General features: G+C 42.7%; 1 protein-coding gene and 2 long non-coding RNA genes across 6 annotated transcripts; all 3 read left to right on the forward strand.

Annotated features, from left to right (window-relative positions):
* The first annotated feature begins 14,022 nt into the window (after positions 1-14,022).
* LOC120682780 lies at positions 14,023-24,059 on the forward strand. 4 transcript variants are annotated; one of them, XR_005678604.1, is made up of 9 exons: positions 14,023-14,186; positions 16,818-17,105; positions 21,340-21,672; positions 21,764-21,979; positions 22,235-22,432; positions 22,512-22,650; positions 22,776-23,155; positions 23,236-23,470; positions 23,713-24,059. It is a non-coding gene; the product is annotated as an uncharacterized LOC120682780 (long non-coding RNA). The 4 variants fall into 4 exon arrangements; XR_005678605.1 differs by having other exon boundaries at positions 16,818-16,961; positions 17,031-17,105; positions 22,512-23,155; XR_005678603.1 differs by having other exon boundaries at positions 22,512-23,155.
* Positions 24,060-34,100: 10,041 nt separating this feature from the next.
* Positions 34,101-36,382, forward strand: LOC120682781. Its single transcript, XR_005678607.1, has 2 exons — positions 34,101-34,971; positions 36,087-36,382. It is a non-coding gene; the product is annotated as an uncharacterized LOC120682781 (long non-coding RNA).
* Positions 36,383-44,529: 8,147 nt separating this feature from the next.
* Positions 44,530-45,279, forward strand: LOC120681022 (disease resistance protein RGA5-like). The gene has a single exon (XM_039962580.1). It carries the CDS (start codon positions 44,530-44,532, stop codon positions 45,277-45,279), a length of 750 nt encoding a protein of 249 aa, XP_039818514.1.
* Positions 45,280-72,089: the final 26,810 nt, after the last annotated feature.

A 72,089-nucleotide genomic window follows, 5' to 3' on the forward strand; every position in this document is an offset into this window, starting at 1 on the left:
TAACCCTTTACAAGGAGCTCATCTTCGCCTCCAAATATTATCCTTAGTTCTTCTCAAGTACTTAAGGATACTCTTTACAATTGTCCAGTGAGGTTCACCGAAATCTGACTGATACCTGCTCGTAACACTTAGAGCAAAGGAAACATCTGGGCGCGTGCAAAGCATAGCATACATGATCGACCCTATGGCTGAAGCATAAGGAATCGTACTCATCCTCTTTTGCTCATCAGGTGTCGTAGCACACTGACTCTTGCTTAGAGTAATGCCATGTGACATTGGCAAGAAACCTTTCTTGGAATCTTGCATATTGAACCGATTCAATATCTTGTCAATGTACGTGTCTTGGCTCAATCCAATTAGCCTTTTTGATCTATCTCTATAGATCCTAATACCCAGAATATAAGCCGCCTCTCCTAAATCCTTCATCGAAAAACTCTTTTTCAATGAGGTTTTAACGGCTTCAAGCATTGGAATATCATTTCCGATCAGTAATATGTCATCCACATATAGGACCAGAAACACAAGTGCGCTCCCACTAGCCTTTTTGTAAACACAAGGCTCATCTTCATTCTTGATGAAGCCAAACCCTTTGACTACTTCATCAAAACGAATATTCCAACTCCGAGATGCTTGCTTCAATCCATAGATGGACCTCTGAAGCTTACATATTTTCCCAGCATTTTTAGGATCGACAAAACCTTCAGGCTGTGTCATATACACATCCTCACTTAGATGTCCATTAAGGAAAGCGGTTTTGACATCCATTTGCCATATCTCATAGTCATAATATGCGGCAATTGCTAGGAGAATCCGAACAGACTTTAGCATTGCGACGGGCGAAAAGGTTTCCTCATAGTCAACACCTTGAATTTGTCGGAAACCTTTCGCCACCAATCGTGCCTTATAGATGTGAACATTTCCATCCATGTCTAATTTTTTCTTAAAAATCCACTTACAGTCGACAGGTCTTACACTATCAATCTGATCGACCAAGTTCCAAACTTGATTATCATGCATGGATTTTAACTCGGATTCCATGGCTTCAAGCCATTTGTCGGAGTCGGGTCCCATCATTGCTTCTTTGTAGGTCAAGGGCTCATCATTTTCCATCAATAATACATGGCGCTCCTCCGTAATAAGGAGGTTGAGCTTGTCAGTAGCGCGACGTGCCCTTATAGACCTTCGTGGGGCTGGTGCCTCAACTACGGGTTGTGCAACATCTTGCACATCCCGTGGATCTTCAGTGGGTGCTGAAACAGTTTCGGGTGTTTCCTGAATTTCTTCAAGTTGCACCTTGCTCCCACTAAATCCTTTTGAGAGAAACTCCTTTTCTAAGAAAACACCATTGCGAGCGACAAACACTTTGCCTTCCGCCTTATTGTAAAAATAATATCCTTTGGTTTCCCTAGGATACCCCATAAAGAAACATTTGTCTGACTTTGGAGTGAGCTTATCTGACATCAAACGTTTGACATAAGCCTCACATCCCCAAACTTTGAGAAAAGATAATCCGGGACGCTTCCCAGTCCATATCTCATATGGTGTCTTCTCAACAGACTTACTTGGAACCCTATTCAGTGTGAACGCAGCAGTTTCAAGAGCATAACCCCAAAATGACAATGGAAGATCAGCTTGGCTCATCATGGACCTAACCATGTCCAACAAGGTTCGGTTCCTCCGTTCGGATACCCCATTCCATTGAGGCGTTCCGGGCGGAGTTAGCTGCGGAATAATTCCACATTGCTTCAAATGATCACCAAATTCAAGGCTCAAATATTCTCCTCCACGATCAGATCGCAGAAATTTAATTGTCTTGCCTAATTGATTTTGTACTTCATTCTGAAATTCTTTGAACTTTTCAAATGATTCAGACTTGTGCCTCATTAAGTAGATATAGCCATATCTACTAAAGTCATCAGTGAAAGTAATGAAGTACCGAAAACCACCTCTGGCTATTGAGCTCATTGGTCCACATACATCGGTATGTACAAGTCCCAACAAGTCACTCGCCCTCTCACTCTGACCAGTGAAAGGCGCTTTGGTCATCTTTCCAAGCAAACAAGACTCACATGTGTCAAATGATTCAAAATCAAATGAGCTTAACAATCCATCTTTATGGAGTTGTTCAATGCGCTTCTCATTTATATGACCTAAGCGACAATGCCAAATAAAAGTGGGATTCAAATCATTTGGTCTAAGCCTCTTAGTATTAATGTTACAGACAGATTTATCCTCAAGATCAAGAACATATAATCCATTCACCAATGGACAATGAGCATAAAAAATACCATTGCAAAAGATAGAACAACGTTTGTTCTCAATTACAATCTTAAAATCACCAACTTCTTCCAAACATGAAGAAGAAATAATGTTCTTGCTCAAAGCAGGAATGCAATAACAATTATTTAATTCCAAAACTAATCCGGAGGGTAGAGACAAGTGGTAGGTGCCGACCGCCAACACCGCAACCTTTGCGCCATTGCCGACCCGAACGTACAACTCGCCTCTTGCAAATCTTCTAGTCTCACTTAGACCCTGCAACGATTTGCAAGTGTGAATCATCGATCCAGTATCAAATACCCATGATTCACTAGAAGATAATGCAATATTTATTTCTATAACATTTATACCTGAAGTGGAAGTCTCACTTCCCTTCTTCTTCTTCTTTTCTTCCAAGTACTTCTTGCAGTTCCTAGACCAATGTCCTTTTTCATGACAGTGGAAGCATTCATCTTCAGAAGTAGGGCCAGATTTGGCCTTAGGTGCTGGCTTTAGCTTAGAGCCTGAGGACTCACCACCGGAACTCTTTTCCTTGCCTTTACCTTTGGGATTAGGAGGCGTCCAATGCTTCCTCTTTTTGTTCCCCTTCTGAATCATCATCACATGATTGGGATTCTTCTTAATGCTCTCCTCTGCTGTTTTTAGCATCCCATGCAACTCACTCAATGTTTTATCCAAGCCATTCATCTGAAAGTTCATGATAAAAGGCTCATAGCTCGCCGGGAGCGACTGGAGAATAACATCAGTAGCCAAGTCTTGGTGAAGTTCAGAACCAAGTCTATCCAAAGTCTCAATGTAACCAATCATTTTGATCACATGAGGACTGACTGGGCTACCTTCTGCCAGCTTGCACGCAAACAAGGATTTTGAGATATTGAACCTCTCAGTCCTGGCTTAGTTCTGAAACATCCCACGCAGCCCCTCGATCATGGTATGAGCATCCGCATGCTCATACTGCTTCTGCAGATCAGGGGACATGGTGGCGAGCATCAGACAGCTGACATCAAGTGAGTCATTGCAGTGCTTCTCATAAGCTCTGCGATCAGCAGCAGTTGCATTGTCAGAGAGATCATCAGGATATGGCTGCTCAAGAACATACTCCTTTTTCTCTTGCCTGAGAACAATTCTCAGGTTGCGGTACAAATCAATAAAGTTTGTTCCATTCAACTTTTCTTTCTCAAGAACAGAACGCAAATTGAAAGCGGAATTGTTACTGGCAGACATGATCTACAATATTAAAGTAAAGCAAGATTTCAGCACTAAGTTTATGTAAAGACTTTCATTAACTGATTTAACAAAAGACAACCTATTATATCAAAGTCATCTTCCCTCTAATGACATATAGTGGTTCAAGATCCATAATCACTAAAATTCTAGTGAGCTTTAGCATCACGGCTAGAAAAGTAGTGATACAGGTAAGTAACAAATTACTAATCATATCTCTATGCGACTCTTGTTTGTTGGGTGGCATCCAATGCCCCGGCCCCAACCCTATGCCTTAAAGCCCAAAACTGTTTTGATAGCTTTGCTGAGTAAACCAATACTATGCTTGTGAATGTCCGACATCCACCCTATACAAAAGTGATAGCTGAGGGTACTCTACTTTGGTAAACCTACCACACAACGATCAAAATTTATAGGTGCAGCTATTGGTAAAAGGCATCAAAAACTCAACCTTTTCTGAGGAAAGCTATTCTATCATGATTAAAGCATCCACCATATGTAAAAGCATGAAAGAATAGTATGACAGGAAAATAAACATCACAAGCATATAATCATATTATATTGTGAATAGTATGGCCTCTTGCATCACAATGGGCACCATCGCCATGGCTCCAAGGTGACCTCCATTGCCATCCGTCCTGTCTTGTGGTGATCATCATCGCCATCATGATTGAAGCCTCCATGAAAAGATACTAAGCTACTACATCTAATAGCTAGTGAAATAATTACATGAGGATTCAAACATCACAAGTCGACACGCAGGTCGTTATACAATAATGGTGCAACCTCAACCCGGTTGTGTTAACTTGCGACACGCAGGCCGCACAAATCATCACATACATCATCACATGACATTAAGGCCATACCATTCACATCACACCCTGCAAAAACAAGTTAGGCGTACGACGTGTTCTACCAAAGTAGCGCTTGAGAAGCCGCTACAGCGAGAAAGCAACGGCGGTCCCGCTGGCCGGTCAGCGGGCGGGGGGTCGAGGGGGGATCGCATCTATGGAATCCCTATGAAAATCTCATCAGAGTGATCGCATCACATCAAATCCGAGCTATTCATAATGCCTCAATTTTCACTAGGTCAATCACCTTGACCGTGCAAAGTTTGCACTTGAGAAGACTGCATCTACACATGACCTTGATCTGTTGGTTCAATCTGCTGACTATGCACACAGTTAGTCCCGATGGTGATTTCAGCCGGTAGGGACATGTCATATGCATAACAGAGAAAGAACATAAACTAATCTTTTGTCACATGCCGCGCAATCAACTCGCTCCAGTTTTAACCCCTTATGACCAATTGATCTAATCAAACCCTGCAAAAGTAATAGATCCAATCTACTACAACAACATATCACCTATATGCAAAAGATCCAGACCAAAAACTACGCAAGATGGCTCTGGTACCACTGTAGGGAAATGGGTAGGCTACGTTAGCATCACTACCGCATAAACCCAAGATACTTGCGAGTAGAAGATCATAGATCGTTACCACTAGACGCGCAGCGTAGCGGAAGAAGTCGCGCGTCGATGTAGAGGAAGTAGTCGATCACGTCCCACGAACCGAGCTCCTCGTACTTGATCCCAGCAGCCGATCAGCGCAGCAGTCGCAGCAGCGCCTCCACGGAGTCCACACGTACGGGGATGAAACGCCGGGCGTCGGTGTGCTAGCACCGCACACACGGCAAGGGCGGCGGCCGAGAGAGAGGGAGGGGCGGCGGCTAGGGAGGTGGCGCGGCTCAGGTCATCGCCCCCCTAGCCCCTCCCTCATATATATAGGGCGTACTAATGGGCTTCTATCTCATAGGCCCATTAGTAACCCTAATCCTTCTTGGATCAATATCCACTTGGGCCTTTAAACCGTATTGTGATGATGGGCTCTTGGCCATATCACCAACAGAAGCTGACCTAGACCTGTCTCTTCCATTTTGCTTGTGGAATATAATGCAAGTACTAAAGAAGCTGAGCTCTGTACTAGGATCCCATAGCTGCATTTCAAAAGGAACATGTGAGAGGGAAGCCCAACCAAACACAAAGAAAAATGTGGGATTTACTGGGTCTACATATTACTGAATAAAACTGAAGCTCTAGATTACTGAACATAACACGTACATCTGCGGGTATTACTGAAACTAAGCAAAATATGTATTAGAAAACACGGTCGAGGAAAAAGCAAAGGGAAATTGCGAATGATAGGGTTGGAGAAATATATACTTACCGGATCTATATCAATGTCTAGTGAAAAAAAGAATACTGAATACAAGTAACACTGACTCCATTAAAAAACCAACTCCTCTAAAAGAAGAGTTAGGAAAATTTACTAGAGGATTACTGAATTATATGAGCAAGAAATGCTAAACATCGAGTTGCTGACCAAAGATTACTGAACAAAAAATGAGTTACTGAAAAAAGAATTACCGAACAAAAAGAATTACTGAACAAAAAGGATTACTGAATAAATAGAATTACTGAACAAAAAGAACTACCCACTAGCCTTTCAGTAAACCGCTGACACTTCAAAAGAAGGGAGAGAAAAAAGATTGAATAAAAAAATGTAAAATACTGAGAAAAAGTGGTGTTACTTCACCTTGTTCATGTAGATTTCATGAGCTTATAGCTCCACGATTACTGCATCACCAAATTTCTAAAATACCGATATCGATCACATGATTACTAAATTACTGATTATGATGCATTATTGTTGGTTGATGGAATACCAAATATCTCAAGGAGAGGATATGCTTGGAGCGATTACTGAAATATCTAAATAATGAATGGTTACAGAATTACTGAATCATCGAATTGCTAAATTACCGATATTAATATGGGATTGCTAAATTACTGATATTGATACATGATTGTTGATTACTAAAAATACTGAATATCTCAGTGAGAGGATATGCTTGGAGTGATTACTAAAATACCGAATATTGAAACCAAACAAATTACTGAACTAGTAACCACTCATGCTAGACAAAATTACTATAGAAGTAATTACTGTTGAAATAAAGAGCATCCTGCGCATGGAGAAATTCAGAGAGGATGCTCACGGGATGCTGGTCGGAGAATTGAAAATTGGGAATCAGGAATACTGAACAGGCTCTTGCAATGTTAGAGGAGCGAAGTTTTGGATTGATTTAGCCAGTACTCTGAAAGTTGTGCCGCTAGGGAGGAGCCTGGAGAATTGGGATCAGGCAAGAAGCACGAATGTTGTAGAATAGTATCACGCATGTACCTCTAATGTCAGTAATTACTGTACATTTGGAGTGCTTCAGGTTGCTCAAACAGATGCACTGAATCTCTAAGCTTGCAGTCTTGTAGATGCTTCAACTCTTTCAAGCTTTTTATTGACACAAAGTGCTGTGAATAGTAACTCGAATTTTGTTTCTGAGTTTTCCGAGCTTTCGAATTCCGCCTGTGGTCCGTAGCTCGCGTCCCGCAGTGGTATCAGAGCCTGGTTAATATCTCTGAATAATTTATTATTTTTATCATAAGTTTTTTTTAATAAAAGTGAATTCCGTCAGTGGTCCGTAGCTCGCGGACCCGCAGATGCCAGACATATAGGCACTGAATTCGGGTGGCCAGAATAGTTGTCATTCACTCAGGGTGAGTGGAGTACTACTATTCATATTCCTAATTTAAATAGTGTGCTGAATTTGAATAGTAGCCATTATTTTGAATATTAGACGGCATTTTGAATAGTGTTGTGAATAGTAACTCGAATTTTGTTTCTGAGTTTTCCAAGCTTTCGAATTCCGCCAGTGGTCCGTTGCTCGCGGTCCCGCACTGGTATCAGAGCCTGGTTAATATCTCTGAATAATTTATTATTTTTAGCATAAGTTTCTTTAATACAAGTGTGTGTTACTATTGGTTACCTTACATATATTAAAAATCTAAAGGTTGACAGAAGTTATATTTGAAGTTTAGCAATCATTGAAAAGGTTAAATATTTGAATTTAGAAGTTAATACTGTTAAAATTATCAATACTAAAGATAATAGAGATATAAGGTGTAGACTGAATAATTTTGAAGAACATAGTTGGCATACTTCACAAGGTCAGTTAAATCTAGTCGTAAACTTAATTCATAATTTTTATATAAATTGGGGTAAAAGACAAGACAATCTAGAGTTAAAATTTGAAAGGTTATATAAAAATCATAAGCACCTAGAAGAACAATTTTCTGGTATAAGCAATAAAATAGACTTAGTACTACAAGTACTAGAAGAAGGTAAATCAGAACAAACTAGAATTAGTAAAAGTAGTGACTATATCAAGAAGGATATTAGCTTGTTATATAAAAATCTAGAATCCTTAAGTAATAATTTAGATAGTAGTAAAAAAATTAATACTAGCATCACCAGGAATAACTAACTACACTAGGTCCATAAACTCAGAAAGATGGAAATACCTAAAAGTCCAAACAGAGGAGACAGAAAGCTCCAATTAATAAATAAAGATGCAAAGCCATTAACTATAATGGATAAAATAAGAGGAAAATATGATGATATAGAAAATTTAGAAGAAGTTATTGATGTAGAAAAAGATCTTGAAATATATCAAAAGAACACCTTAAGAAGTCTAAAACCGCAACAAATATATCAAATGGGTTGGTTTGAAAATAAGAGTGATCTATATAGAATATCCAGAGAGGTAGAGTTAAGTGTTTTGACTCAACCAGTAGAATTAAAAATTGTTAGTAAGCAATTTGAGAATAATCTAAAATATTCAGGTTATAAATATATTCATCAAGGAATGTATATCATTGGAATTAAAGGAATGACAAGAAAGAAATTAGGAACAAAGGTTTTAATGACTCTGATAGATAAAAGATGGGATACAATAAATAAAGCAACATTAGGTTTCCTAGAAGGTGATATGAATGAGAATATGTTGATCACATATATAGCTCCAGATTTAATGATGCCTATAAAAGAATTCATAGAAAAAATGGCATTAGGATTTCAAACTAAAGGTTATGAGGATTTTAAAGGTACAAACTTATTAGTAAGCATAGAATTTATAGGAAGGTTAACTGATAGAAGTGGAACGTGATATAGGGTAAATGTCAATAATGTTATTGAAATCATGCAATCTAGAGGAATAAAATTTATGAGTCCGCTCAAAATAAGTTCCGAAGAAAGAGCAGGAGAAGAATGGAATATTAGTGAATTAATAACGCCCAAAACTTTGAAAGAGCCTGATGATTATATAAGTTATCAGAATAACAATGGCAATACTAATATTAGATTCATAAATTATACTGCAAGAACATTAGATGATTTAGATTCCACAATATCAGAATCAAGTACAAGTGAAAATAGGAGACATAGTGTATCAGAATTTATGGAAACTCTAGACTTAGACAATGAGATAAAATATTATGAAAATAAAATAAAAGATATACCCTTAGAATATGAAAATAACTGGAAATGTGATTGGCACAAGATTAGAGAAAAGGAAACTTATTTCCGTAGACAATTGGATAGGCTAAGAAAAATAAAGAAGAAGCTAACACTCAGAATGCAAATATGCAAAGCAAGACGACAAAGCAAAATATTACCATAAAGAAAGAAAGCAATAATGAAGATAGAGATAGTCTCAAAAATATTAGAGAAAGCAATATTGACTCCAAGGAGATTGATGAAGATATAAGTGAAGAAGAACAGTGGGAAATAAATAATAAGTTGTTACAAGAAAGCTTTGAAGAAGAAGATTGTACATTAGAAGATATAAATAATGTAGAATTATATAATGATTTTATAAAATCTCCAGATGATGAAAGCTTGCATAACTTAGATAATGCTATGGAAGCAATGGAAGTAGATAATAATAATTTGAGTAATGATGAACTAAACCTAATTGATAAATTAGCAATTGAAATGATGAATCAAGAAGCATGTGAACATGATTGGATTCAAGGTAAAGGAGATTATAATATAAAATGTGCTTTTTGTATATATTATCCAAGTCAAGAAAATAGAGCTACATGTGGTATATGTTTAAAACAAGCATGTTCTTAATGTATAAGTAAAAATAAGCAGAAAATAAGAAAAGAAATAGAGTTAGAATCTGATGATAAAATTCTATCTAGTAGAGTTTGAATTTTAGAAAACAGAATAAATAAGCTAGAAGAAGAAATAGAAGAATTAAAAAACAACATTGACAGTAGTAAAAAAAGAAGAAAATATCATTGAAAATATTGAATTAAAAGATCAAATGATAACAGTAAGAGACAAAAAAGGAGATAAAATTATACAATTAAAAGATGCCATAACAAGCTTTGGAAATAAATATATTGTTAAGCTGCCATTCAAAGACATCCTAGGAATAAGAATTCCTGTAAAAGTTAAACTAAGACCTAATGTTACTTTTAAAATATTAGCACTAGTAGATACAGGATGCACAAGAAATATTATCCATGATAAATATTTTATAAGATGTCCTGATATAGTTCATACAATAGATAATAGCAAAGCAGAAACATCTACAGACATGTCAGGAATGAAAAAGATTCATAATCAATTAGCTTATAACATTGAAGTACAAATAAATGGTACCACATATATAATAGATGAAATTACAATTAGAGATCTATCAATGATAAATGATGATATGATAATTGGTTTAAGATTCTTACAACATTCACTTCAAACAACAATCATACACGAACAAGGTATTACATTTATCCCTCATCAAGATAATGTTTCTTACATATCAGAAGTAAGAAAGTATAATGGAATACAACCATTACAACTCTCAAATAATACACATGATAATCTTGATATCCAAAATATAGAAGGCCAAAATAGTCCTCAAGAAAATAAAAATGAAGAACTTAGTGAAAATATTGAAGAATTTTATATATACAATTCTTGCATAGAATGTATTGGTTTACAATCTTTTGCACCAAATTGGTTTAGAGATATAAAATCTAAGAAAGATATAGACAAAATTGTGCAAAGACTAGAGGATATTCAAATAATAGGAGAAATCCCTATGAAACATTGGGATAAAAACTCTATCTTGTGTAAAATAAACATAATAAATCCAAACTATATAATTAAAACGAGTCCTATAGAAGCTACTCCAAAAGATATAGAAGAATTCAAGATGCATATTGAAGAATTATTAAAACTAGGAGCAATAAGAGAAAGTAAGAGTCCACATAGATCTACAGCTTTTATAGTTAGAAATCATGCTGAAATAGCAAGAGGAAAGTCACGAATGGTCATTAATTATAAAAAACTTAATGACAATACTATTGATGATGCATATAACATCCCAAATAAACAAGAATGGATTAATACAATTCAAGGAAGTAAATATTTTCAAAATTTGATTTAAAATCTGGATTTTGGCAAGTAAAAATGGCTGAAGAATCTATAGAATGGACAGCTTTTACCTGCCCTCAAGGTCATTTTGAATGGCTTTTGGACTTAAAAATGCACCTGCATTATTTCAAAGAAAAATGCAGAATATATTCAATGAATATCAAGAATTCATATTAGTATACATAGATGACGTATTAGTTTTCTCAAAAATATATAAAGATCATATAGCGTATCTAGAAATATTTTTCAGAAAAGTAGAACAAAATGGGTTGATTTTATCTAAAAGAAAAATGGAAATATGCAAAGAAAAGATAAATTTTCTTGGTCATGAGATAGGAGAAGGTAAAATACATTTGCAAGATCATATAGCAAAGAAAATATTACAATACCCTGATCATATGAATGATAAAAAACAATTGCAAGAGTTTTTAGGAATTGTAAATTATGCTAGAAATCATATAGATAATTTGGCAAAGCTTGCTGGACCATTATATTCAAAACTTGGAAAGAATGGGCAAAAGTACTTTAATTCAGAAGATATAAAGTTGGTAGAAACAATAAAAGAAAAGGTAAAAGATTTAAAACCATTAGAATTGCCATTAGAAGATAACTATTTTGTAATCGAAACAGATGCATTGGAATTAGGTTGGGGTTCTATATTAAAGCAAAAAACAAATAAGTACTCATCAAAAGCAGAAGAAAAGATGTGTAGATATGCATCAGGAAGTTACAAGTTAAAAGACATAAATAATACTGATAGAGAAATTTTAGTCATTATAAATGCAATAAATGCTTTCAGATTATATTTAGGATTTAAAGAATTCACAGTTAGAATAGACTGTGAAGCCATATGCAAATATTACAATAAAATTAATAGCAAGAAAAGTTCTACTAGAAGATGAGTTTTGTTTGAAGGTATCTGTCGTGGTGTGCAAACCCACAGCCGGGTGGCGTAGTGCACCCGCCTAAACCCAGAGGGTGAGTACTCGGGGGTAGCCAGTGTTAGTCCGATCTAGATGCAAGAACACGATGAACACACAAGGATTTAGAGTGGTTCGGGCCGCCGGAGTGTAATACCCTACGTCCACTGTGTGTTGTATTGCTTGTGTTGTGTCTGCCTTGGCCTTGGAGAGTGTCGAGAGAGTGTGGCGAGCGCCTCCCTTTTATATCTCAAGGGAGTTGCGTACATAGCCGTTGAGTCCCCGACATGTGGGCCCAACGATGTAGTATAAAATGACATACTATCCAGACATTATGGCGTTGCAGGTGACTGAGATTTTATTCCTGAATTTCCTTGCTTTGCCCGTGGGAATCCTCCGACCGGCCTAGTCATGCCCTGTCTTGTCGAAACGGCGCCAGACGTAACTTGCGGCGTAGCTCACCGTAGCCTGCCGTGTAGCTTGCGGCGTAGGTGGTATGATGAAAGGGTGCCGTGCCGTCGTATCCATTTAATGCGGCAGACGGGCTTTGCGCGGATGCGGCGCTTGCGGCTGCACTGTATACCTCGGTAATATGCGGTCTACAGCGTGGCCTGACAAAAGCTGCCCCGCGTGCCGCGGCGGCAGAGCACGCCTCAACCACCCGCATTGAATGCGGTGGGTGGGCGAGTCTTCCAGCGGAAGACTCGCGCCCGCGTCTGCGCCCGCAGGACACGTGGCGCCCCCCCGGACTCTGCCCTGGCGGTATATTGGCTCTATGCGCGTGGGAGGTCCGACAATATCATTAATGGAAATGGTTATAAAGTTATATTTGAGCATATAAAAGATAAAGATAATTGTTTACCTGATTTATTATCTCGATCATCTATTTTACAGAAATGAAGAAAGGACTGAGTTTCAATGGGATTGAATCCTTTAGCTTTGGACCCGAAAATAGTTTAAGAATATTTCCACCAAACTCATATAAATTCAAGCCAAAAGATCATATTGTCTTGGATGAAGTCCAAGAATGCATACTAGATAATTTCTGGTATCAATATAACAAAAAGAGAGAAGATAAAGGATACATGCTCTCAATTCTCAATAGTTTAGCAGAATATTTCAACCTAATAAATACAATGATACCTGGCTCTGAAGAAATAAAAACACCAGAGCAAAAGCCAATATATGTCCTATATGAAGGTAAAACTCCAGGAATATATATATCCTTTGAAAAGATAATAGCTCAAAAAATGGAATCCAAATATACAGGAGGAGCAGCATGGAAGAAATATGTGACTATTGATGATGCTTTGAATCAAGCCAGAAATATGTTAGGAATCAATTATTACATAGAGCCAGCTGTAAAAGAATATATTCAAAAGCAAAAGTTGGCACAAAATAAGAAAACTTCAAAAATAACTCCCATTATAAATATAAAAGAAGAAGGATCATCATCAAAAAAGGTATCATATAAAGAAACTCTTATGAAAGGAGTTGATCCTTTGGATGGAGAATATATAGAAGAAAAGATAAAAGAAAGGTTTGAATCAATATCGCCACAATGGAAGAAAGATATAAAAGAAGATATCCTCAAAGATTTGAGGAAAGAGATAAATGAAAAACTTGAAATAATAAAAAAGGAATATGAGTCCAGACTCGAAATCTCAATATCAGATGATGATATAATGGATACTAATGGGCTTGGTCAAAAGGCAGATTAAAAAAGCGGCAAGAATAGCTCTTAGCCTATAATTTATAAACAATAAACTCTGAATTTCCTTGACAGAAAAATACTACAACATAGCCTAATAAGAATTGATATGCAATATCAATAATTGGGGCGTGGAAGAGGAGTTAACGTCAGTATTGATATGGAATATCAATAATTGGGGCGTGGAATATACCATGCACTACCCAGCAACTAGTGATTACACGTGCCATGCAAAATGCATGTCAATGAAGAAATGATTACATGTCTGATGCACATAGTGACGTCAGAGGAAGACGACGCCAAGAAGACCGTCAATTATTAAAGACGCAAGGATGGCCCAGCGTCAATAAATGTGAAAAGCGCCACCCATAATTGAAGGCAGACAGGCAGCGCAAAAGTGGAAACAGTAATAACACTGTAGCCAGAACGATCGATAATGGCGGCACCGTCCAGCTGTGTCCAGGCAACAGGAAGGCCATATAATTGAGGGACACGGAGCCAGTCTCGAAGGCTCCGCTCGTGCCATAAAGGGAGCAGCTCGGCGCATGCATCAGCACCGGCATCGACACACACCCACACCAGCATCCGCACCTCCACTCCTCCCCACCGGGAGCGCCAGCTCTCGCACCGCCGTAGTAGTAGTAGCAACCCACCTCCTTGTAAATTAGGGAATAAAAAGGAAGGACGCCAGACTTCCTGCGCTTGTAAGGTAATCACCCTGCGTGTGTAAGTGTTTGCGGTTTCTCCGAAAGGAAAAATCGCATGTAAGCTTGTTCGTTTGAATGGAGTAGCCCTAGCTTTGAGAATCCCTGCTTCCCTGTAGCACCATTTTGATAGATTGAGCATCTGTGCTAGGGACTCTGTAGGAGAAACCTCTGCGTGAGCTTGCTCTTGTTTAGCCACAGTGTAGGCGTTGAGAGAGCTCGTGTCCGCGGAGAAGTGTTCCCTTCGGGTGGAACTGTCTGGAGAGACGACAGAGCCTCGTCTTGCACCACGTCTTGCACCAGAGTGTCTGGGGGACAGCGTCATAGGGATAGGATTAGCTAGCTGCTACCACGAAGCGAGCCTGCGACGAGTACGGTGAGTACCGAATAGGACCAGCACGACCATCTGCACGCACGCCGGCTGAATCGTTTGGCCTCGCCAGCCTCGCTAAGATCCTGTGAATCAAATAGAAAAAATATCAGCTAATCATCCGCCTGCATATACATCGATAGCGACGCATATCTCACTAATCACCACGAGCACTGTTGCAAATAGTTCCCAAGAAAGCGACAATCACCACGAGTACTGTTGCAAATAGTTCCCAAGAAAGCGACATATAGGCACCGAGTTCGGGTGGCCAGAATAGTTGTCATCCACTCAGGGTGAGTGGAGTACTACTATTCATATTCCTAATTTGAATAGTGTGCTGAATTTGAATAGTAGCCAATATTTTGAATACTAGACGGTATTTTGAATAGTGCTGTGAATAGTAAATCGAATTTTGTTTATGAGCTTTCTGAGCTTTCGATTTCCGCTTGTGAATAGTGGTATCAGAGTCTGGTTAATATCGCTGAATATATATATATATATACATATATATACATACATATACATATATATACATACATATACATACATATACATATATATATATATACATATACATATATACATATACATATACATATATACATATGTATATATATACATATGTATATATATACATATGTATATAAATATATACATATGTATGTATTTATATATATATATACATATATACATACATATGTATATATATATATATATACATATATGTATACATATATATGTATACATATGTATATATACATACATATATATATATATGTATACATATATATATACATATATATATATACATATATATACATATATATATACATATGTATATATGTATGTATATATACATACATGTATATATGTATGTATATATATATACATATGTATATATATATATATGTATATATATATATAGTATTGCTATACGGTACCCGGGTACCCGGCAACTATTCGGTACCCAGTCACCAGTTTGCGAGGCACTCCCTCGGCTTAATTTTCTAGCCCGACTCATTTTATTTTCTTATTAACCGTGGCCCGAGCCGTCCAGCGCCAGCCCACTACCCACCTCCTACCCCACGATCTTTTCAGTTCGGCTGCTCCGTACGACCTCCCGACGGCGCCGCTCCTCGGCTCATCCGCATCCGGCGCTGCTCCTCTATCCCCCCACCACCGGCGCCGACCTTCACTCCCTCCGCCGGCATCGCCCGTCCGTCTCCTCTCCCTACCACCGCTGCTGCGCCGCTGGCCGCCGTGGGGCCGCAGACGCATCGCGCCGTCCGGCTCGGCGTTCTCGGCAGCCGTTCCCCAAGCATCCCGCACCGCCGCGGCGCCGCCCAGCGCTGTGCTGCCGCAGACGCATCACGTTGCCTGTCCTAGTGTTCACGGGTCACGGCCTGGCCTCGAGCGGCTCCATGTGGACGGCTCGAGGGCTCGTTCTCGGTGGAGATTGGATGCTAGGGACCAAATGACTATTTGGAACCCGGGGACCAAATAGGAGGGCTTCAACATCGAGCTTCTCCACGCTGCGCTTGTCTTTGGCCCAGCATAGGACACCACCCACCCAAGATAACAATTACTTCCTCCATTCCAAATTGTAGGTTGTTTTGGCAAATCTAGATTCATAGTTAGTAGTATGTATCTAGACATAAATATATATCTAGATACATACTACTAACTATGAATCTTGAAATGCCAAAACGACCTACAAATTGGAACGGAGGGAGTAACATTTAGTAGTATGATAGCGGATTAGTACCGGTGTAGCGTATCGCAAAGCTATAGCGGATGCTAAGTTCAAATAGTGTAATTCACAAAGCTATATCACATTTACTTAAAAAGTTAAAATTTTAAGTTAGCCATCACATTTCATTGTGAGAATCAAATAAATAGGTAGTTAATAGTTTACTCAATGAATAAAAATTTCGTTTGTCATTCCATAATTCTTCATCATTACCTAATTTAAACATTATTATTACCATTTGATTCATATTTATATGTCACTTGAACCATAAATGTAGTGAATAGTAGCCCGACATGAGTCAGTATTGATGAGGTGTGGAATTGGCTCGCCATGTAGTATTTTTGCATGATTTTGTTTTCCAAATAATAATCGTTTCATTCAAATTTTGTGCGCCCGTAGCAACGCACGGGCCATAATCTAGTCAGATTAAAAAGGAAAGAACTTAGATGAGAAGATTGCACAGCAGATCATCCATATGCTTGATGGACAATTGGACATGAACTCACCAATTTGTAGGATGATGAAAGCGTGCAGCGTCTGAACGGATCACGGACGCCGGACGGCAATAACGAGGAACTCGCAGCGGCGATAGCGTTTCTTCGTCCCTGTTGCTGCAGCCGGCCAGGGGAACGCCTCGTGCGTAACAGATTAGAATGTGAGGTGAGGAGTCTCAATTTTCTAATGGGCCTGACGTTTCACATTGGCTAGGAGTCTAAGTAATCATGGCAGCATTAATCTGGGCGGCCCTTTAATTTGAGCGGCCCGGCGGGGTCGCGCGATTTGCGCCGCGTGATGTCGGGCCTGGTGCCGGCCACCGGCCACAGTGCATTACAAAGTCCAACAGACAACACACAGATCTCAGGGCACTACCACAACACATGCACAGACTGTGGCATGTGGTGAGGGCCCGTACACTTTCAGGTGGTTTTTTTTATTGCCACTTTCAGGTGGTTGCTTCCGAGCAGTGTGAGGTGGTGGATGAAGCGAGACCCTCACGTATTGAGACGGTTTATGATGATGCACTGATGCTGCGGCGGGAGTGTTCTGCTAATGCAAGGTTGGACCTGGAGGACGATGGTCGTGTGTGTGCGGCATGAGGACGACAGTCCTGTGGTGGAGGAGTTCTGGTTGCCGCTATGGCTTGTAGCGGGTTGCGGTTTTTTGCTGTAGCACAGCGTTGGGAACGACGACGTAGTTGTACGGCTTTTGTCGACTTCTCTCCAGGTTGTGGTGGTGTGTTGAGTGTTGTTACGTGAGTTTGTTTGTGATGTTGTGAGATACTCGTGTTCGCTTCGACGCGTGTTGTACGATTGCTTCTTGTTCTTATATGACAGTGCAGTTCTCCTGCTAACTTAAGAAAACGACATCACGAGACCCGACCGACTCAGAGCTAGTGGGCATCTTATTACACGCACGAATACATGTATCCATCCATGCCAAGATGCGATGACACACGTAAGCGTCTCACTCTCTGGCCATGCGCGCGCGCACATCACGGGACGCTGCCGGCACCACCGCCACCGCTGCCACCGCGGCCGACACCTCATCCGAACCCGCCAAACCGCCCGGCGCCGGCGACCGCCCTGCCGAACGGAGCTCGCAGCCCTCTTCAACACTGGAGGGCTGTGCAAGTGCCCTCTACCACACTACTAGAAAAACGGCTTAAGGCACCGGTTGCAAGGAGTTTTTGGTACCGGTTTTTTGAACCGGTACCCCCAAAGTGGTACCAAAGTCCACTGCTAGAAAATCTCTCATTAGTACCGGTCGGAAACCCCCGGTTTGTACCTGTTTTCCGACCGGTACCGCTCCTCCGGTACTAAGTGCACGCGCACTTAGTACCGGTCAGCTGGACCGGTACTAAACGACCCGTTTAGTACCGGTTGGTAACACCAACCGGTACTAAACTGTTGGCCACGCCAATAGTTAGGCCGAGTAGTTTAGTACCGGTTGGTAAAACCAACCGGTACTAAACGATTTTTTTTTCTTTTTGATGCTTTATATTTGTTCTCTTTTCCTTTCAATTTCAATTAATTATTATTAGTAGTCGTACTCGCAGCGGTTTGTGTATTCGTACTCGTATCTAGAATTCGTATTTGTATATGGAGCAAAGCAAATAAAAAAAATTATATACATATACATACATGGATAAAAGAAATGTTAGAAATTATATACTTACATGGATAAAAGACAATAATATTTATAAGTATGAATTCTCATAAATTTTTTCCAACAAATTCTTCAATAATTCTAATCATCTGCATCGTCATTGGCACCGGCATCCTTCTTGCGGCGTTTGTTGAGTTTATCAGCTCGAGCCACACTTATCATTGGATCGGAATAAAATTCACCTTTTGGATTTATCACCTCATCCAACAGGAATCCACAGAGTGCTTCTTGAATTGCCCTGATTCTTTCCAGTTCGATGAGGTTCTCTTTCAGTCTCCAAATCTGTCAACAACAAATAAACACTAATAGTTTAATTTAGTACCTGCATGGAATTAGATACAAGAAATTGTTACTAATGTTATACGTACTTTGAAGTTTTCTTGTGTCACCCTCTTGGTTTCTCTGCAAAAAAAAGTGCATGTGCTCACATACGTAGTATCCGCAGAGGTTGGTTCCTTGTTGCTGTCTCAAACACTATATACATATATACATGTTATGAAATATTCATGCTATTTGAATAAATGAAAGTAGATGTGTGATATTTGTACCGGCTTGTTATAGTTGAATTCAAGCTCAGCCGGTGTTGACGCGACTCCTAATTGTGTTTTGAGGAACCGAGACCATGCCCTTTGCCCGATGTCTACGAGATTTTGATATAATTCTGGTGGCTTATTCAAGGAGTCTCACACAGTAACTCGGGACCGATCGATTTCGATCACAAGTAGGATCCAGTGGAAACTATTGATACATACATATGGATACAAGAAATGTTAGATATATACACTTATTAGCTAGTTGAAGTGATTCAAAAAGTGAAAGGACTCACTTGAAGTTGTACGGCAACATAATGAATGTGCGATCGTGCTGCCCTTCCAAGGACATGACTAAATTATTCTCGGTCCGATTAGGATATTTGCCTACACACTACTCATGTATAACATTCGGATCTATGAAGCCAACATTGTAAATCCCGCTCTTCCGGCATTCTTGCATTTTCATCCTGCACGATTACAAATAAAAGGAGGGAATGAGAAATCTAAACGACTTAGTAGAGCTAGAGTATACAATTGACAGAAAACACTTACATAGACCATACACTGACGAGGGACTTGTCTAGGGCGTCTTGATGGAATAGAAACAAAAAATGGTCAAAATCAATCCAAATGTCATCCATTCCCCGATAGAAATGGGTATGTTTAATTCGAGCAGCTAGCATTATATATCCCTCTGCACATGCTTTCAAGTACCACTGATGTAACTCATGCATTTTTGTTGGTAGGGTGTCAATCAACTCTGGCCACATCAGAGATTCCCCCAGTACAAATGGCTTTCTCCCTGCCCCTTGGTGAACCGGGATTTTTTCCTGACCTAGGAGCTGAGCTTTTGTGAGGTTAGTTTCCTTGACAAACTCAGCAGTAGCTTCATCCTCTTTTGAAAGCACTACTAGAGGGGGTACACTTTGTTTGGGTTGTTCGCCGAGCTAGGGGACTTGGTTGTACCACCGATTACTCTTCTTCTCCCATGATTTTGTAATCGAGCGGTCGTAGTTCGACATCAGTGGAGGCTTTGGTTGGCACATCATGGATAGATAGAATTTCTTCGCTGCCAGATCCACTGGTTCCTTTGGCGGAGGCTTCTTTGGCTTCAACTGCTTGCGCACGTCTTCTTGCACCCAAGCATCCAATTCCTCTGGAGTCATTTCGTAACCTGACTTCTCTGGCGCGGGCTTCTCTTTCTTCTTTCGTACCAACCGGTACCTAAGGCTCATTCATAAATTCCATTCACCCCAAAAATATCAGTATGGAGATGAACCGGTACCTATGCATAGTCTGCGAGAGGTCTACGCCGGCGTGGCATCAAGGCATAGGAGCCCACTGCATTTGAAAGAATGACTTGTTTTTCTTTCTTGAAGGAACACAGAAGTTACGCGGCTGGAAAGGGAACAAGATGGTGCCGTTTGATTGCAGGTCCACTCCGTCCGAGCTCATGGTGGCCATCCTCGAGGTGGCTGGTGCCTGCTGGCTTCAGTACACTACCGGAAAACGACATGTGCCTAAAGTTTGCCGTGAGCGAAATATCCGACGCACGGCAAAGAAACATTTGCCGTGCGTCCGGAGTCTTGACGCACGGCAAAAATTGGGCGCACGGCACAACTGAGATTTGCCGTGGGCGGCGGTCAAAATGCACGGCAAATAGGATCTTTGACGTGCGCCCCGCAGACAACGCACGGCAAACAGCAAGCACGTGCCTTGTGCGTGCGCCCGTGGCTGACGGCTTGCTGGCCGTTACTGTTTGCCGTGCGTCGTCAAAGGGGCGCATGACAAAAATAGATGTTCGCCGTGAGCCGGATAGCAGCGCACGACAAATGATGCCCACGTGCGCGGCGTGGCGGACGGCAGGCGAGGACGGCGCCGGCTGTCAGGCTTCGCCGTGCACCTGACGGACAGCACATGACGAAGTCTAACGGCCGGCGTCGTCCCCGCCTGCCATCCGCCACGGGCGCACGTGGGTAACACGTGCATCGACCTTTGCCGTGCGCCCGGTGGCTAGTGCACAGCAAACATATAGATTTGCCGTGCGTTTACCTGTGGGGCACAGCAAAGTTTCAAATTTTTTTTGATTTCTTTACTAATTGAATTATTATTTGCAACATCATGTTATTTTTTAATTATGTCTTCTTTCTCTTTTGCAATACCATGTTAATTTTTAATTATGTCTTCTTTATGTGTTTATCCGTACTAACTGGTTTAATGGTTTTAAATGCAGGTGATACAACAAAGATGGTGGGCGGCGGACTTACGCGTTCGTGCCAGTCTGTTTTTAGAAGAATGATGGTCAGTCCCGACATACCTGAGGGGTCCGTAGGGCCTAGGGGCAGCAAAGGTAAGGGTAAAGGGAAGGGTGGCCCCAAGAAGGGTAGAAAGAAGAGGCGAACGCAGCAGGAGAAGGAGGAGCAGCACCAGGAGGACGAGCAGGTGGCGGAGGAGGAGCAGCACCAGGAGGACGAGCAGGTGGAGGACGAGGAGGTGCAGGAGGAGGAGTATGTGCCGCAGCAGGAGGAGTCTAGTGGGAGGGAGGAGGAGGACGACGAGGACACGACATGGGGTGACCCTACTGCATACGTTTGACAGCGAGGTCCCACGCAACTCCCGGACAGGCCGATACCTGTTGCCCTACGCTCGGTGATTAAACCCGTGAAGCCACTGTAAATAACTTCAGATGTTGTCAATACTTTTTCATTTGATAACTTGAAATGACAATAGAAACTAATATTTCATCTTTTTCACTTTGTGCAGGAGTTGGAAAATCGTCGTTCCTGCTGGTCACAACCGCCTGGTCAACGACATCCTGGGTGGGTTGTGCTGGCTGCACTTCCCAGGCATGGTCCGGCTGAGTGAGGACAGGTGCTAGCCGGCTTGGATGTGGGCACACTACCACAAAGCCCCGACACTCATGATAGGGACGACAGGTGCTTCCAGAGCAAGGCGGCATGAGTGAAGGCTGAGCTATGGGTAAGTCTTTCTCGCCAGGGGCGAAGCCAGCAATAATGGTCACCGGGGTCTTTAGCTTTTTGCAACAGGGTCTGTAACACAAAAAACAATGATGAACAGTGAATTTATATAGTATTGCTAGACTTTTATTGGGGTCAGCTGACCCCAGTGGCAAGCTGTGGCTTCGCCATTGTTTCTCGCACTACACTGCTCAATACATCGTATTCATTGGACATTTTTGCAATATTGACTGGAGATCATCGTGTTTATATGCAGGATTTCTAAAGGTTGGCGGATGAATATGATGACCAGGCGGACGAGGTGCAGGAGACGGTATGCAAGAAGCTGGTGAGGGACATGCATTATGAGGCGCAAATTCAATGCGTCTTAAACTACAGCGCTTTGAAGATGGGGCAGAAGATGAAAAAACAGGAAGCATGAACCTTGAAGCTGACCGGGGCGCAATACTTGGAGGTAAAATTAGATTCATTCTCAGATTAAGAACATCGCTCAGTATGATCTTCTTACATGTCGCTCACTTGATCACGTGTAGGTGCCTGCGTGCTAGTGCCGCAATGATGCTGTGTGCTGGGCACACATAGTGGACAGGTGGTTCACACCGGAGTAGCAGGAGAAGCACGACGCTGGACGACAGAAGAGTTTGCTAATGCCATTTCCAACACATCATCAAGGTAGCCTTACCAACGAGCAATACAGGGCTTGATGGGTATGAAGATTCATTTCTTTGTTGTAACGCTCAATTCTACATAATTTGTAATTAACTTGATATTTTTTTCGCAATTCGACGTACATGGAGGCGCTCCGTGCAACAAGTTCATGGGATGGGCCTTGTCCCATAAGGGCAAAGCGTCCGCGTCTGAGACCACCTACAACCCTGATGACCCACCCGAGGCGTACAGCAATCCCTCCTCCATCCACAGCCGCCTCAGTGTGTACACGGAGACGGGAAGACAGGTCCATGGACCAGAGTGGGATCCGACCCGTGCGCCGCTTGATGGAGAGGTGATCGTGAGGGTGTGACAAGGAAAGAAGCATGGTCGGTACTATATTTGCGACAGCATGTTAGACACGACCAGCACTCCCACTCTCGCGGCCGTCCGAGCACAGGACACGAGTAGTAGCCCGCCCATACTCACACGGCCATCCGCGTCAGCGTTCCACATGGAGCGACTTCTGGTTATTTCTGATTTATTCATTGTTACTCAATTTCTACATATGTTTCCTTTGCTTTGTAACATTGGGATGAACAATTGTAGGCCCGACTGGACGAGCAAGAAAGGGCACACCAGGCGGCCTTAGCCGAGGTTGCATTGAGCAGCGAATGGCCCAGCGGATGGCCCAACAGGTGGCCCTTCAGCAGCAGCAGTGGGCTAGCAGCTTTACACTATGATGCAAGCTGTTCAGAGCGGTCAACCGCTACCTCCGATGCCCCAGATGATGCCCACAATGATGTTGACTACGCCTCTGGCTCCGTCTCCTGCAACTCCTGTTGTGAGTCACTTGACAATCTTGTTGTTTCATTTCAATGATTAGAGACATAGAGAATGTAGAGACTTAGACTCACTTAGAGACCTAGAGAAAGTAGAGACTAAGAGAATTTAGATTATAACTTAGAGAACTTGATTATAATTTAGATTATAACTTTGAGACCTAGAGATAGTAGAGACTTAGATTATAACTTGATTATAACTTGATTCTTGTCTAACATGCAATCTACTTCTTTTTTTTTGCAGAATCAATCGGCGATATCGAATAACCCCGAAATGTCGCCGGGCATGTCACCGAGGTTCCCCCCACAACAGCTATTCCCACCTCTGCCGGGCAGCGGCGCACCCCAGATCAATGGCGCACCCCAGATCAATGGCCCAACCCCGTTCGAGCCACCTCCTTCTCAGTGAGCTACTTTATTTAATTTGTGTTTCCGAACTATTTGGACTTCTGGATGGACTTGGATAATGATTGTGGATGAACTGTAGACTTGTATATGAACTTTGTGGACTTGTGGATGTACTAGTGGACTCTTGTTGTCGAATTAGTGGATTTATCTATATTAAGTGCCTGTGATAGTTATTGTGATATATATATATATATATATATATATATATATATATATATATATATATATATATATATTGCCTGTGATGATTATTATGATATAAATATTATGCCTGTGATTTTTGAATAATTGGGGATTTTTAACCGCGAAAAACAAAATAAACAGGAAAAAGTTGGTCACTTTGCTGTGCGCCCGAACAGGGGGCGCACAACAAATGGACCATTCATGTGTTCCCAGGAGACATCTTTGCCGTGCGCAAAGCCTGGCGCACGGCAAATACGCCATTGTTCGCCGTGCGTCCAGCCGGGGGCGCACGGCGAACCCGCCCCTCCCGCCGTCACCCGCGCCGTCACGGTCTCCCGCGCCGTCAGAAGGTTTGCCTATGTGGCGCACGGCAAAGAAGTGGACCCCACGCCGTCCCACCGTGCCGTCTCCGTGGGCGCGTCGTCACGTACTTTTTTTCGCCGTGCGCATCACGTACCTTTTTTTCGCTTTGCGCCGCCTACAACGCACGGCAAAGGTTTTTGCCGTGCACCCGATAAAAAGCGTACATCGAAAGTGACTTTGCCGTGCTTATTTTTGCCGTGCCACGTTCGCCGTGCGCAACCCCATAAAATGCGCGGCACAACCTTCGCCGTGCATTTTATGGGCTTCACCGTGCGCCTAGCACGCACGGCAGAAAGGCCGGTTCCGGTAGTGGTAGCTTGGCCTTGCTCACTGGACTAGTGGCTTGATGTGGCCTATCTTCACGCCCACCATCGCAATTGTTTATTTCCTTAGTACGACCTAATCTTTCCACTAGCTGGTGATTGGTGTCCTGTGTTTCTCCAAGCTGCGTGTGGCCTCTCGGCGTATCACTCTCTGGAGCAAGTAAAACTTCCCACTTTCACTTAATGAAGCACATGCAATGTACGCATTCGGAAAAAGAACAAGATGGTACGTCTGATGGCTAATGGAGATTTTACATACCGGCAATGTCATTTAATAAAGAGAAAATATAAAAACCAATGGCACAGAAGCAAACTCATATTTTTTTCAATGGCATTTTAGCGACAAGTATAAATTTCAGTGGCATATTTCCATCTCATTAAGGGCTACAACTTTGATATAATGTATCTTCATTTGAAATGATACGAAAACCATAATATTTTTCTAATGTGACAAACGCTGGCACATGATTATTATGTTTTTGAATTTTTATATTATTTTTTCGTGCATCTTAACGACCTCAAATGTAAAAAGCTGAAAACTATAAAGTTAGATCTGATTGAGATCTACAACTTTGATATAAAAACTATCTTCGCTTGACAACATTCAGAAAATATATTATTTTTTTAATGCGACAAGCACTAGTATGTGATTATTATGCTCCTAAAATTTTATATTATTTTTTGAGCAGTTTAACATTTTCAAATGAAAAACTCAAAACTAGAAAGTTGTAGATCTCATCAAGAGCTACAGTTTGTATTTCATCTTCATCCCGACGTCATATCGAAGAGTTGTGATTTTTTAAAGGTTCAATATTGTCATGCCACAATACTATCATGCTACCGGGATTGGCGTACGTGACAAGTTTTTCCATGTTGGAAACACCATCAACGTGGCAAATGTTGCCGTGCCAATGCATGTGCCGTGACAACATTATTTAGCCCTGCCAGAGGCACTGTCATGACTACAAGGGTTTGATCCGCAATAAAATTTAGGTGTGAGATCAATATTAAAATATTGAATAAAAAGGATTACAAATAAATTAAAAAACAATCCCAAAAATTTCTATCGTGACGAGTCTAGTGCCGTAGTGTTTTGCTGATCTCACTACTGTTAAAATTTGTTGTATCTGAACCGTGCGCATCACAAGTACTGTTTGTGACGAGTCCATGGCTTGCTAGTATAGCCTCAATATAATTGTTCCTAACTCTGAAGACATAACTGTCATTTTGGAAGGTATTAGAATTCAGTTGAATGTTCCATTCTTCATATGGAGATCATAGTCACTATGTCTTGGCCATCTGGATCATAAGAAATGATATCATTTTTAAGCATCTAGCCCATTCTATCAGAGGTGCAAGGACGTCTTCAAGTTTCAATTTGCCTTAGTTATCCTAAGAGCAAAGGCTAGATTCCATCCACAAATAGATCAATGGCTAGAGTACTATGTATGATTTTTGCTATTTTGTTTCTCTCATTTTTTGTATCTTGAGTCTTGTTGTACATAACTGTTTGTTTTAAATTTAATAAAATTCCAGTAGGGGCCTTGCCCCTCCTGTTTCATAAAAAAGTACTGTTTGTGAAATTGTAATATTTGAGCTCGTTTGTAGCACGTAAAAACAAAAATACATGTGACCAACCACAGAGCTAAGAAACTGGTCGGTTAATTTCCATTAAAAATAAAATGAGCACAAAAATTTGAGTTGACGAGAACTCAAATCTGGATGGCTGGATGTGTATGAGTGCACCTTCCACCCCACTAGTCGAGTTTAATTCACTTACTATGGTGTATTAGGAAAGTTGTACTGCCTCCGTTTCAAATTATTTGTCGTTTTGATTTTTCTAAATATATTCCTTTTGTTATGTATCTAGACGTAAATATATACCTAGATGCATAGCAAAACAAATATATCTAGAAAAGTCAAAACGACAAGTAATATGAAATGGAGGGAGTAGCTTCTACGGTATTAGTAAAGTCATAGCTTTTGTACTTTTTCTTGCATTGGCAACTTTATATGACCAAAACATAAGTTTTGTGGTGCTAGCTTGTTTCTCACAAGGTAGCGTGTAGGGCATTGTTATCGCCATAAATTAACAGAATTAATTTATGGGCCGAAAGTAAGATAGATTTAAAGCAGAAGATTGAAGAAGGCTTGTAAATCGGCTCCTGCGTGAGCATTTGGGCCATATGGGCCATGTATCTTTAGATTTAGTTTAAGATTAGAGATAGAGTCCGATCGGGACAAGATTAGTTTAGATTGTTTCCCGTCTCCGGACTATAAATATGTACCCTATGTTATTCATGAAAAAAGAACGTCATCACGTCTCGCAAACAATAATCTCGGCGCATCGCCACCCCTAATCCTAGGGTTTCATCCAAGTAAGCGCCATGCTGCCCTGATCGCTTCTCGCGATCAGGGCAGCGTTGTTCTTGCTTTTACCTTGGTATTACTCGTACTGAAGTGTTTTTTATGGCGAGTAGTACTAGTTATCTCGATGTTTGTAGCATGGCTTTTAATAGATCTATTGTACTTTGTTGCTTATCATCTACGAATATCATATTATCTTTACGCGATCATGTCATCATCTTATACTAGCTCTCGTTGCATAGAGTTAGCTGCGTAAAGGCAACACCCTGCTTCTTTTATGTCTAATAGATCTGATCTGTTATGGTTTGCTCTTATCTTTAAGAGTTGGCGTAATATCTGTTGGATTAGGCCTTGCAAACGGGTTGGATGATCCGGTGGTGTACCAGATGCTTTATCTTAGGCTTAATAGGGAATGTTCCGGGAATCGGCTCTTGCTAGTTCTTAGGCCTCTGTTTTGTGTTATGGTTTAGTTATCTGTTACGTTCATTAGGCCCAGTCACGTGTAGGATGTTCCGATCTAGCGGTGAAGCTTTTACCATCGTGGATTAGATTAATTAGATTTAATTGAAGCAGCTTTACAGTTATTTGCTTTATTTATCAATATCCGGATAGATGCAGATCCAATCTGACACCGGGACTCGATCGGCTCTTTAAAGCCGATGCAAGAGTCGTCCCGGGGAGCCGACCACGGCTCGGACTTACGTTTCCACGTGTTTGTGTATGCAGGCTAATCGTTGCAAGCACGTTCGCACCTTCCTGATCGGGTATAGGTCAGGTGGCACGCCCTGCGTCTTCACAAGCCACGGCGTGTGCTAGAATTGCGGGCCGTCGATGAGGGAGCAGTGGCTGCCAGCGCCCCGGCAACCTCCCGGCTCTTCGTGTTGCCTGTCACTGCTCGCCGGTGTGTTTCGACCGACAACACATTCTAGCACACCCGGTGGGACATTCATCAACAACAACGCCCGCCGCAGAGATGACAAGATCTCAGGACCAAGCATCGGTTCTGCCGGTCACCAAACCTATCACGTATGAAGAACTGACTCTGGAACACAAGCAAAAATACGATGAGGCCAAAGCTCAGTTCGAAGCCGATCTCATCGGCTCTTTTGTGAGGACCCGCAACCATGGCATCAGGTGGAAGGGGTTCTCACCAGAAGGCGCTCTCGACAACGTCGATCTGTCTGTGCCGTCAGAGGAGCGTACCAGGGCCTTACGTCAGGAGATGAATTACATGGTGGCTCACACGCTCCATCGGCACTCAGAAAGCCTGGTGAATGAGCTTGAGCGCGTGGCACATCGCGTTGTCCAAGAGGTAATCAAGAACCAGTACTCGCTTGCGGCAGCAATACAACATAATTCGCCGATCTACATCGTCCACAAGATCGGCGGTGATCCTGGAGAAGGCCAATTCCTCACCGAGCCACCCAAGGAGATCCCGCACGGCTACACGTGCGCCTACATCCCTGACAGCGTCAATCCAATACGCTCAGCGCAGATGGTAAACCCAGGAGCTTCTGGAGCAGACGCGGAGAAACAAGCGTGGTTGACAAAGTACGCTACCGGGCCGATTGCTGAGCCATCGGCCCCAGGAGTTCTTAGTGTGGAGCAGGTCAGTGCAATACTGAGAGACCAGTTTGGCATCCTGCCCAAGAGAAAAGCGATCGGCTATTCCAAGCCGTATCCAAATGACTACGACTTGATCCCGCTGCCTCCCAAGTATCGACTTCCTGAGTTCACCAAGTTCAGCGGGTCAGAAGGAGCCAGCTCCATAGAGCATGTGAGCTGATGCTTAACACAGCTTGGGATGATCTCAGTATCGGATCCTCTGAGGGTCCGGTTCTTCGGCCAATCTCTTACAGGCCCGGCTTTTGGGTGGTACGCGTCATTGGCTTCAGATTCAATTCAAACTTGGAGGCAGCTGGAAGATCAGTTCCATACCCAGTATCACTCAGAGGCTGCTGAAGCTGGGATTGCCGACCTCGCCCAAGTTAGGCAGAAGCGAGGAGAGACTGTGTCAGAATACATACAATGCTTCAGAGAAGTCAAGAACCGATGCTACTCATCGCGCATCACAGAGAAGGAGGCAGTCGATTTGGCTGTTCTGGGACTCACTAAGCCGATCAAGGATCTGGCTTTTCAGTTTGAATTCACCTCTCTGGCACACATGGTGCAGAAGCTTACGACATATGAGCTTTACCATCCTGAGCTATACCAGGACAAGTTCAAGCGTCATGTAAACATGGCCCAGGCGGATGAATATGATGACTCTAGCGAGGAGCAAGAAGTGGCCGTGGCAGAGTGGACTTGGGGGGCAAACCCTGTCCCGTGCAAGTGGGTCAAACAACAGGGGCTTGTGAAGGGCTTCGACTTCGACGTGACCAAAGCAGAGCAGATATTTGATCTACTCCTCAAAGAAAAACAACTGAAGCTCCCAGAGAATCACAAGCTACCGACAGCACAAGAGCTACAGGGAAGGCTGTACTGCAAATGGCACCACTCGTTCACTCATGCCACGAGTGAATGCAAGGAGCTACGTCATCAGATCCAATCGGCTATCGAGCAGGGCCGATTAATTCTGGCTCAACACACGATGAAGGTTGACACGAAGCCCTTCCCACAAGCCAACGTGGTAGAGTTGTCAGATTTCACTCCTACGAGCCAGAATTTTTCATTCCAGATCAACATGGCCGGGCCTGTATGCCATCGTGACGAACAAAGGAGAGATGCCGTTTCTGGCAAACGGCCCCGGGATCAAAATGAGCCAGGGCGACATCATATTACTGAAGAGCAAGTGCGTTACATCCGCAATCAGCTTCCAGCTTCCGATCGGCTTCTGGAAAAATATGAGTATCAGCACAAGCTGCGTCGCCGATATCAATCGGAAGAAGAGGAGTACGAGTACCGCACAGGGAGAACGCTGGGAAGGCGCCAGGCTGTACGTGACCACTGGCATTGCCCGTTCTTCAGGTAATGCTGGAATTCCGGCATGAGCCGATTGCCCACTATAGATGATTGTTTGGAGTGCAGGCCTCGGACACGCCAGTCATGCGATACTTCGGTGTTTCGATGCTTGGGGCCCAAAGTGCGTCACAATGAACATGTTGAGCGGTCAATCAGGGGTACCATCGCCCACAGTGGTGTCCTGACGGGCTTAATCGCTCGCAGAAGCACAGAGTGCAGCGCTTGCGCAATTTAGAAGAAGCAGAAGCAAAGTACCTTGACGTGCTGAGGAAGGCGCGTCCGGATCTCGCAGAACAAGTCAAACGCCTGCGAAGGGTGGAAAGACACCCTCCAAGAAAAGAGTGGTGCCCCAAGCAGACAAAAGCTGATGAGAAGCCATCGGCTGATGTAAACATGGTGTTCGTGCTCCCATCAGAATTCCGGGCACCCCAACCGGAGGATTTTCCTGTTGCACAGTTGGACCTTGGTCCCCAGCTGATCATCTTCGAGAAGCCAAAGGAAGAAAGCTACAAACATTTGAAGGGGCTGTATCTCAAGGGCTTCATCAATGGTAAACCCGTTAACAGGATGCTGGTTGACATCGGTGCTGCAGTCAACCTGATGCCATATTCGGTGCTGCGCCGGTTAGGGCGTTCTTCTGCCGACCTAATCAAAACCAATGTGATGCTCAATGACTTCAACGGACAACCATCAGAGGCAATGGGGGTTCTTAATGTGGAGTTAACAGTGGGCCGCAAGACGATCCCGACTTCGTTCTTCATCGTCAACAGCAAGAGTACATACACAGTATTGCTTGGGAGGGATTGGATTTACGCCAACTGTTGTATCCCTTCCACAATGCATCAGTATCTCGTCCAATGGGATGGCGATGAAGTGGACACTACTAGATTTTAGGCCTATTGCCACATAAATCTTTACAACTACACCGAATTAGTTGCATTAGATAGGTGCTATTGCATCCATTTTATAATTTGGTTGCAAAACATTGATGCTCTTGCCACCATCCGAAACCTGGTTGTGAGAAGATGATTTGTTTTTGCCACAGTTAGGTTGGTGTTGTTGTAAAGATTGTTTTCGTTGCAATATATAAGTGTTTTTGCCACAAAACTTAGAGTCATTGCGATTGGTAAATAATGTTGCCACCAATGTGTTGTGTTGCAAAACTACTTGGTATATTGCAACTAAATACATAAGTGGTTGCAAGAAAGAACATGATATTGTCAAGACTGGTAAATAATATTGCCACCAATGTGCTGTGTCACAAAACTAGTGGCTATATTGCAACTAAATACATAAGTGGTTGCAAGAAAGAACATGGTATTGCCACTAAATTTTTTGGTTGCTATATGGTTGCTTCAGTTTTGCAATAAATGTGGCTACATTGCTTCACAATGACACACATGGAAGAATAACTAAAAATGAGAAAAAAACCTATATGGAGCTTGAACCGTGATCTCAAGGAACAAACTTAGAAGCATTACCACTGAAATATAGAGTTGTTTTGTGCTAATGTTTGGCATTAATTTATTTGTACATAGTATGTTAGACAAGAGAAAATAATTTCATTTAAAAAATCTGGAGAAAGGGGAGTTGATCCCAGGACCTCAACCTCTAAAGAAGCATGTCTTACCACCACATCAAAGCTCATTTGCAATATCTTTTGGAATTACAACCTATATGTACAAACTAAGCCATGTGAACTGACATGAAGAGTTCCCTTCATGGGTCTAATATGTGTGGACAAACCAACTTGTGGGTTCGAGAAGAAAAAACATATGCATGATCGTGGGATCGAGAGGGAGGTGATCGCGAGGAGGCTCGATCGCGAGCTAGGGCGCACGGACAAACAGGCAGCGGTCGGGCAAGTGGGCAGCAAATCGACTTCCTCCTAGCGCCGGCGCCTGCCTCGATCTCTTGAACAACAAGCCGCGCATGCGGACTCCTCTACCGTCGTCACAGCTCAACACACGGCCACCAGCAGGGACGAAGGGATGGCTTGTACATACAGAATATGTTAAATTCTCATTAATTATGAAAATAATAACAGAGCCGTTTACTACAAGAAACTATTTAGTCTGTGATGGATTCAAAAAAACATCATAAACGGTGGACCATCTGTGACAATTTGCAAATTTTCGTAAAAAAATTTCAAATAGCCCATCCAAACCCAAATTCGGCCTGATTTCTGTGACGAACCTCGTTAATCGTCATAGATTGAAAATGAAATTGTCACTAATTTGATAGCATACTCAAACAAAATTTTGACAAAAACAAATACCGCACTTTTGCTTTCTTCAAAAATGTATGCGTATATAGGGAAAGTCAAATACAATAAAAAAAACCTAAAACACAAAAAAAAATGGATTACAAGGGAATCGAACATGAAACCATTTAGAGGAAGATATAATGCCTCACAACTACACCACTTGTTCAATTGTGTTCAGATTTTAGCATTTTACTTTTAAGAACCATTAGTTTTCTAGTACAATCTTCTTGAACCCTCCAGTCCCACGTGTCTGTCTATCGAGTCATCACAGGCCCATATGTCAGTAAGGGAATGGTGGAATTAAATAAAAAATGTGGTTCATGTGAGAATCGAAACTGGGATTAATAGGGTCAGATCGAACAGCATGCCATACCACTACGCCACACCAAAAACTTGTTTGAAAAAGCAGCATTTTTTATTAAATAACTTACTGTTGGTATGGCCTGGTTGCCCGTACGCAACCACCTGGTCAAGCTAAAAGTTGGGAATAAAAGGAGCTCAAAGACTCAGGGAGGGATTGGAACACGGAACCAAGTGCTAGGCCTGAGCCTTCCGAACCACTGCGCCGATTGAACGTTAGTTTTAGTGTTAGCATTGTCGGCCACTTGAACAGTAGTCTTAGTGCTAGCATTGTTTTTTAAAAGAATGTTCCTACTGAGGAATAAACACCAACCACCGATAACCACGTGGCAGGGCACTGTTGGCTCAACGGCGCTGATGCGGATCGCTCTCACGCAATTCGCTTAATTTTGAGCCTTTGACCAATCCAAATATATTTTAGCAATTCTCTTTTAAGTCTATATTTAAAACTTCTAAATGGTTTTTCTCCCTCATAATAACTCAAAATTTGATGGTTCTTTTTTTTTCTAAATTTTTATAAAATCAACATATTTTATTTAGTAGCATTTATTTTAATTGCTATGTCTTGATTATTTCCGCACGGCATGTTTTTCTTTCAACTTGAGAATAGAAAAAATATATTTTTGCATAATAATTACTAATATAATTTGATATTTTCCAATGTTATGCACAATATAAGGTGGTGTCCAAAATTGAGGTGCATACGGGTTCAATCATGTTAGAAGATGTTCAAATCTTAAAGTTTGATTTCAATTATAAGAAACTATGTGAGAGGTGTATCTATTTGTGAACAATGTATAACTACATTTTATTAAAATCATTTAGTTTTTTGTTAAAATATTATGGGTCAAAAATACGTTGTGGCATAATTTTGTAGAATTTTATAATCTAATTTTGATATTAATATAATTATTATGTGCTAATTTGGATGTAGAAGTTTGAATTGTCCCTATAAGACAATTGAGTTTTTCATATATTTTTAGTGTATGATATAAAATAGAACATATGATCCTAAATGTAATTTTTGTATATTTTGTTTGAATCTTATTTGACCTAAAATAGTTCAATTTGGAATTATTTTCAATAAGCACGTAAAAAATTATTTAAACTTTAAAAATAGAAAATAGGTTTTGTAACTGTTGAGATTCATAAACAACAATTTAGATGCAGTATATTACTTTTTAAAATATATTAGAGTATGCAGGATATATTATTTTGCAATTTACTTCACAATGTATTTTAAAATAAAAAAAGAAACTGAAAAATATTAAACTGTGAAGTCTGTCTAGATGGGCCAGATTTCGGCCCATCTAACTACTTCGGCCCAGAAAGACACATTAATCTTAGCCATTGGATGCTCAGATGAAACCCTACCTACACCGCCGCTCTCTCCCCAACGCATCTCTCCCGATGCCCTTCGCTTTAACTTCCCTTTCCCTCCGTTGCTCCTCTGCAGATCGCCCCCTCCCCTCTCCTTGACCGATGCCCTTCCCTCCCCAATCCCCACCACCGCCACCCACGCCCCCGCAGCTCGCACTGCTCCCTGACGGCCGGCGCATGGAGGAAGGCGGGGCGAGCTCCGGGCCTCGGCCCCCTAAGCGTCCATCCAGCGGTGGTGGCAGTGGCGGTGGCGGTGGCGGTGGCACCTCCAAGCCTCCCTCGTCTTCCCCTCCCCGATGCCACAGTGGCGGCTGGCGCCAGCGATAGGGGGTTCGCCGGCGCAAGATCCAGCCGTGGTGGGTCAATGCATGGCCGCTGCAGACCCAGATCCATGGTCGCCGAGCCACGGGCGCAGCAACGGCACCTCCATGGCCGTCGGTGGGGACATCATCGACCTCAGATCCACGTGCTAATGTGGTGAACCAACGCCTGTACTGCAAGCCGACGACGAGCAGGCGGCTGGGACAACATCGCTGCGAATGCCCCTCACTCTCCTCTGCCTCATTTGCCTCTCGACGGCAGCCATGCCCAGCACCCGCTACGCCTCCTCCGCCAAGCTGGTCCGTGCCTCCCCCATCAAAGTCAAACCCAGGTTGAGTTCAGTACTTAATACCCTGTAATTTGTTCACCTTGTTGTACCTAAATGTGGGCGACATGTTGGGCGCACTGCGGTAGGAGGACCAGGCGCTTATGGATCCAGGCATCCAGCCACGACGCTACTCCCTGTGAGTGCCTCAATGCCGTCATGCTGCTTCGATTTGTGCACTCTGTATCAAGCTCGTCCCCAACCTTGTGCTCCTCCCGACGCTTGTGCTCCTGTGGCTGCAGCAAGGTAATCCCCTGACACTAGTGGCTCGTAGCTGGGCTTATCAAGCTTCCTACATATGCCTCATTAGCTCTAGATGACTAGATCCCCATGGTTATTTTCTCCAAATACATTTGTCTATTAAATTCACACAGATTGTTATGCATGCAAGTCGTTTGTGGTATTGACCCTATGGTACTCTGCTAACATGTTTAGTGAAGCATCTGCACATTGACTGATATTAAAGCGCAATAGATCCCCCTGAACTGTTTACTTCCCCTCTTAATTACATTGTGAACTTGCTCCTAATTATAACTTCTCTTACATTTTTAGCTGCTCTAGCTAGTTGATAACAATGGAACTATTACAGCTTAGTTTTCCAAGATCAAAGGCTGCTAGCACATACTATTGCTACCTAAATAATTTTATATACTGTTCTTGTGTTCCTTCCGATGCACTTACTGAGTTCTTGTCTTCTTACTATCCTCTTGAATTCAAACTTGTTGTAATATTTTATCTAACACTGAATGAAGAAACATTAAATCTGATTTTGAAATGTTACCCGATGTAGCTTTATTCATAGTTTACTAGTGTTCATTTCCCTAAGAATTTATACAGTCTTTCCAATATATTGTAAATGCATTTGCATTGTCAAATATTGAGTCCATTTTACTGCAACCTTGCTATATGAAAACTGCACTCTAATATTATAAGTAATATGTGTGGCTAGCCGTGTTGCTCCTTATCCTTGTGTGTCTTAATGGCAAGTGTTAATGTAATATTTGCCTAGGGCTTTGGTTAGTGGTACTGCAGCATGATCCTTTTGCTCCAATGAAGAAACAGTAAATCTAATTTATCACTTGCTGTTTGTGACATGTCAATTTATTAATGAGTTTGAGTACTTATTTGATGCTTCCCATCTATTAAAATGTCAATTTATTTTGCCACAACAAGCAGAAGAGTGACAAAAAGGTAGATCATACATTTGCCGAAACATTGAAAGGAGAAACGGCACCCTGTCCATGCTTAGCACCATTTGCTTTGATGGCCTGTACATACAAAATATGTTAAATTCTCATTAGTTATGAAAAATAATAACAGAGCCATTGCTGATGCATACATTTACTTTTTTCCTTCACCAGGGTATTTGAACTTACTGAATGGATCAATCGGACATGGATGCCTTCCATGATCAACACAAAGATAGTCTGCATCAATATCAAACAATGTTTCTTGGATCCTACATAAGATAGATGTAGTTGTGTTGTTGACCCAACACTAGCTAGCTAGCTACCTATGAACTATTTTCAATTCTGAAATTGTACTGCAATTTGGCACTTGGCATTTTATTACCTACTCATTAGCAGAGTTAATGTTGGATTCGTTTCAGTTTCATGGTGATTTCAAACGTGATTTTGGCAACTATTTTCTATTTCAACACTTCTTTTTGCCACCACTATTTAGTGATGCTATAATAGTTACTAACCTTGAACCATAACTTGATGTGATTTCGCTTCTTGCTTCTACATATTTTATGTTGCAGTACTTATTGTTGCAACCACTTGATATTGATGCTACAATATTGACTAACCACGAACAATATCTTATTGCGATATCATTTCTTGCTTCAAAATAATTTTTGTTGCACAACTTATTGTTGCCACCAACAATTTCCGTGGCTACATTCTCTATTGCTACAATGTTGGTCATGGCAAAACAAAAATATTGCCACAATGTTAGTGCATTGCAAGTATATGTTATGGCAACATGTAATGGTGTGGCAGTACATGCTAATGCCATGACATCAGCCGTTGCCACTTCTCTCTAAAGCAATGGTTCATTCCATTGCAATTACTAGTATTGCAACATGACTAAAAAGTAGTTGCAAAGCACCTGTTACCACAAAGGTACTTGCAACGGCATGCAACCAAACTGATTTAGTTGCATTTCAACCTATCGCATCTATTTTTGCCCTATTGCTACTATTTTGCGACCATTGCAATAGGCCTAAAATCTAGTAGTGGGAGGTGGTCCGTGCAGATGACTCCAGCGAGGTCTCGCTCGCAGACATGACCGCCTGGGATGCGGAAGGGCAAGAGCCGATCTCAGGGATCGCCCTGGAAGATTGTGATCGGATCGAAGCGACAAAAAACAGACTGATGCTGGTCTTATCCACTGGCCTCACAGAGTAGATGCATCCTGGCATGCTACGGGGTGTAATAGAGATAGAGAGGCCGGTCCCAGCGACAGGCCCCAAAAAATAGAAAAATCCTGTTTGCATTGTCAGAGTTCGATATCCGATATCAGCCTGTGAAAGCAGTCAAAGGACAGGCACTGGCGGATCTTGTTGCAGATAGGATCAGCACTGATATTGCTGCACTATTTATTCGTGCTTGGGCTATGTTTTTTGACGGATCGGCATGTGATGATGGATGCGGTGTGGGAATTCTGTTGGTGTCGCCTCGAGGGGCGACTTACTCCTTCCCCATCAGGATGACTGCCCCATGCACCAATAATTTGGTGGAATATGAAGCCGTTCGCAAAGGGATGGAACTACTCCTCGAAGTTGGTGCAGAAGCGGTGGAATTTTTTGGAGATTCGAAGCTGGTGATTTCTCAGCTCACGGAAGAATATAGATGTGAGAGCGAGGCTCTTTTTCCGATATGGATGCAGTGTCATGAGTTGATGTCACAATTCAGGTACATCAATTTTCCACTGGATACGCAGGACTCTGAACAATAAAGCCAATGATTTGTCACAGATGGCTTCTGGGTACAAGGAAAAAGCCGATGGAGTTGATGTAGAAGTTCAGTTTCTAGAACCCGGAGACTGGAGAGCCGATATCTTCAATTACTTGAAGGATTTGGCTGGGGGGGGGGGCACCCAGAAGGATAAGACTCAAGGCCATGAAGTATGTTCTGATAGAGGATGACATGTTTTACAGGACCTTGGAAGGACTACTGCTTAAATGTCTGGGACCTTCAGAGCCAAATCGGCTCTTGCATGAGGTTCATGAAGGAGCCTGCGGTACTCAACAATCGGCTCATAAGATGAAATGGCTGATTAGGCGATCGGGTTATTACTGGCCCACTATGCTTGAAGATTGCTTCAAATATTACAAAGGATGTCAGGCATGTCAGAGGTTTGGCAAAATTCAAATAGTGCCAGCATCAGTAATGAATCCTATCATCAAACCGTGGCTATTCAGAGGTTGGGCCATGGACATGATTGGTTAGATCAACCCATCGTCTAGCAAGGGTCACCAATGAGTCTTAGCTGCTACAGATTATTTCACAAAGTGGGTAGAGGCAGTGCCCATGAGGTCAGTAGCGTCAAAAGATTTGATCAGCTTTGTCAAAGAGCACATCATTCACAGATTTGGGATTCCTCAAACTATTACAACCGATGGAGGATCGGTCTTTATATCAGAGGAATTCAGGAAGTTTGCCGATGACATGGGGATTAAGCTGATTAGATCATCTCCATATTATGCCCAAGCTAATGGACAGGCTGAAGCATCCAACCAGAGCCTCATCAATCTCATAAAGAGAAAGATCGATGAATATCCTAGGCGCTGGCATGAGGTGTTGTCAGAAGCTTTGTGGGCGTATCGTATTTCATGTCACGGGTCCACCAAGACATCGCCGTACCATTTAGTCTACGGCCAAGACACTGTGTTACCATGGGAGATCACGGCCGGATCAAGGCGTGTTGAGTTTCAGAATGATCTATCTGCTGAACAGTATGCAGCCTTGATGAACGATAATGTGGAGGATTTGATAGAGCTAAGGCTTTGGTCGCTGGAGAGGATCAAGGAAAATAAGGCTAAAGTTGCTCGTGCGTACAACAAGAAGGTCAAGCCAAAGAATTTCCAGGTTGGAGACTTGGTTTGGGAGGCAGTATTGCCATTGGGAACTAAAGATAAAAAGTTTGGTAAATGGTCTCCAACTTGGCATGGGCCGTACAAGATTGATCAGGTTTTGCCTGGGAATGCATACATGCTTGAGGAGCTAGATGGTGTCAAGTTTCCTGTTGCTGTCAATGGTCAATACCTCAAGAAGTATTTCCCGAGCATGTGGGAAAGCGAGTAGTAAGAGCCGATGAGACCCATCTGGCTGTGGCGCGAAAGGCCAACACGTTGAGTTGGCCGGTAAAAGAAAAAAAAAGAAAGGCCAACACATTGAGTTGGCCAGTAAAAAAAATGAATGAGAGGCCAACACGTTGAGTTGGCTAGTAAAAATATATATGAGAAGCAAGACAACCGATGTCTAACCATCGACTTAAGATGTTTTAAATGAGTACAAGTTTCAGGTTTAATAGGCAATATCAAATGTTTTCTGAACAGTTCTACTAGTTCAGGAATTTTTCTATGGCATGGATGGCGTCTGCACGCACAGCATTAGCTCTTGCAATGATTTCTTCGTCGTCCTTGTCATCGCCTGATATTATCTGTCGACTCAAGGTGCTTATCTCTGCAAACTCTACCTGTATTTGTTCAGTCATTTCTTGGGCTTCCTGCCTAGAGTTTGCGATCGAAGCTTTCTCCTCTTGGATTAGTCTTTGGGTAGTGCGGACCTTTTCTTCAAGTTCCATCAGTTCCTTTTCCAAGAGGTTGAGTCGTCTTGTGTTCTCGGAGATATCAGCTTTAGCATCCAGAGTTGCTTTCTTTTGGTTGAGGGCTTTGCACTTTTGAGCTATGTCAATTTTCAGAAAGACTTGAGAACGACGTGCTTCTATTATTTGTTGAGCTGCCTTCGCCTCTGCCCGAAAGAAAGGAAGATGGCCGGCTGGCCAGAGTTTGACTTGAAGTAATTTTGGAAGCTGGGATTCTATCTGCTCAAGAATTTCTTTTATCTTGCTGGAATCATCAACCAGAGCAGTGATCGGAGCAGATAATAGATCCTTGATGAGTTGAAGCTGATTTGCCAAATTAGCCGATTGCTGCAGAGATTGTGTTTTTGTTCCAGGGGCAGTCAGACCCATCAATGCCGGGTCAAAGGAAAGTAAACCTGAAATGTCAAAGCCCTATGGACATATCTAAAATTAGAGCGAGATGCATTTATGAAGCTATCGGCTGGTTTAGAATTGGTTCTCATAAAAGTTACCTGTTCTGAACAAGAAGTAATGATCGGCTCAGGTGTAGCCGATCCGGTTGGATTGGAGGTGATAACAGGGGCTTCGACTGTGTTAGCCTGTTCGTCATGCACATCCGTCAGAGTATTTGAAGTCTCAGTTGCTCCAATGTCAGCTTTATCAACGATGACTTCGTGTTGTGCTGGGCTACTGGTTTCAAGGATGTCTTCAGTTGCGTCCTGGAAATAGAATTACAGTCAACCAGAGTACATATGTATGCAATAAAGAAGAAGTTTTAGAATGATGAGTTACCTGGTTGGTGTTGGACTCTGATGGATTCGGGGAAGCTGGTGCTGGTTTCTTGATGACTCGTCTAGTGATCATCTTCCTTTTCTTGGTCAAGACTCGGGGGGCAACGCTTGCAGAAGTTTGTCTTCGATTGGAAGCCGACTGAAGTAAGTCTGGCTGAATAGTCATTATCATTTTCTTCATTGATGATGATCCTTTGCAGAAGAGTACATTAGGAGCAGATTGGAAGAAAGTGAAATGGCTCCCCATTGCTGGTCATAGGTTCTGGACCATCCTGTTGCTGCTGACGGGGTGAGCAGGATTAGTCGACTAAAGGAATGGATGATTTAGAAAGAGTAAAGTGCATAAATTCATTACCTCTTCCTCGGGGATTGCATATTCAGGATCAATTTGCTGCAGTCGAGGACCTAGAGCTTTTATGAAAACATGGGTTTTCCACATTCCCCACCATGTGCTAAAATCGATCGATGAAGGATCAAAGGACAGATCGGCTGGTATTGGAATGTGGAGGTCATCGAACATGCTGTATCATCTTGAGCTGGTGAGACCATCAGGCAGATCGGCTCTGCTCTCCACCAAGTGGTGAATATGGAAGTGGGGAGGGACCTGTCCTAGGCCAAATTGCCGAGCTGCTATGACTGGTTGGTAAGATTCATAACCTGGCTTGATAATTCTATTAGAGGTACTAATGCCAACAGGAAGGAAGCCAGGTCGGATCATTAAAGAGTATAAATGTCGAGTGCTGTTGTCATCGGCAAAGTTATCTAATCTGAAGGCAGTTGGGTTTTCAAAGGATTCAGATTAAGTGAATGGGAAATAGAGTGGATTATCCAATCCTTTGTAGAAGACTCTGAACCAGTTTGCTGCATCTGCTGAATTCAGTTTACTGCCAGGGAGACTAAATAAAGCTTGGCCGTAGCTAGTACATCTAATTGGTTTGCCACTCTCATCAGGAAAAGAGTTCTTGGCTAGGCCTTGGAAGTTCGGAATCTGGTGCTGAAAGTACAGTTGTGCCCACAACTGAATAAACCACCAAGAGCCTCCAGTTCTCATTTTTTTTGGTTAAGCAAGTTAGATGTCATCAAATGGAGATATCTGTAGGTTTCTCCAAGAAAAAGTTTGCCTAGGCCGGTGTGATTGCCATGGGCCAGGTGATAGGCCAAGGGAAGATAGTTCTTAGTTGGAGCTAAAGAAGGGCCACAGAAGATGAAGTGCTCTAGCCAAAGATTTAAGAAGGCTGTGTGTTCCTTCTCAGTCACTGGATCTTTTGTTTTCATGTGCTGATTCATGTAAGTACCCCAGTTTGTGCAGTTAACCTTGGAAGAAAGTTTGAAGGGGACTTCTGCCATTTTGTGGGCAGCTGGATTAGGAGATCCAATGTCTAGTCCAGTGATCATGGTGACATCTAGCAGAGTGGGAGTCATGGATCCATGACCAAAGAGGAAACAGTTCAGAGCATCGGACCAGAAATAGCCGATGGTTTTCAGAAGGTTTTCATCTTTGTCAAGGGGTGATAATGATAAGCTAAGTGCATCGGCTATGTTCAAATCCTGCCACAAGGGCATATAAGCTTTTGCTACTCTGCTGTACCATGTAATCCAGCTCTCTGGAGGGTTAGGCCAGGCTCTTAAGCAGTCGGCCCAAAGATTCAAATCGATGTTTTGACTCACGAAAGGGATCCTATTTGCTTCACAAGAGATCAAATCTATGGGATTTTCATAGGTTCGTGGGCCAAGACAGAGAGATTTTGGATTAGAAGGATGCGGCAAAAGTATGTCTGACACCTGAAGTTCAGAAATTCAGAAGTATGCATGCGGTGTCAGGTTTCAGGATTTAAAGTTTCAGAAGATTTATAAGCTGAGGAATACTAAAAGAATTAGGCTGAATATTACCTTCAGGCCGCAGATTGTCGCATCATCAACAGTAGGATTTGTCGTCTGAGTTGCAGAGTCTGCCATGGTTCAGATCCGCTGACTTGGGGTTTGGTTGTTGTGGGCTCTGATTCGAATTCTGGATGCTTGAGGAGTTCTTGCTCGAATTTGTAGAGCTGGGTTTTCGAATTACACTTGGATTTGAGAGCTTGTTTCGAGTTCGGTTCAAGGTGGAAGTGTTACTCTACTCTTGTGCGGGTTGCTTCTAGTTTGAATTTCGTCGGCTCTTGGATATTTATAGAAGCCCGATGCGTTGCCATCGGCTTTTTGGAAAGTAAACATCAGACACACATAATTTAAGGAAATCGATTTCATTAATAGAAAGGTCATTACAAGTAAAGCCGATTTTTACAAAGGAATTGATCCTTCGGCTTTGTGATCCTACCCCTACGATGCTACAGTACTACTTCTACTACTCGTGGGTATCTAGTACCTACGGTGCTTGGGGCTTCGGGCCGGCGCATCCCCGCTGCCGTCGTCGTCGCTGTCGTCGCCGTCATCGTTGTCGCTGTCGAAGGCGCTGCTGCCGCTGTTCTCTTCCTCGCTATCCTCCTCGGATGACCCGAGGAACCAAAAGGGCTTTCCGCCCATCGGCTCATCATCGTCGGAGGAGGAGTCGATCTCCTCTTCCGAAGAGGAGTCGACTCCGTCCGAAGAGGGGTCTTCCTTGTCGCTGTTGTCCGACTCCTTCTGGAACAGAAGATAGGTTTAAAGCAGAAGATTGAAGAAGGCTTGTAAATCGGCTCCTGCGTGAGCATTTGGGCCACATGGGCCATGTATCTTTAGATTTAGTTTAAGATTAGAGATAGAGTCCGATCGGGACAAGATTAGTTTAGATTATTTCCCAAGTCTCCGGACTATAAATATGTACCCTATGTTATTCATGAAAAAAGAATGTCATCACGTCTCGCAAACAACAATCTCGGCGCATCGCCACCCATAATCCTAGGGTTTTATCCAAGTAAGTGCCATGCTGCCCTGATCGCTTCTCGCGATCAGGGCAGCGTTGTTCTTGCTTTTACCTTGGTATTACTCGTACTAAAGTGTTTTTTATGGCGAGTAGTACTAGTTATCTCGATGTTCGTAGCATGGCTTTTAATAGATCTGTTGTGTTTTGTTGCTTGTCATCTACGAATATCATGTTGTCTTTACACGATCATGTCATCATCTTATACTAGCTCTCGTTGCATAGAGTTAGCTGCGTAAAGGCAACACCCTGCTTCTTTTATGTCTAGTAGATCTGATCTGTTATGGTTTGCTCTTATCTCTAAGAGTTGGCGTAATATCTGTTGGATTAGGCTTTGCAAACGGGTTGGATGATCCGGTGGTGTACTAGATGCTTTATCTTAGCCTTAATAGGGATTGTTCCGGGAATCGGCTCTTGCTAGTTCTTAGGCCTCTGTTTTGGGTTATGGTTTAGTTATCTGTTACGTTCATTAGGCCCAGTCACGTGTAGGATGTTCCGATCTAGCGGTGAAGCTTTTACCATCGTGGATTAGATTAATTAGATTTAATTGAAGCAGCTTTACAGTTATTTGCTTTATTTATCAATATCCGGATAGATGCAGATCCAATCTGACACCGGGACTCGATCGACTCTTTAAAGCCGATGCAAGAGTCGTCCCGGGGAGTCGACCACGGCTCGGACTTACGTTTCCACGTGTTTGTGTATGCAGGCTAATTGTTGCAAGCACGTTCGCACCTTCCCGATCGGGTATAGGTCAGGTGGCACGCCCTGCGTCTTCACAAGCCGCGGCGTGTGTTGGAATTGGGGGCCGTCGACGAGGGAGCAATGTCTGCCAGCGCTCCGGCAACCTCCCGGTTCTTCGTGTTGCCTGTCGCTGCTCGCCGGTGGGTTTCGACCGACAACAGGCATGTGAATGTGAAGCAATAGTTGCTTGCTGCCAGAACAGTAGCGTTGGGTTGGGAAACTACGAGTAAGGAAGAGAGACACGTTGACCTAAAGACCCAATAATTGATACTAGTTTATAACGGATTTTAATTAGTTTATTACAGACGCCATAAATAATTGATCTTCAGCGATTGGAACATGAGGAGGTTCACGTTGTGCCCACATGGACACACATGGGTTCACGACTAGCTGCTACCTGGCGTGCTCGTCCAAATAAATAAAAACTGCATCTATTCATGACATATCCTTCTTATATTTGTTACCAAGTTGTCAGTACGCAGGCCCTCATCGCCCTAGTTCCACACGCCTCCCTTCCATCCAGCCACAGCCAAAAACGAGCTAGCGCCCAGCCGTTGAAGCATGGCGGACCTGGTGATAGGCGCCATGAGCACCATCATCCCCAAGCTCTACCAGCTGCTGGAGGAGGAGTACAACCTAGATACCAGCATGAAGGAGCGCATCAGCTCTCTCAAGCTGGAGCTTGAGCTCGCACAAGCCGCACTCGTCAAGGTGGCCGAGGTGCCGTGGGACCAGCTCGATAAGCAGGTCCAGATCTGGGCTCGGCTAGTCCGGGAGGCCTCCTATGATTTGGAGGACACTCTCGACCCCTTCCTCGTGCGTGTCAAAGGCCCTGACTCTACTGAGGAGAAGCAGAGCTTCCAGAAGTATCTCAAGAAAATGTCCAACTTTTTCAAGAAGAGCAAAGCCCGCCGCAAGATCAGGGGTGAAGTCAAGGACATCATCACTCATCTCCAGGAGGTGACGGAGTGCTGTCGCAGGTACGAGGTGGATGATATTGTGGCCAGGCCAGCCACAGTATCCACTGTTGATCCTCGTATTCACGCCATGTACACACAAGTGAACAAGCTTGTTGGCATCGACGAGTCAAGTAGTGAGCTCAAGTCCAAGTTCCAGCTAGATGACATGCGCGACACGAAGATAAAGACAGTATCAATTGTCGGAATTGGTGGGTTGGGCAAGACCACGCTTGCTAAAGCTGTCTATGACAATCTTAGAGGGGATTTCAACTGCAGCGCCTTTGTTTCAGTTGGCAGGAAACCCGATTTGCAGAAAGTGTTACAGATGATTCTCGTTGCCCTCGATCAGTAACGTATGAGAAGTTTAACTTTTCTGTGTTGCAAGATCTTACTCAGTTCATTAACAAACTCCGAGGGTTCCTCCAACAAAACAAGAGGTATGCATCAGCCACTTAGCTTAGAGGTCTTCTGTTTTGTTTCTACAGTTTTTATGTTATCATAAGCCAGTCATTTAAATCTTTAACTGAAAAATATTTACCATGGATTAAGTATGTATATTTGAAAATACTGTGAGCACATTGCCTTGAAATATAATAATATAGATTAAAAAAGTATTACTCCTGCTCTTTATGTAAGATTTTCTTTAAATTAAAAAGGTAGTAGTGAAAGTTGTATTTTCCAAATCCAATCATTGTCTAAAAAACATCACTAATGTTTTTTAATCGACCTGATTAAAAAACATAGGACCTGATTAAAAAACAATCGGCGTGGAGCGGTGGTGGTGGGATCTGGCTGTAGCCTGTTGGGCCTCGAACCGTTGGTTGCCCACGGGCTTCACCCAAACTGATCCAAACCATCTCTATATATGAAAGCTCAACCAAACTCCGTCACCACATCGCGCCACGTCGCTTGCAAATCCTCGATCGTCGGATCGCGCGATGCACGGTTTAGGTTGAGAGAAGGCTCGGTGATAGCCCACGTGGGACCCGTACATGTTCAGGTGGGCCCCACATGGGACCCGCAATAAAGTGGGACCCGCATATTGTTAGGTAAACTCATGTTGTATTCGTGCCACGTCGCTTGCAAATCCTTGACCATCGGATCGCGCGATGCACGGCTTAGGTTGAGAGGAAGCCCGACGGTAGTCCCCCACGTGAGACCCGCAATAAAGTGGGACCCGCATATTGTTAGGAAAGCTCAACCAAACTCCGTCACCACATCGCGCCACGTCGCTTGCAAATCCTCGATCGTCGGATCGCGCGATGCACGGTTTAGGTTGAGAGAAGGCTCGGTGATAGCCCACGTGGGACCCGTACATGTTCAGGTGGGCCCCACATGGGACCCGCAATAAAGTGGGACCCGCATATTGTTAGGTAAACTCATGTTGTATTCGTGCCACGTCGCTTGCAAATCCTTGACCATCGGATCGCGCGATGCACGGCTTAGGTTGAGAGGAAGCCCGGCGGTAGTCCCCCACGTGAGACCCGCAATAAAGTGGGACCCACATATTGTTAGGTGCGACCCACATATGTCAAAGTGGGCCCCATAGGACCCACACAATCTGTTGGGACCCATACATGTTCAGGTGGGCCCCACATGGGACCCGCAATAAAGTGGGACCCGCATATTGTTAGGTGAACTCATGTTGTATTCGTGCCACGTCGCATGCAAATCCTTGACTATCGGATCGCGCGATGCACGGCTTAGGTTGAGAGGCAGCCCGGCGATAGTCCCCCACGTGAGACCCGCAATAAAGTGGGACCCGCATATTGTTAGGTAGGACCCACATATGTCAAAGTGGGCCCCATAGGACCCACACAATCAGTTGGGACCAGCGTATTGTTAGGTGGAACTCACGTTGTATTTGAAGGGGTGGGAGCTACACACGTTTAGGCGGGTCCCGCGTGGGACCCACACATTCAAGTGGGACCTGCATATTGTTTGGTGGGACCTAACATGTGATAGGTGGCCCACTCACTATTAAAGTGGGACCAACACATGTTCAAGTGGTCCTGTAGGATCCACACATTCAAGGAGGGCAGCATATTGTTTGGTGGGACGTTATATTTGAGTGGATACCGTAATCTATTTATAAAATTATATATAATGTTTTTTATTATTTGATAGGAACAATATTTATTATAAAATGTAACTAATTATTTCCTGCTCCCTCCGTTTCATAATACTTGTCGTTTTGGCTTTTCTAGATACATTCCTTTTACTATGTATCTAGACATATATATATCTAGGTGCATAGCAAAAGGAATGTATCTATAAAAGCCAAAACGACAAGTATTATGAAACAGAGGGAGTATATAATAACAATAACTAATTTTTATGCTATTTTTCCGCTTTCTCTTTACTTCATAAACTCATAAACTGAGCAAGATTTATTGATGTAAGATATAATCATATTTTCCTTCCGAAATATCCTATATTAATACTATTTATAGGTCATGCACTGGACTAGCTCAATTGGTCCAGGTGGGGTTGGCCGAGGCCCAATAAATTAAGGTTGTCCGACTTTCAACAGTTCTTAGTCACACTCACTCGGGGGAAAGGTCCAATCTCCCTAAAAGACTAGTCCAATAGAGGAAAGGTTGCTCTCCCTTTTAAGGTGGCTTCCTCCTCCCAAGCTAAGCAAGGTGGAAAAACAACTATGATCAATGTTCCATATGCTGAGATCAATACTATCAAGATATAACACCTATAACATAAACGGAAAAAGAAACTAATCAGTAAAACTTAAACCTCGAACAAAAACTATTCATTTGGGCTTATCACAAAACATTTGACTTAATTTTACGAACGAGCAATAGAACATTTACCATACCTGCAAAAAAAGAGTGCACCCAGTAATATTTTGAACCTTATTACCCTGTTCTAGATCAGACTTAACCATAACAATCGAATCTAGCAGCTTCTGAACAACAAATTCAGACCGGTCATATAATTTTATAGTGTCTGCATCAATTATAGCATTCTAGTAATCAACACATGCATAATCAAACTTGGCCCCTTGAGATAGCAATGTTGCCATTACACAAACCGGAAATGCAGCTTTGAATGCACTCTCTTCATCTTCTGACATTGTTGACCCATACACACGCTCGATAAGTTCCTGTGCTGCTTTTATGCTACGATTGTCTTTGGAATCAATACCAAGATACTTATCCTACAACATCATTCTTCGGTATTCCCTTTTCTGCTACACTTAATCCAGTATAGGGGATGCCAAAAACTTTCCCAACATCAGCCTTGGCAAACCTCAACTTGAGTCATCAATAACCAATGTCTGTGTAAGGGGCTCAATCCTGCTCATGATCCATAGCACAAATCTCCTATTGATTTTCCTTAGTGCAGGAAAATGCAGTACCCCAGAAAAACCCATTGACTCAACCAATTCCTTCTTCCTATGTAAGGATCACTGGGGTGTCCGACCCTAGAGGTGGAGGGGTGAATAGGGTTGCTAATCACTTTTTAACCTAGGGCTCAATCTACTTGCATAAGATAAACCTAACACGTCCTATACATGCTAGTTATGACTAAGGTTTATCATTGCTACTCTCTACTTACCCCAAAATACTTGCAACCTATAGCCAATCCTAAACAAACTAACTAGGAAAGTAAAGGCACGCAAGATAAAGTAAATGCGGAAACATAATATGGTAAGTAAAGAGGTAAGTGCAAGAGGGATGCAAACTCCCGAGTAGACACGGTCATGTAACGTGGTTCGGCACAAACGCCTACGTCCACGGGACACCGAGGCTCTTCCGATCACCGTCTTGCACTACGCCACCAAGGCGATGCCGGCAAGCAAAGGCAAGTGCCCACAAGACACCGAGTCTCGTGCACCGCCACCGTCTCTCTCGGTCACCCAGCCGAAATCCACTACGGAGCTTCTCCACCAAGGAGGGGGTCTCCTCTTCCCCCGCACAAAGTGTCGTTGCCACTCCACATCAAGTCGGAGGGTCACACGACGGATCACAAGGATTGCTTGCCGCAGCAAGACTTCTCTCAAGGGAGCTCTTGTAAGAACTAATCCCTATTGCAAGCACTAAGCACTCTCACAAGTGTGCTTAAACCTATATGATGTACAATGAAGCTCTAAGGTGGTTGGAGATGATATTTGGCTCTTGTATACTTTCTTGGTTTCCAGCACACTCAAATGAGCCGTGGGGTGGCATATATATAGCCCACACACCCCAAACTAGCCGTTGGAAAATGGCTGACAAAAAGCGCTATCACCGGTTAAATCGATGCTCCCGTTTTTGTCATCACCGGTTTTACCGGTGAGTGTATTTTCCAAGTAGCCGTTATACTTCAACGGCTACCTCAATCGACCGACGTAATCAACCAATGCAGCGTCGGTTTAACCGGTGAGTGTAGTTGCTGAAAAAACTAACTCTCTGGACAACTGCACTGATGTTCACCAATATCAAGCGTCGGTTCATCCGGTGTATAGATTTCGCCTCAGCTGCTGAGTTCATTGCACCGACGTATTTAACTTTCCTGGCGTCGGTTCAACCGGTGTTACCAAAACTCCCAGACGTGCTCCAAGTCAATGCACCGACGTATGTAATTTTCTTAGCGGCGGTTCAACCGGTGATACAAAAATAGCGGAACCCCCGTAGGGGCGGCTCTTCGGGCCTAGCTACGCCTATCTTCTCTTTGTCATCACTCGAACCTAAAAGCCTAAGAATGGTCATCTTAACAATCATATTAGTCCAAGTATTGTGTGTGTCATCAATCGCCAAAACATTATATTGAAATATGGCATGAGATGCCATTTTCGCTACATCCTATCATCCAGACTAGAAATGACATCATACAAATGGTTGATTGAGCACCTAGCGGAAGCACATACATCATCTGTCTTGTTTGATGATTTCAGCACATCCGAACCACTAGTATCACTAATCTTCTTCTTCAGTGGCGGATGCAGGATTGAGCCCCGGGGGGGGGGGGGGGGCGGGGGGGGGGGGCTCCTGTTCTTCTTCCTCCTCCCACCTCTCCTTCCCTCCTTCTTTCTCCTCAAATTTGTAGGGGGGCTTGTGGGGGCTCCAATGGAGTTCCTGGGGGTAGGGGGGCTCAGCCCCCCAGCCCCCACATTGGATCCGCCACTGTTCTTCTTATATATGCAGCATGAACAATCTGCCACAAAAAATATTTCCTAATTAAGCATGGAAAAATGAGAATGAAGAACAAGTGTACAACAAAAGGAAAAGTGATCTCTTATTGACTTCCATGTGTATCACCGAATGAATCAACATACCTCCAGCGGGATCGAGATAGAATTCCCTCTGTCAGGGCGGCACCGCGCTTGCCCTCGCACCACAATCGGCTGAATCTAACAATCAAGAATCCAACCGGTCGCCCGTACCACCTTCCTCCGATCCGCCAACCTAGAACAAATCTTACCAAGATGAGATTAGAACAGCAACTCGAGGGGAGATGGCCTAAGAGCGCCTTCCGCAGCAATGTTCCAGAATGGAGAAGATAGACCGATTAAAAAAAAGAATCGCCCCAAAAGTTGACCCTTCGGCTTTCCAAAATTTAATTACAACCTCTCTATGAGGGTCCCATGCATACTACTGTTCCCAAAACTCATCTGGTGTGAAACGGGTCAGCCTGAAAGAGTCTAAACAGCACGTGTAACTGTTCGCTAACCGATGGCTGCACAGTAGTGGCATCCACGTTGGCATCGATTCACCAATCTTGAAGCATCCATAGACGGACGCCTTGACCGTGCGTAACTACCCACGTAAGTAGGAGAACATTAGGCCCTGTTTAGTTGCAAAAGTTTCACTAAAATTTCTCACCTAGAGAACCGTGTCAGTTCATTTCTTCTCTCTATGCACGCAGCCCAATGCAAAAATTTCACCACTTTTCCCAAAACTTTTCACGAACTAAACAGGGCCTTAATCAAGGTCGGTGTTCCACAGTCTGCTCAGCAGCTGCATGTTTAACGAGGAGACCGTGTCGACCCAGAGCAAGTAGACCTGCAGAGTCGATGACTCTCCATCTGTTGCACCTGATTCAGCAGCAGCAGATGGAAGCTTATCACAACCAGTGGTCTGCAGCCAAGTAAGGTGTAAAAGGTCTCCAAACCCTCCCAAGGATGTCAATGAGGCACATCTGTCTACGACCAAAATTCGCAGCAATGCAACGATGACTGGAAGCAGAAGCTGAGAGCAGGAAGAACGCGTGCAACCACTGGCCTATTCTGAGTTGGGAGGGCCGGTGGAAACGTCGTCAGTGTTGCGGTGTCCACTGTGTTACCACAGCAGTGTTGTCATCCTATGCCTCTTTTGCTTGCTCCCTTGTCATTCTCATCATCTTCCTTCAGCTGCATGATTAGTGTCCCAGAAATACCTGAAGGATAGTTTCCTTAAGAAAACATACGAATGAAACACCAATAAGGAACATTAAGGTCTGGGGTATTTCACAGGTAACCTCCTACTCAACCAAGTGCGTCTCTCTTGCATGTCATGATGTGCTTTGATGAAGTCCGGCTGCAAAGTTAGTGCATATATATACAAAACACGAGCCTATATAGATATTATGATCAAACAAGAACGCATATGACCATCTTAGAGAATCTATGGTGGGAAACCCTAGGGTGAACACGAGACTTGTGAAGCTATAGCACAACAGACGATAAACCTCGGAGATGGGGGAATGAGCATGAAGTAAGGACTTATGCTTATGAAGTGGAAGCTTGATCTTCGGGCAAGGTCAACTCAAAAACGTTCGGGCCTCATAAGAAAAGAGATCGTGAAACTCTGTAGGCCTGACGAGCGTCCATGAGTCTGGGTCTCAAGAGAAATGAGTTTATTTCAACTCATCCTCTCCTTAGGTAGAGGGCTCAGTGTTCCGTCCAGAAAGATGGATCACCTTGCAATCTAGCCTAAACTTCCAACGGGAGTATAAAGATAAGTAAATGAAGCTCAATTCCCGTTGGGCACTGGTCAAGCCAAGGAATATGATAGGAGTGGTTAAATCACTTGACATGATCGGCATCGATCGATAATCGAGGTTAAGATGAACAAATTAATCCACTCGATTCGATCGGAAAATGACCGTGCTCCTTTGGCCCGAGGAATTAATCCTATGGATTAGAGAGCAGGGGCCAACGTCTAGGCCTAAACCTTAGTGCAGAAACACCTCAGTTAGAGCTTTAACATAGAAACACGGTATACTATCGCACCATCACTCAGAAGACCATAACTGGAATCAAACGAGCCGTTCTTGCCAGGAATGACCATTCTTTCCCAATTACTTCTTCCGTCCTCCCTCGAGACATGGTCTCGAGGAGGGAATCTAAGAAGAGGTATGAAAGGGGAACCTAAGGGTAAAATTCACGCTGGGCGTACTTTCCCTTAGACTCCTGCTATTCAGGAATGGTATCTTCAGCCAAAGTTCAGAAAGGGTCGATATGAAAGCCCGAACTCGACTGATGATAGTTCTAGGCGGCTCAATGTTCTCTCTTATCGGAACTTCGTTGGACGGGACGAAAGAGGGACAGAAATCCCGGATGCCTTCCAGGATCTTCTTTCCTGACCAGGATCCACAAATGCAAACGAGCCTTCTGAGAGGGCATCAAACTGCATGGCACTATCCTTACGTAATCCATACCAAAAATGTTGAAACAACATCTAGTCGGGAATGTAAAGGACTGGACAAGTCTCAACCAAAAAGGCGAAATGATTCCAGGCCATTCCTAGTGATTCCTCCTCCCCTTGTTTGAAACTGAGGATCCTTACTCTTAATGAAACAATACGCCGCAACGGGAAGAATCGGGAACATAAATTTGCTCTCAAACTCTCCCACCTAGGGTCGGAATCTCCGAAGCAACGATACCAAATTCTTGCTCTCCCCGAGAGGGATAGCGGGAAGAATCTCCTCTTAAGAGCATCTAGTACCACCCCAGTTTTACCCTGAGTAGAACACAAGTGCTCAAAGTTTCTCACATGGTCAAAGGGGTTCTCATGACTCAGCCCTGAGAAGGAATTTTACTGAGTTAGCCTCATGAGAGAGGGGTGAATCCAACAGCCAGATGAAGAACTGGGTTCTGATGAGGATGGCTCTAAAGATTTACTCCTAGTGGACGAAAGGTGTTTACAAGGATAACCTTCCATGGATAACGGGGGTAGAGGTAGAAACAAAAAAAAGATAAAATATACGAGGATAGATGGGTCCGAAGATTCACAACAGCCACTCCCCGACAACGGCGCCAGAAATGCTTGTTGGTATTTCTTAACGTCACCACTAACGACACCTTGTTAGCGTGAGCGTCAAGGTAACCTGGGTACACCTATGACCACGAACGAATCCACAAGCGTACGGATATACCATTGTAGCACTTCCCCAAGGGAGTATTCTAAGGGTTGTCGAATCCATGGGAGCGGATGAGCTACTCTATCAGACGTTATTCAAGGACACCAAACCTCTGCTAAGACAGATGGGAGATGAAAAGCATTTCCAGAGGGTGTTGACTCTAGAGAAGGATTAGGCACGTGTTAAGATATCTCGCTTCGGGCACCGGCTCCCTCCTGGCTCTAACAGTCGGTTCCGGCCTTTGGCTCTACACTGTACCTGAACACGGAGGAATACAAAGGGTCCAATGGCTATCACTACCACGGCCTAATTCTATCTAAACGTGGGATACAGGGCATTCAAAGGATAACCCGTAGTCCAGACACCACGTCTGCACCACCGATTACTACTAAAACACGGTTATGTCTGTCGACCCGCAACAATGCTTAAGCACTCCGTACAAGTACGAAGCGACGAACCTGCGAGAACGGCTCAGACCTTACTCATCATCGAATCACGTAGCGATAGGAAATATGGATGCAAACATAATCATTCACCTCAACTAAACTAAACTGGATCAAAAACACAAACAGATACGGGAACTTATGAACTTATGCCACAAGATCGAAGCATTGTGTCACAAAGAACACAAGCCTCTAAATCATGAACAAGCTAAGAACACAAGAACATATCATTCATGCATGAATATCACTTTAGTCTAAATAGGAAATGTAAGAATACTCAGTTTGGTCTAATTCAAGAACAAAGGCATTCACGAGGTACAAGGCTTGAAAGAACGATGAACGGATCATTGTTCTAGCCTCCATCTCACTCCTCACTCCTATTCTACCTAGCACAATAATCCTAGGCTAAAACCCACCTCACACACACACTACCCATGGGTAGGTGAGGAATCACCTCCACCAAGGGAGAATGGGAGAGAGGGGAGACAACATAAGGAGAGAAGTGATGGCTTGAAGAGTTTGAAGTGTGTTTTCCTTTGTCACCCCCTCCCCTCATATTTATAGGTGGAGGACACCCTGCTTCCGATCCTGAGATCACCTCGCGCACCCCGGGAAAGCACCTTAGGACCAATGAGGAAGCAACACGTGGAGGGAGGAGATGAACCGACTCAAGGTCGGTTCGGCCGATCCCAGGGTTTGGCCGAACCCTGGTGGGCCCCCTCGTGGTGTGCTTTCTCTGGTAGGCTGGTAGGTGGGCCCCTAAGGCGGTTCCAAGTGTGCACGGTGTTTTGAGGCGGTTTGGATAACAAGTGGGCCCTTCAATCCATGTGACGTCCATGTGGCAGCGTGTGATTCGTCGGGAGTGCTTCACATGGATTGGTGAGGTCATGGATCCAGGAGGATCCTATGTGGCAGGCTCTCATTAGCTGGAGCCTGAAATGCTTGGATTAAATGTGAATGCTTTTCTCTCATTTCTTGTGCTAAATACCTGCATTCGAATAGACATCGCCACTTGTGGAATTTGTCAGTTTAAGCTCCTATTCTAGTGTGGATGTATATTTCTTGTGATAAAATGCAGGAGTTGACGGCCCTAAAAGTGGTATTTAACAGCCGTCAACAACCACTTTTTTCTAAATCCTATTTCATGATAATAGCCGATACTAATTTTTTCTTATGAATAAATAAATAATATGAAAAATCTATATTTTTTTTCTTATTAATAAATAAATAATACAAAAAAAATCTATCATCACATACAACATCTCATCCAACTAACATGACACATCCTTTCTATTAGAACATAGACAAATTTGCATCTAAATAAAAAAATCCCCATTCTTAGCCCCATTCTAAATTTCACGAAATACTCTTAATACAAAGCATAAAACTTAAAATGCTAAGCATATATCAAGGAAGGATGAAGTAACTAACATCTACGCCACTTCAGTGAGTGAAATCGTCGAGAAATCATCGCAAATCCGGCAAAAACTCCCCTAGGGCGCCATGGGGAAGAAGGAGCTCAAGCTGGTGGAGTGGAGTGGCTCGGGCAGAGGAAGAAGAAGGCTGAATTATGGGCGGGCAAATTGGTACCGGGTTGTTACACAACCCGGTACTAATGTCTCCACATTTGTACCGGGTCATGTCCTTGCCCGGTACTAATGAGCGCCTGGCACATTAGTACCGACGCTAGACAAGACCCGGTATTAGTACCGGGTCTAGATATGGCCAGGTACTAATGTGGGTCATGGGGGGGGGGGGGCGTCGGGGCCCTCCCTCCCCACCTGGTACTAATGTCCTCATTAGTACCGGGTGCAAAAGTACCCGGTACTAATGGACTTTTGCGCCACGGACCAAAGGTCGATTCTCTAGTAGTGGATGTTGAACACTTGAACTTGGCATGTAACTACTATGCAATGTGTTGTTTATGAGCATATTTTTCCCATTGGTCAGCTCAGCTATGTAATATATTATGTCCTGTTAATATCATCGATTCATTGGTATTATGGTATATAGGACCGGTTTAATTGTATTTGTAGCCGGTTCGTTTAAACGGTTCAATGTTATCGGACCGGCGGTTCAACCGGTTCATAAGGGTTGGACCATTGAACCGAGACCATCACTGGCTCGATCACGTGTCTGGTCCTAATAACTAGCTACAACTACAACTTATGATAGATTTATTATAGAAGAATCACAAAAACTAGTATCTGATAGCAAGATTTTATTTACAACATAAACATGGAAACAGATAATATTAGTGACAATTTAAATAATTCTATTGCGAATGATGGATATTATATTTTAATGGCTTACTATATTTAATTTCCTATTTTAAAGTTTCATACAGTAACTCCATTTATACCAGGACGGCCTGATCAGCTTTCTCAGCATCAAACATGGTTGACCAAGTCAACCATATATGGCCGGAAATGGCTGTTGAGAGCTTTATTCAAAGTCACGTCATTTTTTAACTCACGGTTCGGAGTAGGCGATCGAGTAGCCAAGTAGTTCAAGTCACTATCTCCACTAGCACCAACCACAACAAATTAAATAATTTTATCCTTACCAACTTTTTTAATTAAAAAACTCTGATCCGTTTGAAAAATCAACATGAATATTGGCAAATGGAGCTTGGAGGCCCTCGCATTTGTTTCCTTTTGAATTGCATGAATGGAACAAAGCTGATCGAAAAAATTAATAATAACCGAAAATTTTGATCTTCTTCTGTGGCATCAATACGTACTAATCAAGGTGGTTTTGTTGTGCATGCTCGCGCTGGCTAGCTAGCTACATTGACAGGATTTCAACAATTAAGGGGCCTCGCCAATATGAGGGCGAACCAATTTGTTGGCCCTCCAACTGCTACCATTTTTCAAAAGATGGAACACCAGAATGGCTAGCTTAGCTTTTCGGGGTCGTCGCCTGGGCCTGGGGGCGACCGACGACGACGACGAGCCTTTGGTTTCGTCCAACCCGGCCGGCCGGGTCCGTGCGGTTGGTACGCGCCTTTTTTCGCTTTATGCATGAAATCATCAATCACGATAGGAAGTGACCGAGCAAACATATCACGCAGCACGAACCAAAGTTCTCGTCATTACATACTTATTCCTATGTATGTAGTCTTGCCGCGTTAAAATTTTTTACGACATTGTATCAAACATTTACAAGAGCATTGACTAGCTAGTTTCATACTGAAAGATCTAGCTAGTTTCATTCATCAACTACTCAATATGAGATTCAATAGATAACATGGAACTACTGGAAATCTTGCACTGAGAGTGGTTTTGGGAGAAAGAATCAATCCATATTACACATAATTAATAGTCAAATGACGTACATATGATCACAAGAAAGCAAATTAAATTTAAAGGCCATCAATGTAAATTCCCATAAAAGGCCTGTTCATCTAGATTATCACCCACTAGCCAATAGTACTTTTCTCTCAGAACAAATCACCACCTGCAACCAGCCACCAGCCAGGCAGAGGTATTTTTCTCCCAGAATAAATCAGCAACCAGCCACGAGCCAGCCGAACAGGCTGAAGGTCGATCAGGAGCCGATCGAGCCGCAACATATCTGAAACTGAAATGATGTATAACTTTCCAAAATGATGGAGTATCAAAAGAACCCATGTTGTACGTCCTCCAGTAAAATGGACATTTCAAACTGAGTGGTTTTTATCGCTCTAGCTAGGGTCAGAGCATGACTGGCACGATTGCCCAACAGGCAACACTACCCACTCAACACATGCTTTTAGGCCAGTCTCAGTGGCGATTTCACGGGCACAGTTACCAAGCCTTCCACATCAGCTTTTCAATATGATGAAATTGTCACTCTCAATGCATAGTTTTATGAACACAGTTTCATAGACAACATGTAACATTTATGTATCAGATGTGTTATGATCAAATGTGGCATGAGACTATGTAGCCTTTTTCTAAATAAAATAAGATTGAATTTCAACTAACTTCAATTTTGGTAGACATCAAATATTCACATATATGAAAATGATTATATATAACAAATTTCAAATTGCAGACCTATTAAGATGACGGCCGTGCTTATTTCAAATGTGCTTCACCAACACTAGGCCAGAATCAATTTGTCCTGACACATCAAAATTAGTGTGCTGGCGGGCCTAATTGGCACCCGCTAGTACAAATGTCTACGAGGCCGCCGGGTGAGCACCCGTCAGCACAAATGCCACTGTGCTGGCGGGCTACATAAGGCACCCGCCAGCACAAATGACCTTCATTTGTGCTGGCGGGTGCTTATGTGACCAGCCAGCACAAATGCTTTTCAATTTATATGAATTGGAAATGCTAAAAGTGTGTAACTAGCAAAAAAGAATTACCTTGTATGTAAAAACATAATTTCAATATGTATTAGACTACATATTTATTGTCGTGTAGACATTTCAAAAAAAATTGAAAGTGATTTACTATTTTCTAAAATTTAAATGATTATAAGGAAGTTCATTGAAATCAACATATGTTTGAACTAAAATTTTAACAAATAAGATCAAAAGATTCCATAAAAATGACAACAAAAAAGTATGTTCCATTTTAGCTCAAATCATGAAAGTACATGGAAAATTTCACAAGTTTGTTAATGTATTTATCACTTCTATTATAACTTCTTGGTGGGAAAAATTCTAATAATACCTAAATATGGTCCAAAAAATTATATAAATTTGTATGATGTGATGTTGTAAGTCTACAACCTTAACATAAAAGTTTGAGGATGTTATGAGAAAATTAGACTATACATTGTTCACAAATGTACACTCTACTTACAATGTTCCACATAACTCAAGAGGTGTTTCAACATATAGTTAAATATGAACTAACTAGTCAAAATATTTATGTTATTTATCAAACTATAATTTTAACATACCCTATAAAATATTTATATTCAAGTGTACAAGTTTCAAATATTTTAAAACTTATTTAGCAAGTAGTTAAAAATGTTAAAATTTTGATGAAAAATCTCTACTGGCGGGCGCTAATACCACCCGCCAGCCTAGAAGACTTGGGCTGGCGGGCGGTATTAGGACCCGCCAGCTCAGATCAGAAAAATTTTGGCGCGCAGGTTTCATGCACCGAACCTCGATCCTCCTTTTTAAATCCCCTAGCTCTCCCTCTCTCTTCCTTATCTCTTCCTTTCCCTTCTCTCTGACTCTTTCTCCTTATCTCTTTGCAGCGCAGCGCGACGGGAGGGCAGCGGGCAGCACGAGGCTCGCGGCGGCCGGAGCCGCTGGCAGGCGGCGCGAGCTCGCAGCGCCCGGAGCCGGCCATCAGAATTCCCAGCACGTATTTACAGTTTCTTCCTCGCGTGATGTGATGTGGAATGAATTTGGACCTGCTGGAGGATGGACGACCGGTGAGCGCGCAAGGACGGGCGGCGAGCGGAGGAGTGGTGGCTGGCGAGCGAGGGAGGACGGGTAACCGGCGAGAGCACGGGCAGCACAGCCGGTGGGCAAGGACAACCTCCGGTGGCCTGCAGGTGGCTGGGGCAGCCGCAGCCTTTTTTACGTATGCCTATGTTGTAGGCAGCCACACGCTGTATTTTTTTTACATCGTAAAATGATTAGTGCTGGCGGGTCAGGGAAGCCCCCGCCAGCGTAGAAGGCATCAGTGCTGGCGAGCAAGCACCCGCCAGCAGAAATAACTATTTACTGGTGGGTGCTGTACCCACCAGCACAGGTCTCTTTTAGCCGCTAGCACAAATCGTTTCTGGCCTAGTGCATGTCCTTCTTGACTTGTATATGAGTCGAACGATTGGGAAAAGTGAACCCTTTCACATTCATATACCCAACCGTTTGTAAATAGATCTCTGAAACGGAACATGTGGCTATCAAGTTTTTGGCCAAAACATTAGAGCCTTTGATCTCCTAAACCAAAGCTTATTTGAGAAAAGTTCCTATCTAGCAGTTGGAGCTCTATGATCCACCTACAACTTAGATTAAAGGATCTCAGTGAGTTTGTGTGGGATTTTGTTCAAGAAACATCAAACAAGGGCCTGCTTGTTGTGCATTTTGGAGTTCTGAATCTGGGCTTGCAAGCTCGAGTTCATGCCTTCATGGCCGAAGTTCAGAGTCCATTTTCTTCTAAACCGTGGATCGATTGAGCAAAATTCCTATCTAACACTTGCAGCCCTATAGTTCCTCTACAAAGTTGATTAAAGGTTCTTTCCAAGTTTTTGTTTGCTTTTGGGTGATCTTTGCTTGAGAACTGGTTGTATTTCGGTGCATTTGGAGCTCAAGCAACAGCAGCAACCGGCAACAACAGCACAGCGCCGCCACCACCGTCCATCGCTCAAGTCGCCGCGGTATGAAATCAAGCTGCCACACGGGCCAGCACCTACGTTGCACAGATACTTGATACTGATACGGATACGCGATACTCCGATACGTCATTTTTTCAAAAATGCGAATACAGGGATACACGAATATATATATATATATATTATATTTATATTTAATAGGAATATAAATAAATTCATAATTTAAAAAACCACTTAAAAGGTTATTAGGGTACCTGATTCCTTATTATTTTGTACTGCATCATGTCTTCCATAGTTCCATAGCAAGCTGGCTACGTGAGAAACGACGTGGGGATGCGTGGAGAGAGGCTCCTATGTGCATAGACGGTGTATTTATACACACTATGAGGGGTTAGAGTTTTTAGGTATCGACAAAGAATCGAGAAGGTGTCAACAAATTATCGGAATTATTTTATTTTTTAAAAAATATTTAAAAATGTAGATACCTGTCCGACAAGTATCGAATGATTATCAGTGTCCTGGTAGTATCGGATGAGTATTCAGTATCCGATACGAGGGCATTGGCAAGTATCCGCGCATCGTAGGCCAGCACGCGACGAAGCCAGAGCAAGCAGGCAGGCAGGAGCTGGCGGGATGGTGCACGGCGGTGAATTTTTTAAGTTTAATCGCAACGTCGTCATCCACTCATCCTCTCTGTCCCCGCCAGTGCTGCCCGCTTGAGCTCGCCGTCGAGCCGTCTCCAACCAATCTTTCCCGCACACCACGCCATGCCAACCTCCTGAGCAACCCCGACAGCTTCTCATCCGACGAAATCAACTCAAGTACTGCCGCCGACCATCCCTGTTCTGCCGCCCGCCATCGACGCCCCCACGGCGAGGACCCTTTTCCTGGCCCTCTCCGCACGAGATGACTGCAGGAACGAGCTCACCGATGGTGGCGGCGGGAGAGCGGCGCTGGTGGGAGGGGTGGGGCGACGCACAGGATCCGCTTTCGTCGATGGATGAAACGATGAGCCCCTCAGTGGGGTGTTGTGGTTCTTGGTAACTGGAGCCGGCGGGTGTCATCACGACGACATGCTATTATCCTCTCTTCTTGTTAATTGAGTACCATGTCAGCAGATTTGCGTATGTGGCACCTAATTAATTGCTGATGAAATCCCGGACTGGATGGCTTTTGGTTTCGTCCAACCCACGCCCGTCCGCGGTTCAGTATGAAGCCTTTTTCGCTTTAGGATTAGTCGCCGAGCACCAAAGTTACGCGCATCACTGCACGCACAAAAACTCTCGTCATTAGTTATTCCGATAGATAGCTTTGTCCTGATAAATTTCTTATGACGCGGATAGCATGATAACAAATTTCTACACATGTACGTACTCCATCTATCCTAAATTACTACTTGTTTGGTATGCACATAAATATGTACCATGTCTATATTCACAACAAAAGTTATGTATATCTAGAAAAATACTCCCTTCATTCTAAATTGTAAGTTGTTTTGACTTTTCTAGATTCATATATATTATTATGGATCTAGATATAATATATGTCTAGGTCCATAATAATATTTATAAACCTTTAAAAGCCAAAACGATTTACATTTTGGAATGGAGGGAGTAGAAAAGAATAGTAGTTTCGGACGGAGAGGTATATATATATATATATATATATATATATATATATATATTAAAAATATTATATATACATATGCTCATACATGCACACATATATATATATCCTTGTAAGTATAGTAGGTGCGCGCACTATGTTAATAGATTCTGAGATTCGCTTTCAAGAATCTTGTTGCGTAGCATATATATGAGTGTGTGTGTATATATATATATATATGCGCGCGCGCGCATAAAAAGGTGATGAATCTAGAAAAATTAATCAAAACTAGTAGTAATTTGGGGCAGAGGGAGAGTAAACATTTTCCCCCACCAAAGGTGTAGAGTCATGTCAACAAAAAAAAAAGTTAGTAAACTTAAGTAGTTACTCCGTATATATGCTCAACAAAAAAAGTAGTTACTCCGAATATTATAATGCTCACATCATAAATAGAGATAGCACATACTAGAGGCTGGAACTAATTTAGCTAGAGATTAGAACCAACCACAAGTGTATACAAGTCCTGAAGCCACAAGCTAAGTTTCACCTATACTATCTGTGTATATCCAGTACTATACATTGTATTTTTGTCTGTGCTGATCTGAGAAACGTGAGAGGGCGAGGATACAACTGCCGATCGATGATGTGTTTTACAACCGTTGGCGTGTTTCTGCACATGCCTGTGAACTGTACTGGATGCAGGCTCTCGGTGTCCAAGGAAAAAACACAGTTTACTGTGAATAATATACTACATTCGTTCTTCAATACAATATGTTTGCCAACGTTAACGGTAATTATACACAGACATTCGGAATATAAAAAACCTGGACGCTCGACATATGTTGCCATGTTTCATGTTTCACGGTGAATGGTGCATGTGACTTATTATTATTATTATTATTATTATTATTATTATTATTATTATTATTATTATTATTATTATTATTATTATTATTCATGTTGTGGGAATTTTATATCCTACGGTCGGACAACATATTTATTTTTGCATATTGCAAACAGTATTACTATTACTAATTGAAGACTCCTTTTGAAGTGTTCACGTGAAACCACTTAAAATCCTAGGTGGACACTTAAAAAAAGAAAAAATTCCAAAGCCACCTCAGATTCTAGGTGCACACTTAAAAAAATAGAAATCTATATTCTCTGAAAATTTGTCCACCTCTGCCATTATGAAAACAAGTCTAAAGTAAACCCCAAAAGTTGTTTTAAAATTATCCGCACGTGCCATAGAAAAATAATCCAAGCTTTCTCGACTATGCCAATAGAATGTAAAAAACTATAAAAGAATATTAAACAGCTACAATCTAGTTGTTTATGCTTGTTTAAACTGAAATAAATCTATAACTAAGTTATACATGATCAAATGAGTATGAAATTTTTACTGTAGTTCAAGCATACAATAATTTGCCAACCGTAATTTTTTTACTACAATTGGACCATAGAAGCTGCAAATATGAATTATTTCATTTAATTATAGAAAATCATAGATCTAAATCTATGGTAAAAATTTTATACTAAAAAATATCATATTATATGTTCATTTGTAGATCTACTCATGTGGAGTCCAACAAAATTAGATTTTCCATTTTTTAATTTTTCTACGATTTACTATGATTTTTCAAAGATTCAGTGAAAATAAATAATAAAAAAAAAGATAAAACCGCGTTATTGTAGCAAAACCACCGTCCAAAACTACTTAGGGGGGTTATTTGTCCGGTTTTGCAAAGGTGAGGGGTTAAATAACCGGTTTTGAAGGTGAAGGGGTGAAGTAGACAACCCTCCCAAGGTGAGGGCGTTATGTAGACTTTTTCCTTTTTTCCAAACGCCACGTATTTTAATGACCGACGAGGCGACCGTACTCGATTGGACATGTATATATAGATACCAACGTACCGATGGAGAATTCCGTGGATCGTATACCTAGAAGTGAAAGCAGTGCTCTCGCTGGCCGACGTCGCCTTTAACGAAGCCCAGTAAGCTGCTGCTGCTCAGCAGGCCGCAGTTGCTCCGGCCACAACTACTGCAGCACCAGATGTTAACGCATGGCCGGCGGCGGCCGTGCTAGATCCCCAGCTCTTCATGGTTGCTCGCTGTGGCAACAGCGAGCAGCTAAAGGAACTGTTGCTGCTGCCGAATGACTGCGACCAGCCAGGAGGCCCGGCGGCGGAGCCTACTGCCGCCGCCGTGGCCACGACAACAACGATTGTGCAAATCATCGTGCAAGTTGATCTGCCTGCTCCTACAGCACACCCTGCCCTAGTACAGCCCTAGCCTTTAGTCTCGGTTGGAAAGTGCCTTAGTTCTCTAAGGTCCAACCGGGACTAAAGAGGAGAGACAAAAGTCTCTCCTCTTAGTCCCGGGTGAACGAATCTGGACTAAAGGATCCTTTAACCAACCGAGACTAAAGGGCGGCAGGGGGGGGGGGGGGCTGCGCCAGCGCCGTGAGCACCCCTTTTAGTCTCGGTTGGTATTAGGTCCCCGTTTTCTTTTTGTTTTCCCTTTTCAATTATTCTAATTAATGTTATACGCGTATATTTTAATTGTTGTCTCACTTATATATCTATGTATACGTATTTGCTGCACTAAGCTAGGTATCTATGTATACGTGTCTACTACACGTACTTAGACTTATATATCTATGTGTGTGTAGACTTATATATATATATATATATATATACATATATATATACATATATATACACAAACAATTTTATACATCAAAATAGATGCTATTTTCTAAAATTACTATATGTACATCAAAATATCGTTCCATTCAAATTCCTAGTCTCATCTTCCCGTGGAGGTGCTATTGGTCAATCGGATGTCCGTCGTAATGATGCTTTCCTTTTGGATTAATCACCTCGTCCACGAGGAATCCTACGAGACCTTCTTGCACTGCCAAGAGACGATCCTTCGGAATGAGTGTGTCCCTAACCATATCCATCTGTAATGTGCAAATATGTTAATATATATTGCAGCCAACAATTAAATATATTAGTGTTATACAATTGAGAAACAGGAAATTAATAGGTTTATTTTACTTACAGTATAATCTGATGGTTTTACACTTGAGAAATGTATGTGCTCGCAGACGTAGTATCCACATAAATTAGTTCCGGGTTCCTATCTCAAACACTAAAGTGGAGAAAAATTATGAAATATTAGTGTTATACAATTTAAATTATCTGAAGCTGAAGTTGTTATTTAGATTACGTACCGGATATTTAGTGTAGAATCTAATTGTTTCTTTAAATGGTCCAGGGTTCTCTTGAATGAATTTTTTCCAAGCTCTGTGGAAAAATAATGAAAGTGTGTTAGTAAAAGCAAACTATTGCATTAAAGAAAACATCTTAGCTAGAATTATTACACTTGAAACAGATCTTGAAAGTCTTGGTAGTCTTTGGGGTCTTTTCTCAACGAATCATACACCATGATGTTGCTGTTGTCGACTTGAATTATCAGAAGAATCCAGTGGAACTGTATACATGCTCATAAAAATTAGAACTAAATAAAATTAACTAAGATAATTAGTAAAGCAAATCGTTTATTAGGTGGTAATAGCACTTACTGGAAGTTGTAAGGTAGTAGTATGCAATCCTTGTAATGCAGACGAGACAAGGTCTTATAGATTACGTCCACTGTTTTGTCTGGTTGCTTCTGGACCTCGTGTTCGTTAACATTCGCTGGGTCCATGAAACCAACTCTGTCATAACCTTTCTTTCGCATCTCAGAGAGTTGCAGGCTACAGAAAATGAAAGACAAAATTAAATAGTAGATCGGAAGACGCAACAAATTAATTAATAAACATATGAAAATATGCCACTTACAGACACCATGCGACGATAAGATCAGTATTCAGGGCGTCTAGATGGTAAATTTCATAAATATCTTTGAATTACATCCAGACCACCTTCTCGCCATCACCGGCAAAATCTTCCGGTCGAAGAAGCATACCAAACATCTCCTGACCTTTCTGTGACTTTTTCATGTACCATTGGTGAAATCGATGCATCTTAGTTGGGAGCTTTTTCACCAATTCTGGCCTGACCAAAGGTTCTCCAAGCTGAAAGCGCCATCTAGGTACGATGTTTCTATCCGGAGATGGTAGTTCTTCAGTCCCGAGAACAGCAGCTATAGGCATCCCTGATTCTTCCGCAAAAGCAATGAGCTTCGCTATGTCTTCTGTAGGCATAACTGCAAGAGCTCGTTCCTCTGCATTGAGGCCGGAGGCAACGTAAGTCGACGACGTCGGCCCATCTCGTTGGTTCTTCTTCTTTGCGTCAGCCGACGACGTCGACGCAGGTACTTGCTCGATGTAACTATTTGGCGACCCTCCTCGTCTCTTCTTCTGTAAAGACTTAAGCATGGAACGGTCATAGTCTGTTTGTAACTCTATCTTTCTCTTGATTTCTTCCTGCATTTTGATGAATAACTTGAGTTTCTCCGGATCTACTTTGTTTTTCTCCTCAAGCTCCCTCTGGCGACGTGCTTGACGCAGACCCTCGAAAAAATCAGTGACTTCTTTTTTTGAAATCGTGTCTGTTTCTTCATATGTCCTCTCCCATGCTAGCTTCCTTTTAATGGGCTCGGACTTTTTCTTCGCGGGTTCTTTCTTCTTTGGTGGTTGCATTGTCTTGGAAGATTGTGCTCGGGACCTCTTTGGGGCCTGCTTTGTGGCCGGTGGTTGCTCTAGCGGTGCTTGGGGAGGAGACGGTGGTTGCTCTGGCGGTGCTTGGGGAGGAGACAGTGGTTGCTCTGGCGGTGCTTGGGGCCTGTCATCGTCATCGCTCGCACCTCCAGAATTGAATGGATGGGGAGGAGACGGTGGTTGCACTTGCGGTGCTTGGGGCTCTGACGGTGAGCGAGCATGATATGACGACGATCCCGGTTGTGATGACAGCCCTGGAGATGATGATGGTGGCGGATGCGGGGGATCTCTCGGCGGGTTTGCTGCCTCGTTTTCGGGGATTATGATGTACCATTTGGGCCACAATATGATACCGTGAAGCGCATCCTTGAGTGTCTTCTCCCCGTCACCTCCTGGGATCTCTAGCTCTAGGTCTTGAAACCTTGGATCACAGATCTCCTCCACACCAACTGAGGCATAGCCAGGTGGAATTTGCATTCCGTGGCTTGTCCGTCCTGGCATTTGCGCAAGAGCACTTCCGTATGCCACCTATATATGTAGAGAAATAATGAAGTTATTAAATTTCTGAGTCATGCATCAATGGAAGAGCTAATTGCATGTATTAAACATATTTATACCTTCATTGTGATGTTGCCGAATGGCTTGTGCAGCTCACATGAGGTGCGCTGACAGATGTCGTCCATAGGGTACCGTTCGTTGTCGTCCACTTCAACTCCTTCGATTGCCCTGTGCTCTTCAGGGGCCTCTGTGGAGGCACAACTGCTTTTGCGTTGGGAAGGGCTAATGACGGGATCCAGCGGTGCTTGCGCCAGTGCTTGGGGCAGTGCTCCAGAATGGGCCATCTCACTTATCGTAGCGGCCACTCGCCGTTGAATCTCTGCCTACATCCTTTCTTCCTATTCTTTAAGTCTTTGCTCCATCATTTGGCGCCATTGCTCCTCTTCACGTTGTCTTCTTCTTTTGCGGCTTCTATAGGAGTCGATGTTACCCTTGAAAGCAAACTTCCACGGCACCACCCCGCAGCCTCTACAACGTCCTGGGTGTTCTGGATTCCCGAGCGCCAAAGTGAGCTCATCGATCTCTCTGTCAACCTTTAATCTGCTCGCTTTGACATCTTCAATTTTTTTCATGCTCTCAATTGCCTTCTCACGTAACGTGGGTGGGAATTCAAGGGTCCCATCATCGGGGTTCAATCTGCCTCCATGAGCATAATACCAATTCTTCAATCGGTCGGGCCAGTCGAAGACCGCTAGTATGATACCTTTGGCGAGAAGATCTTCTTCCATCTTCCGCCACTTGGGAATTGCAACCGCGTAACCATCTCGACCAAGACGATGGTTGTACTCCCCCTTGTTACTGGCACTTTTCTTCCCTCATGCACTTTTCTTGGCGAATTCTTCACTTTTCTTATATTCCACAAACGACTTCCAGTGGTTTTTTAGCTTTGGCCATTCATCCCAATTTGGAGTTTTGCCTTTATTGATAAAATCTCTAGTAAGCTTCTTCCTCAAACTCTGAAATTGAGTTGCCATCTTCGAGAGAGTCCAACCCTTCACAAGGTTTGTGTCGACGCCTTCAGGAAGTGTGAAGTGTTCTAGGATATCATTCCACAACATATCTTTTACTGAGTCCGGAACCACGTGTGGATTATCTTCTCTTCCCTTCCATTCTCTATAGCTGATGGGCACGTTGTCCCTTACAATGGCCCCGCATTGCGACACGTACTTGTCTTTGATCTTTTTTGGAGCACATGGCTGGCCAAGCTCTGACACTTCCGTGATATGATACATCATCTCACCGGTGATTACTTGTGTACGCCCTCTCTTAGTCTTTTTCGACGACGATCCAGAGGGCTACAAAAGCAAGAATCGTTATTTATTAGTACATTGTGGTAATATAATGTATAGGTACGAATTGGGGTAAGAGAATTAGTAATGATGATATTATTAAGGCATGATATCCCTGATACCTCGCCGGAACATTCCGCATTATCCTCGGCTGCGGCGGTGTCGCTGTTCTCGGCCCTGGTGTCGCCTTCCTCGGCGGCGGACATGTTGAGGAACTGGTCCGCCTGGGTACCCTCCTCCTCAGTGTAGGTTGGGAAATTAGTTGAACCATCACCGCCAGCAATAATATCCTCCATAATCCTCTGATTGTCATCATTGTTATCCATCTCAACTAATAATGACATTAATTAAATATATCAGATGTTAAATATATCTGAGTATAAACATGATTTTTCTATGAATTTCTAAGTATATACATGAATTTTCTATGAATTTCTAAGTATAAACATGTATTTCCAAGTACACATGAATTTTCTATGAATATACATGAAATTTTAAGTATACATGAATTTTCTATGAAAATAAATTAATTTCTGAGTATAAACATGAATTTTCTATGAATTTCTAAGTACATACATGAATATTCTATGAATTTCTAAGTATATACATGAATTTTCTATGAATTTCTAAGTATAAACTTGTATTTCCATGTATACATCAATTTTCTATGAATATACATGAAATTTTAAGTATACATGAATTTTCTATGAAAATAAATTAATTTTTGAGTATAAACATGAATTTTCTATGAATTTCTAAGTACATACATGAATATTTTATGAATTTCTAAGTATATACATGAACTTTCTATGAATTTCTAAGTTTAAACATGTATTTCCAAGTATACATGAATTTTCTATGAATATACATGAAATTTTAAGTATACATGAATTTTCTATGAATATACATTAATTTCTGAGTATAAACATAATTTTTTTTTGAATTTCTAAGTATATACATGAATTTTCTATGAATTTCTAAGTATATACATGAATTTTCTATGAATTTCTAAGTATAAACATGTATTTCCAAGTATACATGAATTTTCTATGAATATACATGAAATTTTAAGTATACATGAATTTTCTATGAATATACATTAATTTCTGAGTATAACCATAAATTTTCTATGATTCTGAGTATAAACATGATTTTTCTATGAATTTCTAAATATAAATAGGAATTTTCTATGATTATGAGTATAAACATGAATTTTCTATAAATATACATTAATTTCAAAGTCGACGGGGAGGCGGCGGCGGTGAGGACGATGTGGTCGAGCCGGCGTGGAAGAAGCACCGCGACGGGAAGACGGCGAGGAGGCAGTGGCGCGACGTCGAGAGTAGGGCCCTCGCGGCAGTCGTCGACGTCGAACTGGCGTGGGACGGCGGCCGAGGATGCGTTGAGGAAAGGAGACGGCGGTGGCGTTGTACGCGTCGGGAGGCAACGTCGAGGAGATAAACTATTACATACATATTAAAACACTATTTAGAACAATTACACACATATTTAAAACATATACTAATAAATTTTTGTAAGTAAAATTTACTACGCATATCTATGAATTTCTATGACTATATATATATATATATACTATGCATATCTATGATTTCTAAATTTTCTATGCATATCTATGAAATTAAAAAATTAACTATGCGTATATTATGCATATCTATACATATAATGAAATTTCTAATTAATTTCGAAATCTAAAAAATAAAAACAAAAATAAAGCTTGCTGACGCAAGCCATCCATCCATGGGCTTGCGTCAGCAAGCCACGGCCAACAGGGGCGGTGCGGCGCCCGCTGAGGCCGCGACCCCGGCCGGCCGATCAGGGAGGCGCGGCGGCGCTACCGGGGCCGGCAGGAAGGCGGCGGCGGGGACGCGGCGGGCGGCGCGGGACGGCGGCCGGAGATCGAAGTCGGGGATGCGGCGGGCGGCGGGGACGGTGGCGGGAGGATCCGGCAGCGCGGCGTCGTGGCGGCCATGTTGGGGAGGCGGCGCGATGGCGGCATCGAGGATGTGGATGGGGACGGGGATGGCGTGGCGGCGGCGTAGGACGACAGGGCCGGGACGGCTGGGGACGGGGACGGGGACGGTGCGTGGCGGGGAGGGGCGGCCGCGAGGAGGCTGGCGGTCGGGGAGGGCGGCGTGGCGTCGAGGAGGCTGGAGGAGCGAGCCGGCGCGGCTGGGACGACGAGGGGGCCGACGGTCGACGAGGCGGCGTGGATCGGAAATGCGAAAACGGCTAAGTGTTGAGGAGGCGTCGCGCTTTATATACCCCCTTTAGTCGCGGGTGGGAACTCTACCCGGGACTAATGGGTAATTTCGCGCGGGAGCCTCTGGGAGGGGAAAATTTCCCCAATGGTGTTACCACCCGAGACTAAAACCCCTTTAGTCTCGGGTGGTAACACAGCCCGGGACTAATGGTAATTTTGCGTGGGAAGTTGATTTTCCCCCATTTCCTTCCTCATTTTCTCACTCCTCTTTGCAACCTTTAAAAAAAATAGTAAGTTTAAATATTTCAATCATGCAAAATTGTATTAAGTTAAGAAATAATAACCTTTACCTTTCTATGCATAAATTAATTTAAGAGTTGAAATAATTACTTCTAATTTTCATTTACAATATTAATGTTTCGAATTTTTAATCGAATATATATGGTAATTTGATTTGAAATAACTTTAAAAAACTCAATTGACTCAGTTTATGCATCATTAATTGAATCGACTGATACATGACAATAAGTGAAGACGATAGAGTGTTTAAACAATAATTGAATCTTCAACGTTTAATTATCGGGTGATGTCGCACGGAAATTCAATTAAACTGAAAAAAGTACTAAACCAATTCAGAAAAATCTGAAACTTGGTGGTTCCTTCACACAGGGCATCTGGAAGCCTGAGAAAAAGTTTGAGACCAATACAGCACTGGAAAGCACATGGACTTCAGAATCCCTAAGAACCAAAGTGTACACACATGGTTCGATGAAAGGTTCCATATACCTTTGTGAAGCACGTGGACACCGTCTACTTCGAAATGGCCTGAAATTTTTTTGGTTGTCATCCACACCCAAAACATGGTCCCACACAAGATCTTAGGTTTTTTGTATTATTATATTTTTCTTCGTGCTGCGTGATACAAAATATGGTGAATTACATATCAAAAACACAAAGAATTCTGCATCGGCCTCCACAAAGATTTGTCTCCTAAGGGACGAGAGACCTTATGGCAAAGTTTGGCACCATTCCGGATCGTTTCAGGGGTGGACTCAGTTCAACGTATAATTACCGGGTGAAGTCGCGCGGAAATTCAATTAAACTGAAAAAGTACCAAACTAATTCAGAAAAATCTTAAACTTGATGGTTGCTTCACGCAGGTCATCTGAAAGCATGAGAAAAATTTTGAGACAAAACATGGTGAATTACATCTTAGAATTTCATTCAGAAAAATATGATAATTTGATTAATAATATGAAAAAATTAGAAAATAAATTGAGTGAGTTTATGCCTTAAGAATAGAATGGTAAATGACTATAAGTGAAGGAGATAGACAGTTTAAACAATAAAAACCAAAACATTTATTTGAAAGACATTAATGAGTTCAAATACATAAAGGCATACATTCATATAACATTATATTACATAAAAGAGTTGATCATTAGCATTACACAAATGATTTGATCGTTAATCACGTAAGTACGGTGTCTCTTCATTTCCAAGCAATATGCTTGGGTCAACTTCGACAGCGAACGGAGGCATGCCATCGAACTGATCATAATCATCCGATTGGTCTATTTTGTCCTCGACCCCCACGATTACTCTTTTACCTGGAAGAACTATATGACGCTTTGGCTCCGGTGATCCTTCTTGTGGATTTTTATTCTTGGGTTTGCTAGTCATGTCCTTGACATAGAAAACCTGATGCACATCTTTGGCAAGGACGAATGGTTCATCTTTGAACCCAATTTT

The sequence above is a fragment of the Panicum virgatum genome, chromosome 7N, assembly GCF_016808335.1.
Source record: "Panicum virgatum strain AP13 chromosome 7N, P.virgatum_v5, whole genome shotgun sequence".
Classification (NCBI taxonomy): Eukaryota; Viridiplantae; Streptophyta; class Magnoliopsida; order Poales; family Poaceae; genus Panicum; species Panicum virgatum.

Bases quoted from the DNA above. Each gene is read 5' to 3' on its own strand.
- LOC120681022 (XM_039962580.1), top strand. From the start codon at position 44,530: ATGGCGGACCTGGTGATAGGCGCCATGAGCACCATCATCCCCAAGCTC.